Source organism: Cryptomeria japonica, chromosome 3 (genome assembly GCF_030272615.1).
Source record: "Cryptomeria japonica chromosome 3, Sugi_1.0, whole genome shotgun sequence".
NCBI classification, from domain to species: Eukaryota; Viridiplantae; Streptophyta; class Pinopsida; order Cupressales; family Cupressaceae; genus Cryptomeria; species Cryptomeria japonica.
The window spans coordinates 223,119,371-223,191,459 of record NC_081407.1 but is presented as its reverse complement, the minus strand read 5'-3'; positions in this window follow the sequence as shown (position 1 = coordinate 223,191,459).

Below are 72,089 nucleotides of genomic sequence, written 5' to 3'. Positions count from 1 at the left end.
CGGAGTGCACATGGTCCCTGACATTTTTCCTAAAATTTTAGGAGCGCAATCCAATCATAAAATAAAGCTTAACCCCAAGAAATTGGTAGGAGATTCAATCTCTAGGTCGGCCAAAAGTTGAAATTAAGACCTAGGGTTTCATATATAAGAGCTCTCTTTCTTCATTTGAAAGGATCCAGAATTTTGGCTTAAGGGACCTTCTATGCAGCAAAAGAAAAGATCTTTGAAGACTTCAACAACATTCAACATCCACCCATCAAGCATTCATCAATTTCATTCATCCATTTAGGGCTTCGAAGACATTGAAGAGTAATAGGGGATCACCGACTGAAGATTGGCTTGTACCCCTCCCTTGGGGTTGGGTATGATTTCATGTTGTTTTCATGTCTTTGCATATGCCTCATTATATCATTTGTATTCATGCTTTAGATCACTTTGCATCTTGATTTGGAGCATTTACATTATCATTTACAAGCAGTTAGGGTTTACTTTCTAGGTTGCTCTAGTTTGCTTACTTACATTTTAGGATCTTGCACACACACAAGGTCTGCACACACACTACTTTTACAATACAACTTGGCTATTCGTGGAGGTAGAAATCACCAAAGTGGGGGTTTGACTAAGGTAAAACCCTATATAGCCACCCACCATACCTTTTCAGATATAAGTGCAGATTTCGGGATTCGGACGATGCCGCAAGTTGCAGATCCGGCAAAAGCAGACAGAAACTGAGCTACACACCAAATTTTACGGAAAAAGACCAGGACAAGGGCATGGGGCACCCTGGTCCTGCCAGGACAAGGGCGTTGGGTGCCTTGGTCCGTGGGATAGGGGCGATGGGTGCCCTGGTCCTTCTGTCAGACAACAAGTTTCAGCATTTCCGACAGCTTTTCAGGTTGCAAAACAGTAGTTTCAGGAGCAGAATCAGGACAGTGGTGCCTGCACCCCCATCCCGAACATTTTCACTCAGATTTTAACTCTGGGTATGCATCTGCATTCTTGCCTTGTCCTTGTGTTTACAGCTTTCCATTGTTTAATCTCAATTCTGTAATCTTGTTATTAGTTCATACTTGCACTTTAGGGTTAGGAATTGAACTTGCATCATTTTATCTTTCAATTACAACAAAGGAATAGAAACCCTAATAGGTAGCCCATGGCTCTCTCTTCCACAAAAATAAGTAGCCAATTATGTGATACCTCTAGGCTCTTTCGTATTCCGCAATGTGTGTCAAAACGTAGGATTAGGGCATGTTAGCCTAGTCTCGCTTTTTCCCCTACACATTTTGGTGAACCCGACGTGAATCTTATTATTACTTTCTCTTGCATTGCATTTGTTAGATCTAGATCTAGATTTAGTGTGTTTCATTTAAGTTTCATTTTTCATTAAAAAAAAAAAAAAAGAGGGAAAAGAAAGAGTGTGTTTCTTTGCATTGTGTGTTTAAGTTTTATGCAATCTTTATTTCAAAATGTCAGATTTTTATTTGCAAGATGTTCATATTTATGATGATGTATGCAATTATGTTGATTATGAGTATAGCCAAGATGAATTAGATGAAGCTGTAGATGAGTTTTTGAACCCTAAAGATAGCAAACCTTCATTTTACCAAAAACTCATAAACATTGTTACTAGGCCATTTCGTTGTGATGAGAAAGATAAGTCGAATGATTCCTCTCAAGGGTACATTCCTATCAACTCTTCCACTAAATCTAGTAACATGGTTGTTTTCAATGATCCCCTCTATGAAGAGATGTCTCCTTTTGAATCAAAAGATAAACCTTTTAATAGATATGATCATGCTTTGTTAGATGATGCTCTTGATGACTTTGTGGCTTTATCGAAATCTTTAAACAAGAACAAAACTTCTAAATTAGTTAACATGATAAACCTGAAAGAGCATAATAAGCCTCTCTTTGAAGTCCAAGGTGCTTATCCTTCTCCCACCTTTCAATTTCCTAAATCACCTCTCCTTACTGTCTAAGGAGGGTATGGTCATGATTCCTTTCTTACTCCAAATAAACCTATCATCACTGTGCAAGGAAGAAAACCTATAAGTCCTTATAGTTATGCCAAGCAATTAACTAGAGAGAGTTATAATGCGGTTGCCCATACTTATAATACTAGAAATAATAGGCAGCCTAATCCTCCTCCTGTTACTCTAGTTTCTCTTCCTAATCCTCAACCAATTCTTCCGCAAGCTCCACGTATTTCACAAGTTCTTGGTAAGGAATATGATCTCATAGAACAACTTAAAGCTACCCCTGCTAAGATATCCCTTTGGGATTTGATCCAAACTTCTTCCGCTCCTCATGGAATGTTACAAGATGCCTTGAAAGATTTGAATGTTCCTCCACCTAATACATCTAGTAATATAGTGTCTTTGGTTAACTCTGTGATGAATCCTAAAGCTCAAATTGTGTTTACTAAAGATGAATTGCCTACTAGTGAAATTCAACATCAATATGATCCCTTGATGATTGTGGTTATCATAAATGACACTGCTATAAGACGAACACTGGTAGATAATGGCTCTGGCCTTAATGTGTGTAGCATTAATCTATTGCATAAGATGAATGTGGATACATCCCTTATTAACCCTGACTCTCATCCCATTCGAGGCTTTGATAATGTGGCTAAGTCTTCATTACGTATTATCACCTTACCCATCACGGTGGGACCTGTTACTTTGCCTACTTCTATCCATGTTATGTCGGGAAATCTAACATACAACTTGTTATTAGGGAGACCTTGGATTCACAGTATGCAAGTTGTCCCCTCTACATTGCATAGACAAGTTAAATTTATTTATAACAATAAGACGTATACCTTGATAGGTGATACTAATTTTCAAGCTTGTTTGCAAACATCTACTTCCAAAGGGAGTTCTTCTAAACCTTCCTCTTCTAGTGATGACTCTTTAAACAAGATACCTATGGACGAATCATCATCCTTTGATAATCAAAATTCTTTGGATGAGCCTAAAGTTCTTGAAGAAGATTCTTCTCAACTTGAATCTACACATGAGAAGGCTTTTGATCCTGAGAAGGTTCTTGTAGAAGACGATTGGGGATCTCTTGATTTTAATCCAACCTTTGTAGGTGAGTATAGGGTTCCTCCTAGAGAGCTTAAAGTTAAAAAGAAGGAAGAAACTAAAAATCAATAAATCTTACCTGAACCTATGAACAATAATTTTGTGGCCACTTCTCAAACTCCTTCTCCTCACACCTCTAATTATGAAGGATTTGATTCTTTGTCTTATGAAAAACCACCTTCTCTTTCTGAAATGGCTAATCGTTATGGTCATGTTTTTCATATTTTAGCTAAGTATGGGTATAATGGAAATGGTTGTGGCACTCACGAACAAGGGATAAAGGTTCCTCTAGGGAATAATATTTATGATGAGACCTTTGGACTTGGTTATAATCCCTACAAGTGCACTAAAGCTTCTAAGAGACCATGTATTAATGTTAATGTTATTTCTACGTCTCTACCAATGAGACACCCTGAGTATATTGATGGGGATCCTTCGTGTTCCTATGCTTTGGATGTCTTTCCTACCGATGATGCTTTAGCTGAGTTTTTAGGAGCATATGATACTCTTCCTCGTTATCATCACAATAGGGGATTTCCTTATTGTTTGAACACTGAAGCTTATTTTGGAAGAGAGATTGATAATGATGAGATTGTGGAAGAATTCCCTCAGTTAAAGGATATTCCTCAACAAAGTAATCTTCTCATAAGTGACACCATTGATGTTAAGATGGATCCTTGCAATGAAGAAAAAGTTATTAAAATTGGAAAGTGTTTGGATTAAGAAGAATAAAAACAATATGCAGATTTATTGCATGAATTCCCTAAGATCTTTGCTTGGACATACTCTGACATGCCTGGTATAGATCCTAAGATTGTTACTCATAATATTGTCTTAGTTCCCGATGCTAAGCCTATGAAACAAAAGATTTGAAAAATGAATCCTAAGGTAGCTTTGCTTGTTAAGGCTGAGATTGAAAAATTATTGGAGGCTGGATTTATACGCCATATTGATTATTCCCCATGGATTTCAAATATTGTCGCTGTGGCTAAATCAGATAATAAAATAAGAATGTGTACCAACTTTCGAGATTTAAATAAGGCTTCTTTAAAAGATGATTTCCCTCTCCCAAACATTGACATGATAGTTGATTCTACAGCAGGACATGCTTTGTTATCCTTCATGGATGGTTTTTCAGGATACAATCAAATTTTCATTAATCCTCAAGATCAATTCAAAACTACTTTCACCACTCCTTGGGGTACGTTTTATTGGGTGATGATGCCTTTTGGACTTAAAAACGTCGGCGCAACTTATCAACGAGTGATGACCCTTATCTTTCATGATTATATGCATAAGATTTTAGAAGATTATGTTGATGATATTTTAGCCAAATCCATTCTCCATATAGATCATATTAAGATCCTTCGTCAAATATTTGAAAGAATTCATAAATATCACATGCGCTTGAATCCCCAAAAATGTGTTTTTGGTGTGGATAGTGGAAAACTATTAGGATTCATAGTTTCGCATCATGGGATTGAGGTGGACACTAAGAAAATAGATGCTATTGTCAACATGCCACCTCCTAGAAATGTGTCTCAACTCAAAACCTTACAAGGAAAGATTCAAGCTATTCGTAGGTTCGTATCTCAACTTGCGGATCGTACTTTTCCTTTTACTCAACTTCTCAAAAAGAATATCACTTTTCAATGGAACGAAGATTGTCAGCAAGCATTTGAAGATTTAAAAGTATATTTGGCTAATCCTCCTATCCTTCAACCCGCCGAACCTTCTAAGCCCTTTCTTCTTTATACAGCTGCTTCCTCTCATGCCCTCGCAGCATTATTGGCACAACATGATAAGGATGATAAGGAATGTCTGGTTTATTATATAAGTCATACCTTACTCGATTATGAGACCCGATATTCTACGATAGAAAGACAATGCTTGGCCTTGGTGTTTGCGACTCATAAATTGAGACATTATCTTTTAAATTCAAAAGTCCACATCATGGTAAAGTTTGATCCTTTGAAGCATCTTTTCTCTAAAACTGATTTATCAGGACGCCTAGCTAAGTGGGTTATGATGTTAACTAAATTTGACCTTAAATTTGTTTCACAAAGAGAAATTAAAGGGCAAGCGTTGACCGATCACTTAGTTGAGGCCCCTTCACCTTTCTCCTTCCCTAACCCTGACTTCATTCTTTGTATAGAGAAAGATGAACCTTGGGAGTTGTACTTTGATGGCTCTAAGCGTCGTACGGGATCAGGGGCAGGTGTTGTTCTAATTTCTCCTACAAAGAAATCCATTCCCTTATCTTATCGTCTCAATTTCCTATGTACCAATAACATTGCTGAGTATGAGGCTCTTATAGAAGGAATAAAGGCAGCCTTGGCTTTGAATGTAAAGCACATACATATTTATGGAGATTCTCAATTGATTATAAGACAAGTAACAGGACCGTATCAAGCAAAACAAGACAAATTATCACAATATAAAGACCTTGCTATCTCTTTGTTACAAAAATTCGATTCTTATACCATGGAACCTATTCCTCAAAAAGATAATCGACATGCAAACACAATGGCATGTGTGGCTTCTCTTGTATCTCTAGAGGACCCTGTGGTTGATCTTAAATTTGTTATTCACAACCTTATTTCTCCAGCTATTGTAGATAATTCTAGCTTGGTGACATGTTGTGACTTTATAGACTCAGATGAATGGTATTCACATATCGTAAGATACTTGACTGATGGTACCTTTCCTGATTCCGCCAATAGGAACACTAGGGCTAGAATCCGCAAGCTATCCGCTAGATATATCATTCTTTCTAATGTTCTTTACCGAAGGGGTTATAATAGTCTTCTCCTTCGTTGTCTTAACAAATCGGAAATCCCTATTGCTCTTGAAGAGGTACATTCAGGTGCCTGTGGGGGGCATTTTGGAGGCAAATCCTTGGTTCAAAGATTGCTTCGTATGGGATACTATTGGCAAACTATGTAGAAGGATTCTTTTTCATTTGTTAAGAAATGTCATCAATGTCAACAACACAATAATCCGATTCATGCTCCTGCCCAAGAACTTCATTCTCATGTAGCTTCTTGGCCTTTCTCTGCATGGGGGTTGGATCTCATCGGTAAAATCTCTCCTCCTTCATCTCAAGGACACACTTTCATTATAACCGCAACAGATTACTTTACAAAGTGGGTAGAAGTTGTTCCCCTTCGCTCTACTACTGCTGAAGTGATTTGTCAATTTCTTCTAGAAAACATTATTTCTCGATTCGGGATACCTTCCACTATAATCTTAGATAATGGGACATCATTTAAGAACAAGGACGTGAAGAAATTCCTTGAGAAATATCATATCAAACATCAATTTTCTACACCATACTATCCTCAATCAAATGGTCAAGCCGAATCATCCAATAAGATAATTAAACAAATTCTTCGCAAAACCGTGAATAAGCATGGTAAGTATTGGAGTACTCAGCTGATCTATGCTCTTTGGACCTACCGAACGAGTGTACGATTTGCTATAGGAACTACCCCTTATAATCTTGTTTATGGTGCTGATGCTATTATGCCTTTAGAGTTAGAGATTCCATCACTTAGAGTTTCTCTCAAAGGTATAGTAGATGATGACTCTTATAGAGAACAAAGACTTCAACAGCTTGAGATGCTTGATGAACAGCATATAAATGCTCTTGAGCATATTCAAGCGTATCACAAAACTCTACAACAAAGCTATAATGATAAGGTTATTCAACGTTCCTTCTCAGTAGGTGACTTAGTTCTCTATGAGAATCAGTGCAATGTGAATACCTTACTTGAAGAAAAGGGAAAATTTAGTCCTAATTGGCTTGGACCGTATATTGTTATTGAAGATTATGGATCAGGTGCTTACAAAATAGTGGATGTAGATGGTACGCCTCTTAAAGAACCTATAAATGCTATGCACTTGCGTAGATACTATGCTTAATTCCTCATTCCTTATCTTTCATTTCATCTATCTTCTTTTCACTTCTTCAAAATTGGATAATATGTTAGCATATCTTTGTTAGAGCAAATAGAATTAAATGATATTTTGTTTCATCTATATTGCTTTGTTCTTGACAAGCGTGTTCCTTTACTCTATAGTTTGTCTTGAATTCATTTATGTAAATTTACATTTCCATTATGCTGGCATATTATACAATGTCTTTATGTGTTAAGTAGAATTGTATCATGTTGTGTTTAAGTTTAAATTAAATCACATTAGTTATATGATTCTTAGGCTTAACACATATTTCTTCTCTATCATCAATATAGTACTTGATTAAATATTTTATTTTAATTAAGTCACACATGTATCATTGAGAAATCAATCATATGGAAATTAAATTCAGAACATACATGTACATCTACCAAATGTATTAACTTTAATCAAAATATACATTGTTTTAGGCATTAAAGATAACACGTTTGAGACAAAGAGAAGCATATATATATATATGTGTGTGTGTGTGTGTGTGTGTGTGTGTGTGTGTGGATTATGTTTTCATATACAAAAGTAGGTCACTATACATCCAAAATGTGACCTATCCTACATCATGAGATCATCTCCCATCCCTAGGGCTAGTGGCTAGAGAGTGACGACTAGACGCTCCCTCCTGATCCGGCCGTGAAGGTGGACCCATAGGTGTATAGCGTGATATAGACCGTGAATGACTCCGAGAGGAACTCCTACGATCCCTATCCATAAGGATCACATGATACGAGGTGGCCTCGGCCTAAGCTGCTGCTAGGTCACGCTGTGCCCGCTGAAGGTTCTCTGATAGAACTCTCTCTCTCTCCCTCCATATTTCCACCTGTACTCGAAATGGGGAAAACAAGTCCTCATGCTGACCCGCGTTCCCCTGAGGCCTATAAGCAACCTATGAGGAACTAGGGATCTGTGCCATCATGGAAATATCTGTCACTGCTTGCTAGATCAAGGAGCGCCACTCCTGCACATTAGCTGTAGCAGTAGAACAGATTTTGTATTAGTACCATTCTATATCATCAAAACAGTAATCAATCAATATAAACCTACTATACTTGGATCTCCCTCATGCCAGTAGGGATCGTGATATGGTAGCATTTGTGACTGGGAACTACTAGGCTCCCCACGCTCAAATGATCTGTGCACGATGGTTATAGGTCTCTGTATCACCTCGTGTTCCCCCTTTTGGGGAATATGAGGAGAATCCAAGGCTATGGTATCATCTCTTGAATGGTGGGGAGCTGCATCTGACTCCTCCTCATCATCTCTATCCTCCTCCTCTGCATCATCCTCATCCTCATCTGCATCCTCACCCACATCGTCATTCTCCTCATCATCATCTCTATCTGTGTCATCCTCCTCTCCTTCCTCCTCCTCGGTACTAGGTTGATCTCCTATGGGTAGATCAGGATCTCCTGCCTCCTCATGACCCTCTCCCTCCTTTGGCTCCTCTGATCTAGATCCCTGATCCTCATCTTGGTCTCCATGTCTCCATGGACCTGGATGGCCTGTCGGGTAATCTAGTGGAAAGATAGGCCCTGGGTATGTCCTCACAAACCATGAGAGATACCTGCGCTGTGCTCCGAGATCTGCGGAGTAATCAGTGACCACATCCTGATCGGACCCCTCTATATCTGTAATCTCGATATCATCTATCGTAGGTCTCGCTACTGCTTTGGGTCTAGGAAGGACTCATGAGTGTCGAGTATAGATAGGTACATCGACTGGAACACACTGCTCTAGCCCAAACTACCTCCGTACTCGATCAAAGTAGAATGGGACTATGATATGTGAGTATCGTCCTCTCAGTAGGCGGTTCCTCTGTAAGCATGCTAGTTGCCTCTCCATTCCATCCCATCTATGCATCCGCAAATATGGTCTCCATACTGTCACCTCAGCTGTCAATCTATCGAATGTCACTCTCCAATATAGTAGATCCCCAAATCTCCACTCACCGGTAAGTGGATAGGCAAACACCCTAGGCCGCTCGCTAGCCGCACTAATTGGATAGCCGACGGGCCTGGTGCATGTAAAGTGCTCAAATATCTAAACCTACAGAAGTGTGCATGTCATCAAGCTACAACACTGGCCAAACACATACTCCTCGAGGTCATGATAGAGATGTGCAAGCATACTCCGACCCCAAGCATATACTCTCCTATGTCTCTCCATAGCCCTGATGCACCATGTGAGACCCTCATGCATGTGTGTACCTCGCCCTTAGGGCAGACGGCTAGTGCAATGATGGCAATCATAAGACGTCTCACAAGGGGCACCTCTCCTGTAGGATGTAAGAGCCAACTGATCATGATGCGACCTTTTGTCTCACTCGGCATGACTCTCCCTATGCAGTATATCTGCTCCCTCTAATGGTCCTCCGCTGACCGATCGGTCGCGTATGTCATGGTGGCTCCTCTGATAGGTAGACGAAGTATGCGGTACACATCCTCAAGTGTAACCGTCATCTCTCCTACTGGGAGATAGAATGTACATGCGTCAGGATCCCATCGCTCCATAAGTGCCATCAACATCGCAGGATGGAATCGAATGGCCAGCATGACGATCACATACCATAAACCCACTATCGATAACGTATCCCTCTCTGCCTGAGTCAGCCGGGGAATCTGATCTCATAGACTGCGAAGAATCTGCCCCACAGTGTGCTCTCTCATGTATGGGAGACCCTGCAATACAAAAACATCAAGTGTAATCAGTACTCAATCATCAAAATCATCTACGTGAAAAATGAAAAAACTGTCAAACATCGAAAGCTAACCCTGACACCCCTTGCCAAGTCTTGATTGGGACCATGGCGCTCTGTCAGGGACCATGGCGCCCTGAGAGGACCATGGCGCCCTTCAGGGACCATAGCGCCCTTCAAGGACCATGGCGCCTTGAGAGGACCATGGCGCCCTTCAGGGACCATGGTGCCCCATAGGGACCATGGTGCCCTGATAGGACCATGGCGCCCTAGGTGGGACCCAGGGTCAGATTCTAGGGCCCGCATTCGATCACAAAAACTCAAAGTCAACACAAATGCAAAAAGTCAAAGTCAAAGTTCAGTCAACTCACCTCGTCCAGTGGCTCGTCACCGATCATGGCCTGTCGCATGATCTCCATCCTCGTGGGACGCTCCGGTCGTCGTGAAGGTATGATGATGGCTATGTGGGCTCCACTGCAATGAACAATAATCAGAAATCAACAAAGTGACAAATGCATTAGTCACTTTCGAGGTATATATTTTCATTCCTTTACCTTTGATTTCAAAACCCTAATTTTCCTCTATCACTCATTTCATCATAACTTGAGTTTGGGAGATGCGATTTTTGAACTGTTTGTTGTGTAGGAATCATATTTTTGTTCCCTTACTCCCTGGATGTTCCAAAACGTGCTCTGATGAAGCCTCTTTAGTGAACATCTCTCATCAATAAATCTCTCACACAATTTGTCGTAAGTAAACATGTTATCCTATTTCACCTCCCTAATAAGCAAGCCGAAACAGGGGGGCATATAGCTACTCGCAAATTTCATCACTTTCCTTAGTAAGCATTAGGTGATTTTGTGATCTAACGTGTGTTTTGTAGGGTGCAGTTCCTAACTATGTACTGCAGATACCGCTGGGGACTTCGTTCGACAGACTTATGGATATATCCTTTTTCAAATAATGTTTACTTTCCTGTACTTTAGCTTGCATATGCACATAGTACTCATATGACCGCTAAAGTGGGGGCTAAATGTAGCTTCGAAAATTGTACGCACTTGCTAAAGTGGTACAATTTCACACTTGGTTTAGCTCCCGCCTTGGCACATCTTGCACTTTGCATCGCATTTTCCTTTAGCACTTAATTAATCAAATTAATTAGGTCTAAGGTCTTATTTCATCATCTTCTAGTTGGGCCCTTTCATTAAAGTGTGCCCCTTTCATTTTATTCCTCCAATACATCATTTAATCAAAAACCCTAATTAGGTCCTATTTTGAACTTGGGGGCTTGATTTTGGGGGTCAAAACATCTCAAAATCACCTGTAACTTCGGGATTCTCTCTAAAATTATCATATCCGACGACCCTGAAAATTTGGTGAAAAGTTGTTGGGACCATGGTGCCCGGAGTGCACATGGTCCCCAACATTTTTCCCAAAATTTTAGGAGCGCAATCCAATCATAAAACAAAGCTTAACCCCAAGAAATTGGTGGGATATTCAATCTCTAGGTCGGCCAAAAGTTGAAATTAAGACCTAGGGTTTCATATATAAGAGCTCTCTTTCTTCATTTGAAAGGATCCAGAATTTTGGCTTAAGGGACCTTCTATGCAGTGAAAGAGAAGATCTTTGAAGACTTCAACAACATTCAACATCCACCCATCAAGCATTCATCAATTTCATTCATCCATTTAGGGCTTCGAAGACATTGAAGAGCAATAGGGGATCACCAACTGAAGATTGGCTTGTACCCCTCCCTTGGGGTTGGGTATGATTTCATGTTGTTTTCATGTCTTTGCATAAGCCTCATTATATCATTTGTATACATGCTTTAGATCACTTTGCATCTTGATTTGGAGCATTTACATTATCATTTACAAGCAGTTAGGGTTTACTTTCTAGGTTGCTCTAGTTTGCTTACTTACACTTTAGGATCTTGCACACACACAAGGTCTGCACACACACTACTTTTACAATACAACTTGGCTATTCGTGGAGGTGGAAATCACCAAAGCGGGGGTTTGACTAAGGCAAAACCCTATATAGCCGCCCACCATACCTTTTCAGATATAAGTGCAGATTTTGAGATTCGGACGACGCCGCAAGTTGCAGATCTGGCAGAAGCAGACAGAAACTGAGCTACACACCAAATTTCAGGGCAAAAGACCAGGACAGGGGTGTGGGGCACCCTGGTCCTGCCAGGACAGGGGCGTTGGGCACCCTGGTCCCTGGGATAGGGGCCCTGGGCGCCCTGGTCCTTCTGTCGGACAACAAGCTTCAGCATTTCCGACAGCTTTTCAGGTTGCAAAACAGCAGTTTCAGGAGCAGAATCAAGACAGTGGTGCCTGCGCCCCCATCCCAAACATTTTCACTCAGATTTTAACTCTGGGTACGCATCTGCATTCTTGCCTTGTCCTTGTGTTTACAGCTTTCCATTGTTTAATCTCAATTCTGCAATCTTGTTATTAGTTCATACTTGCACTTTAGGGTTAGGAATTGAACTTGCATCATTTTATCTTTCAATTACAACAAAGGAATAGAAACCCTAATAGGTAGCTCGTGGCTCTCTCTTCCACAAAAAGAAGTAGCCAATTGTGTGATACTTCTAAGCTCTTTCGTATTCTGCAATGTGTGTCAAAAGGTAGGATTAGGGCATGTTAGCCTAGTCTCGCTTTTTCCCCTACACAGTTTCCTATCTTTTAAGTGGGCTGATGGTATTCTTTTGTCTAAAATTAAGGCACAAAATATATATGCTATTATGAACTCTGATTCCTCTATTATCAATGATGCTAATATGTTATGGTATTCTGACCTTTATGTTCTACAATGGCAGAAAATATTTAGCAGGCTCTAGAAAAGTTTGATTGAACCAAAACTCAAGTGCTTTAAATGGTTGTTGTTGCTAAATAGGCTCCCTCTAAAAAGGAGTTGTGATGCTTTTGATCTTTGTTCTATCTATAAACTCCCTGATATTGGTAGGTATATCTTCTTTGACTACTCCATTGCTAAGGAGATTTGGTTAATGTTTGGTTTTTCTATCCCTAACCTTATGAATACGATGGAAGTTATCTCTGGTTATATTCATGGCTTAAAGAAATATGCTAATATTTTCTGGTTTATTTTATCTGCTAATATCCTCTGGTATATATGGAAGATTAAGAATGTTGAGAGGTTTGATGGTCAAACCAAGGCCCTTACTGAATCTTTCCGAAGACTCATATTCTTTAAAATTGCTATGCAGGTTACTCTTACCATGAACGTTGAAAGGAATAAGTTGTTGAGGCTCCTGAAAGATGGGAACACCACCATGTTCATCTATGAGATGAAAGATGGGTACGAATGGAGACGCAACAAGGACAACCCCTCGTCCTTTGAGGAGGCGCTCAAGAGGTTGAATAATGAAGTTAGAACTAACAGGGAACCGTCCTACGCCCAGGTTGAGATGCAATCTCAAATCCTAAGCCAAAAGAACATTGTCTGGATGGAAGGACTGCAGGGGTGGACGGCTTGGGTGGAGGCCACTGATGGCATCCTGTCCAAGCTTATCTATTGTTTTCTTGTAATTTCTCTGTTGGATAGTTTCAGACTTTTTGATTGTGCACTGTTGTGCGGTCTCAAACTCTCACTCTAGTTTAGTTTTTGTTCTTGCTATCATGTGGCGGTGACATCTATCTTTTTGTTCTATTCTCCCTCGATCTTTAATATAAAAAATAATACACTTTACAGAAGTATATTTTTAAGTTAGTTATATTTACATATGTTTTAAGTGATTTGATAGTCGCATGTAAAAATAAGGCCACATTGTTGCGAAGTAATTTTTTTTCTTTGGTTAATATGATAATAGTATTGGTTGGCTAAGAAATCTAGTTAAAAATTTAATTTATTTTTAAAGAATATTTGTTATAGTTAATGTATTGATTTGAAAATAATTTAATTTTATAATCTAAAAAAAATATTAAAAATAATTATGTTGATTGAGTTTATATATGATGTCATGGTTATGAATTAAATTGATTTTATTTTATTAATTTTTAAATTGAGAATGAGAAGCTATTTTTTTATGTTATTTTCTTATTTGTTTTAGTTAACAATTTTAATAACTTAAGTAATAAAAATAACATTATAATATAATAACAACATAGTATAATATGATAATAATATTGTAATATTATAAAATATAATAATAATAATAAATATGTAATATATTATATTATTTATTAATAATAATAAATATGTAATATATTATTATTATTAATTTAATGAACAATATAATTTTTTACTTAAATATGTTTAATGTATAATTAAACTAAGAATAAAAATAATGCTAAAATATAATATAACAATATATTATATTAATAAAATATAATAATATATAATGTTATAAAAATGATATACTATATACTACATAATATAATATACTAATATAATGATTAGAATTTTAACACATTATATTTTTCCAAATCAAAAGTTACAATTTTCAATATTAATAAATAAATTATATAGTTTATAATCATTTTAATCGTATTATTCATCCATATCGGGCATAAGTTATGAGTTATGAGCCAATTAGATTGAAATAAAATAATTTTTCAATAATTGTTTGTTAAAAAAATTGCAAATAAGATTTTTAATTACCATTTAAAAACAATTTGATTCCTATAATTCTATGATAGAACTAAAAAATAAATATAAACAAATGTAACTTAATTTAAAACAAAATGTGAAAAATATTTTTGTTATGTGAAATGTTTTTACAATATATATTTTTACATAGTTATATGTATATTTTTTAACAAACCGAACATGTTTTTCCTCATAGAAAACATCTATTGTATTGTGGTTGTCAAGATGGTGCACTCATGCTAGGTTTGGTTGTTCTTTTTTTTTTTGATAAAAGTGGATAGAACCACTGAACTATATTAAATTTTAAAAGTTTTTTTACAGTGTCTGGTTCAAAAAGTACTGAAGGGAAAGAACCAATAAGAAAACCCTTTAGTATTGCTTAAGTAACACAAGCCTATTCTACCCAATACCAAATGCCCATTGGTATAGTACATCAAAAAACCCATCCAAATTACATAAGCCGCATTAGATATAAAGGAAGCCGCCAATAGAAGCATATAGAAGGAAGATTAAAGTATGATCATTGAAGGATGCATATCCATTGCTGCCAAAAAACACCAGTTTGAACCACCCCTGTCTATGACACACAATTCTCCAACCACTAGTTAGAATGATACCACATAGAAGAAATGAAACCATAATTAGACACCCTGTCAAAATAAACATTGTGATCAATCATAGCAGAACCCACACCAAAGAAAAGCCACACCAAATAAGGAGGTTGATGAAGACAACAACTATGCCCTTCTTTACTTCAAAAATTCCAAAACCGAGGAAGGGATCTCATCCACACTTACCTCCCGCATATTAGCATCACTGTCAATGGCTAAATTAGCCAAGAAATCTACAATCTTACTCACTTCCCTATAACAGTGGGAAATCAAGAAGGAATCAAAAAAGTCTAATTTTTGCAAAATATGATCAAGTATGTATTGTAATTGCTAACAATTTGACTTCTTTTTCATGACACTTTGAATAATAACCATAGAATCACCCTCAATTATCAAGTCCTTAATTCCCAGAGATATAGCCATATCCAAACCAAAAGACAAAGAAAAGAATTTTGCACAATTGTTAGACTTGAAACCAATCGCATGACAACGAGTCTGAATAAATCTTACCTTATGATCATAAATTACCATACCTACCCCTACCAAGCCAGGGTTCCCACAAGAAGCACCATCAAAATTCAATTTAAAGTTCCCTTTCGGGAGAAGGTTTCCAGCAAGCAAAATTTCTCTTACTTATAGCAGTAGTCTTATTTAAAATAGATCCATGAGAAGGTAAGACTGATAACATTCTCCAAACTCAAGTTACCCTACCATCCCAATGAGAAAAAGAGGTAAGGATTTCCAAATTCTTATAGATAAAAGACAAAGCAACTTCAAAGATGGAAGATTCAATCCTCAATAAAACCTTAGCCAAGGAAGAACTTGTTTGTTTAAAAATCCTATTATTACGCTCTAACCAAATATTCTAAATCACAATAGATGGAGAAATAATCCAAAGACATGTATAGAAAGATGAGGCAAACAGGAGAGGCCAGGCTCTAAAGTGGGAAAGGAGATCCTTACCAATAACAAAGGAAAGATTAAGCTTTTCAAACAACCACTGCCAGCAAGCATAGGCAAAATCACAGTGAAGAAACAAGTGTGCAGAGGATTCTAAATTTTTATTACAAAAGACACAAGAAAATACTGCAGTAATAGCCAACCTGTCCAACCTCATTCCTGTAAGGACCCTGTCCTGCACTCCTAACCAAGCAAAAGCAACAGCCTTTGGGAGGCAAGCCATATGCCAAAACAACTTGTATGGCCAAGTAGATAAATCTTTAGCAGCCAAGAGAGAATTATAGCCATCCTTAACTGTGTACTTACCAGAGATATTCCTTGTCCAGATAAGCTCATCGTCAGCATCAGAAAGAATTATTACTCTCTCCACCAACATCTTTTCATATTCCAATTTCACATTTTGATCGATATCTAAAAACTCAATTGATTTCCATTTTGCCACCTTACGATTCCCACTATACTCAATTTCAAAATAATCAACCACAAAGATACCCCAAAGGGAAGAAAGAGTGGAAATTAAAGGAGACCAATCCCTCGAGTTCACCAGAGGGGGATGTCCATTCCGAACTTCCTCCCAAAACCTGACCTTCTACCATTATGAACAATCCATGAGAGATGAGGCAAAATCACTGATCTACATTTACATAGAAAATTCCAAATAGTTGAACCAGACGGTAAATTAGAAACTTGAAAAACATATTCTCTTGGTTTGTTATTTAAATATTTAGCAAACATAATTTGTGCCCAAAAGGAGAATGGTCTCTCATACAATTTCCAAACCAACTTAGCACCTAAGGCTAAATTTTGACTTTTCAAAATCCTAATGCCTGTGCCCCCAAGGTTTTTAGGCAAACAAACTTTATCCCATGCTACCAAAGGGAGTTTCTTCTTACCATCTTTATTATTACTCCAAAGGAAGGACCTAAGAGTATCTTGCAAACTAACAAGAGCTGCTTTCAAAGACTGCAAAATAGACATGAGATAAATAGAACAACATTTAGGACAAACTTAATAAGAACAATCTTACCAGCCAAAGATAATCATCTACGATTCCAAGATAGGATCCTTCTAGAGATAACTAAAATGATCTTATCCCAAAACTCAACTCTATCATGCTTAATGAAGAAAGGTATACCGAGATAAGAACAAGGAATATTTCCAGATGCAAATCCCCCAAAAATCTTCAATCTATCCTGAACCAATTGTGAAGCATGAAGGAAAAAAATCTTTGACTTATCAACATTGATTCTTTGACCAGAAAAGGATGCATAATTTTGTATTATCCCTTTTATCACTCTTGCCTCACCCAAAGAGGCCTAACTAAATAACAAGCTATCATCTGCAAACAAGAAATGCGAAATGCTTTGTGGAACATTCTGAATCCGAATTCCCTTCCAAAGCCCTCCCAGCTTAGCAGTTCTTATAGCCCAACTAAATGTTTCAGCTAGAAGAATGAACAAGAAAGGAGACAGGGGATCCCCCTGCCTCAAACCCCTAGAAGACGAGAAAAAACCACAAGGGGAGCCATTAATTAGAACCGAGAACCTTGCAGAAGAAATACAAGCACAAATCCATTTGACCCATGCCTTGGAAAAGCCCAATTTAAGTAGAACAAAACGCAACGCCCCCCATTCTACTCTATTATATGCTTTCATCATATCTAATTTGAGGATCATGGCCTAGATTCTCTAAGTAGAAATATAATGTAGAAACTCATGTGCCACTATAGCTCCCTCTGTCGTCTCCCTTCCTGGAACAAAACCACCTTGTTCTAAAGAAATGATCTTAGGTAAAATTTTAGCCAACCTTAAAGAAATAGCCTTGGTAAAAATCTTGTACAAAGTATTACATAAAGCAATAGGGCGAAAATCAGCAAATGTCTTGATAACCTCTTTTTTAGGAATAATTGCAATCATTGTATTATTAAGCTCTTTCAAAATAAAACTATTCCTTCTAGCTTCCTCAAGGGCCAATAAAACATCATTTCCCACAAAACCCCAACATTTCTAAAAAAATAAAAGTAAAGCCATCCGGTCTTGGAGCCTTATCAGCGTTCATTGCAAAAACAACATTCTTAACTTCATCCAAAGAAAAAGGAGACATCAACATTTTATTATCTTCCGAAGATACCAAAGAAGGAATATTAGAAGAAATGTTATTATGAAGATCTCCATGCTCCGAAGACAATAGTGACTTAAAAAACCTAACTGCCTCTAAAGCAATATCCTCCTGTTCTATTAAAATTCTGCCATTTGGACACTCTATACAAGATATCCTATTTTTACTTCTCTTAATTTTTGTTGAAGAGTGAAATTTTTTTGTATTTCTATCACCATCTGAGAGCCAGATCTCCCTCGATTTCTATCTCCAATAGATTTCTTCTCTAGACAAAACTTCTTCAAGCTCTACTTTTAGCAATTTTAGTTCATCAAAAAAAAGAGGCACCATACCATGTTGAATCACATGTGAATTGAGACATTCAATCATATCTGGAATCCTCTGTTTTTCTTGAAAGGAGTTCTTAAATGCAAGATATTCCATTCTCTAATATTAAATTTCAAAAATCTCAACTTCTTAGCAATCTGAAACATTTGGGATCCAGAGCAATAAGGAGCAGAACTCCACCATTTTTTGAGCAAAGGCAAAAAGGAAGAATCTCTAAACCACATAGGTTCAAATTTAAAGGGTGACTTAAAAGGAGCTTTATATTCCAGAATTGATAGGGAAATTGGAAAATGATCTGACCCCAAAACTGGAAGAATAGAGGAAAAAAATTCATACTCTGAATCAATCCAAACATCTGATAACAAAAACCGGTCTAACCTTTCCACAATCTGAGAAAAATCTCTTCACATATTTGTCCACGTGAAAATCCCATTCTGAAACTAACAATCAAAAAGACCCATGTCCTTAATGAACATCCCAAAGTCTTCCATAATTTTTTTATTAGGAAGAATACCTCCTTTCTTTTCTCCTAAGTCAGTGATAGCATTAAAATCCCCCCCAAAGATTATAAAGGGACCATGCCTTAAACGGGAGGAAATTCTCTTAAGATCTCCCCATAATTTAGTCTTCCTTTGAATACTGGAAGGAGCATAAATATTAAAAAACCAAAACTTAACCTTCAAAAGCTTACTTTTAACTAAGGCCAACATCCAGTTTACAGTAGAAGCAACTAGCTCAACCTCAATGTTATAGTTATTCCAAAGAAATGTCAAACCCCCTGACGCACCACAAGCTAGAGAGGAGAGGAATTCTCACTTTCTCCAAGAAGAAAAAACCAAATCAGCAGACTCCTTTGACAATTTTGTCTCTTGCAACATGAAAATATCACACTTAACTAAGTCCATCTAGGACTTAATTAAGAACCTCTTGTTAGGGGCATTTAAGCCCCTAACATTCCAAGATATAATTCTCATTGCTCTCAAGGGGGGACCGAGGCTCCCCTCTTTCCTTTAGACGGAGAAGACTTCCCTTCTCCAAAACTACTTTGAAGATTATGCTTCACAACCCTCGATCTAGTCACAGGAGGACTGATAATAGACCTCTTACTCCTCTTACCCTTAGGAGTACCACTTCCTTTCATAGCGTCACCAAGAGAAACCAAATGCTTCCCTTTCCCAACACCAAGAGAAAGAGACAAAGTCTGTTGAATCCCAGCATCAATTTCCAATTAAGTTTTTCAATTCTTTGGAGGCCTACCCCTACCTGGAGAAACCATAGATGAAGCCCTAGTTAGAGTAGTTTGAACAATTGGTAAACTCTTACTTGACTTAGGAGAAGTCATGACTAAATTATCTATGATGCCCACTTGTGATGAGGCCAAAACCTCAAAAGGGTTAGTAGATGCAGAAATAGGAAGGGTCGATTTAATTCCCCCCAAGTAATTCTCAATGGAATAGATAACCCTATTTGTAATGTCCTCATCCATCTAATACTCATGATCTTTAAAAAGATCATTTACTTGGTGAACCAGATTTTCACCTAGCACAATAACAGGAATGTCCCCCAACTGAATATTATTTCCTAAGGTAGTGTTATTATCCACATCCACATCAACATGCTGTGAAGAATTAGACACCAATTCTTTGACTTGTTGAGCAAGGATAGCATCATCAGGAAACCCTAGAGAAGAAACCCCAACATTAGACTCCGAGACAACCCCATCAATCTTCGCAAAAATCTGACCAATCTCCTGACAACTTTATAAGTATTCTTTTGACTTCACAGGACAGACAAGATTCCCACCACCATCATTTAGTGACTTATCCAAGGAAATCGAGGTAGTGAGATTTGGAAGCAGATCATCCACATTGTTGTCCCCTGAAACCACAATATTCTGGTGAGTTGTTGTCTTATCCTTACTTGTAAATAACCCTATAGACTCTGGATCATGAGACACAACATAAACCTCTCACCTCCCAACATCCCTCATAGCCTAGTTAACCTCAAAAGTAGCAGGATGTTTCCCAGTGGAACCATTAACTAATAGTTTATCCAGAAATGGATTATCGTTACTACCCAAGCAATGTTTTGCCTTATCCAAAACAAAGGATTTCAAAAAATCCATAAGAAAAGGAGCATCCAATTGCAAGGAAGTTTTACCAAAGTCTTTCTCCAACTTATTGATTGGTTGTTTCCAGATACCCTCATGAGATTTAATGATACAAGTCCGAGGGCAAACATTATTAGGGTTAGTCAGGACACAGATTTTTACCAAAACCTCCCCCTCCACAAAATCAAATCTTGATGATAAGAAAGAACCACAAGTATTACCAATTTGTTCCAAAACCTCTGGGTCTATAAATTCAAACTATAATTTGGGCAAGCCAAACCAAAAAGGAACTAATTTAAAGCTTGACCAAGTAGGGACATAAAATGGTTTCCAAGCCGAAACAAACACTAAATTTTTACCAAACCAGTAATGTGAAGATTTTAAAACTTCATCCCTAATAGAAGAAGAGTTGAAAACAATAATAAATGCATTTGCAGAGAGTAATTGAAAATAACGCATATCAGACCACTTTTTTTGCAATTTATGATGAAATTTAGATAAACTAGTTGCATCCCCCCATATTTCCCTAGAAATAGCATGTGTATGCAAACAACGAGCTTTCAAATCCACAACAGAATCAAGTAAATCAATGCATGGAACAGGAGCCCATACCTATGAAGACCCACCTCCTAAATCAGAGTCAGTTTGATTTTCACTTACCTTATTGTCTTTTCCTGATGTCGAAGATTCCCTTACCTTATCCCCCCTTTGATGTGATGAAGATAACTCAAGCGGGTTATTATTAGACTATTTGTCCATCGTCTTTTCACCAGCGTTCAGCCGAGAAACCTTAATTGCCTCATTTACAGATGAAAACTTCACAACTTTCACATAGGATGGTTTTCCTCCCAACTCTGTAGATCGTTTACCCGGAAGCCCCTTTAAATGATTTGGGATAAACTTTTGTCATGGGCCTTGACCAAAATGCCACCGATCCAAAAATTGTTGATGCCTTTCACTAGATCTGTCCATACTCCACCAATTTCCACTACTTAGACCTCTGAAAAAACCTCAAAAATACTTGGAGACCAATCTAAAATTTCTTAAGTCTGCCCTCAACCAATCCTGCACTGCCATATCTACCCATTTGCCCTTTGTGAAGACCAGTTGTGGGACATGCGGCAGATCATCCCAGCCCACATCAGCCCACTCGCCAATAACCCTAGTTTCACCCATACCGAGCAAGAAATTACAATCTTATCTATGTTTTTACTAGGGTAGCAGAATTCGCATCATTCTCATTGCTATTAAGGTTCCAAAACAAAAGCAAAAAGATAATGATATGTAATGAAGTATGATCCCTTTGTCTAGCCAATTGCTGCAATATTTCCATAGAAATAAGCAGAAAAGCACTTCTGCCACTAGCGATCCTTCATCTACTGCTAGCTTTCCATCTGATTCCACAATCAAGCGAACTACCATCAAGATGAGCTGGCCAATATGAACTCAGATCTACTCCAACAAATATGCTTGGATATATTGATCAACCAAAAAATTGGGACTTGTAGATAACTGATCTGTGAACCACAACAAACTTGTCCAAGGTATGAAATGCAATGACAATGTTATGCAGTAATGAATATGGTAATCCTGCAAAATTTCCAGCTCAAAATCCCTCTCTAATCTTAATCACTGCCTTTAATAACTTTTCATTACACCTCATAATCATTGTTCTCCATGTTGCCTCTGGAGATTATAAAATCGCTGCACTTCTACAGTATTGATCACTAAATGTGATACTCCCTCACAAAAATAATCTCTATTCAGCTCCTCTATAGAAATGATCGAATCCCAATAGTAGCTCCGAATACCAACTTCAGATGCTTCCTCGAAGAAGAAATCGGTGAACAGCTCAAATAGAAAATCGTAATGTTTCTTCTTCTCAAGCCCTGTAAGGAATTCAAATGGGAAACAATAGGTTTGGTTGTTCTTGTTATTACATATATATTTGATTTTTTTCAAGCAAAAAATTACTCTCTTAGTGAAATCTATTTCCTCTTTTTTCTTCATTATTTTATCTATCATTTTTTAGCTTAAAGTGAAGAGGAATAATATATTGTACATCATACTCTTATGAGTAAAATAATATTAGATATTTATTTTTGAAATTAATCAACAATCACTTATTATACTGAGTTTTAATATCATTAAACGTTATAATATTATAAATTGAAATAAAAATGAATAAACCAAAACTAAAATTTTATATTCCAATTTTTCAATTATTTTATGCATTTTTTTAATTTTAAAATGAAATATATATTTATCATTAAAGAATAAAAATTAATCATTAATTTTGAACATAATAATTTATTTAAAAATTTAATGCTAAAATAATTTACAATTTAATTAAAATTTTTGGTAGGTAAATAGCAGGGAGGGGATCTCTGCCTAGTACACTAAGTCGGGAAACCCCAAAACTCACCAAAGAAGACCATACCCATGAACAGGTGTGAGTTTTTTAGTAAGGCAAAAAAAAAAATTGAAGGGACACGAAACCCTTTACAAGAAGATTACATAAAATGTAGCATTAAATCCCAACAAAACAGAACAGACTAGAAAGACAAGAGGACTGACAAAAACAACAGAGAACCCCAACCCAATACTTGTAAAATGGTAGGATAAGAACACAACAACACCAACAAAAGAAGCAACACTAGCCCAGGTTCTTTAAAGTTTCATTAGCTTCAACTTCAAGTCGGTTCATCTTCTGGACCGCTTCCTTCAACTCCAAGATATCCTGAGGCAAATTAGTAATCTTCTTCTTCATACTTTCCCTCGTTCTCTTGCTTGGACCCAAAGTATCCTCACTACCCAATTCTTTTTCCTAGTCCACGTCAACAAAAATCCTATCTTGGTGAATTTTTTCCAACTTAACCACAAAAGTATTCATATTATTAGCCGAGGATTTAACAATTTTGTGGCTATGCTCCAAAATTTTGCACAAGTTGGTCTCACATTTATTGATTCTCAGTTCCACTTCCCCAAACTTATTATCATACCTATCCTTCATCTTTTCAATTGCTTCCACATTCTTATATCTTCAAATTTACCTTTTCTTTTGAGTGTGATCAAAGAATCAAATTGTGATGTAGGAGCATCCCCAGTTCTTGGCAATCTTGCAGCAACCAAAAATATTTCTTTTCAATTTGTTTTCCTGTTTTGTATTTTCAACATTTCTTTCTACTTTTTCTCACCCGATCTTGCATAAATGTATTTTTCTTGTGGATATGATGATCTTTCTTACCCCATGTCCATAGGATGTTTGGATCTTTTCCTGGCAAGTTATCGCTTCCGGATTCTGAGATAGTTCTCTGGCTTAGAACACCAAAACCACCTGGACCTACTTGCTATTGGTTGATCTTGTAGATCCTTTTCATAACTTCCAGAGCTCTAGTTCATTGTTCCAATGTTCCTTGGCATGTGACTGACCTTCCCTCTAGTCTACACTTCTCCCTTTGGATTTTTTGAAGGATTTTCATTAGCGGAGGCTGACCTGGTGGTCTTACATATTTCATTTTGTTCATCGGCATTTGATTCTTCTTGGGCTAACACAGATCCCTCTAGATCATATAAATCAATGTAATCTAGCATTTAATAGGAGTGATGATGATATAGAAGATAAATCTAAGGACTAGGTGTTCTAGAGTTGGCTCGCTTTCTTGCTTGAGTCGAATGTTTCATAACACCCATATATTGTAATTAGGCCTGTAAGTTGACTGTGGTAGCCCGCATGTTGCCAATAAATTGTACTCACTTTTGATGATATAATTCAATCAATTATGCATTACCTCCAACATCTTGTCTTGTTTCCATTATGTTTACTCCTATTGCATGATCCGGATTGATCTCCTTGAGGTCCCTCCTGACCGTGACTGCACCAAGTGGTATCAGAGTGAGTATGTTTTTGTTTTGAAGATCGCGATGTCCTGAAGATTTTGTTGTAGGGCGGTGGGTTGAGGATCTGACCTATAGCTGTAGAGGACTTGCGTGAAGATGACGCGAAGAGGAAATAGGAATGGTGGAGCACGTGGGAATGCAGACCCTGTTGTGATGGAAATGATAAGAGGAATTGCAGCCCGGTTAAAAGTTATCGAGATAGCCCAAAGAAGAGGTCAATATATTGAAGATATGAGTGAAGATGAAGAACAGAGAGTTTTTTAGTGGCTAATCTTCGCCAATTGGTGAATTCCGCATGAATAGTCTTGGGCACCATCGTGGTCAAATCGCCCAGAATTTTGAGGTTAACAACACACTGTTGAAACTGGCTTCACCAATGACCACACCCCATCGATGTGCATGCGCATAATATTCGCCTGGAATCACTCAAACGTGGGTATTAGATCACCTATGCTATTCGCCAGCAATAGTTAAATGACCACGTACCCAAGGACCTAATTCGCCAATGGTAAATTACATGTTCATTGCATGTGTCGGCCAAATTCACCAATATCAAATAAAACATTATAAGCATTCGAGGACCCATTTCACCCCGCTTAAATTAAATGTTCATTGCACGCCCGCGCAATTCGCCAAAAATGCAATTAAATTAAATGTTGATTAGCAATTGCGACACCCAGGCCCCACGCAATTCACCAAAAATGCAATCATGGATTGCTATAAATACACTATTTATTACACTCTTTCTTACAATTTTTTCGTGTCTGATTAGTAAATTGGGAGCTCTCGGAGTCTCGAGTCTTGATTCGCATTCCACAAATTGAGTTGGAAAGTCGAAGTTCATTGTAGGGCAGAGGGCCAGAGTTACAATCCTGCAACACAGGCCTAGGCATTCATTCCTGATTCCTAATTCAGAGAATTGAGAAGGCATAAAGGTAAGTAATCATTTTTTCATACTTGATAGTTGATAGTATTAGTTTTAACTTTTAATTCGCAGTGAGAGGTCAAGACTCAAGATGTCACAGTTAGACATGGGTGAGACTCCTTAGGGTGGTGAAGGGATTGGGATGTCAGACAAGGGTAAGACTCCTCAAGGCAGTGAAACTGAAGGGATTGGGAGGCCATCAAAATGCCCAAAACTTAAACTTAAAGATAGTACCATAAAGTCTTTTTTTGGAATTGGCAAAGTTTCTGGTCCATCAACCTCTATAGTTGCAGAACCCATTCACAGTAGCTCACCACCGCCAATACCACAAGGTGGGATTGTCATTGAGTTAAATGCATCAAATGAGGATGACAATACCGACATGGAAGAAGATGTTCTAAGGGATACACACAATGAGATACCATTGGCGAATGAAAATGCTAGTACTGAAGATGATGTTGGTAGGAAGAAAAGAAAAAGGAAAGTAAAACTGGGACGAGAGTGGGAGATGACAAGGAGTTTTAAGATTGATTGGGTAGCAAAGTAACCATTCATTGAACCGGTCCCAAACAATGATGAACAACCAACAGAATGAAGGTGTAAGATTTGTAGCTAGAAAACTAAGAGAGAGAAGAAGATGCAGCTAAAGCTTGACACCATAGAAAAGCATATTGGTAAGGTTTATGAAAAACATATCATAGACAAAAAGGAAACACGAGTAGTAAGATGGAAATCAAAGGAAGAATGTCTTCATGTTAAGTATGCCGCAGAATATGAAGAGCATAACCACAAAACGACGCTGATTCGTAATAGTGGATTTGGAAATGCAATCAAGGCTGGGCTTGAACATGCAGCGAAAGATGCAAACCTAGCAAAGACTATTAAGATGAGTGTTGTTTTTCATATTATGTCGAGAGGGCGTCCTATGCAAGATTTCCCATAATTTAGTAATTTATTATCTTTTTTGAATGTTCCTCACTATCCTATGTCACATTGGTCAATAAACGCTGGATGGGAAATGGCAAACTGTCTCGCTGAGGTGGAAAAGGAAAATTTACAAGAGAGTGTAAAAGAGTCAAATTTCATTTCATTGTCCATAGATGAAGTTACTGCGGTAGATAACACTGCTTGGGTTTGTATGCATGTGTATACCATAAAAGAACACGTCCGCCAAGCTCATCTACTTTGTGTTCATAAAATGAGGGGCAATTAAATAGCAGAAAATTTATATTTGGAAGTTAAGAAATCTTTGAATGAAATTGCTGGTATGGATGACTTGACAATTGCCAAGAAGTTGGTGTGTGTTGGAGCTGATGGAGCTACAATAATGCAAGGTCAAAGGACTGGTCTTTGCGCAAGATTACAAACTAGTATTGCACCATACATGGTTGGCATTCATTGCATGGCCCATCGAATGAATTTAGCATATAGAATTGTAAGCAATTTCCCTACAGTGTCAAAAGTTGAAGATCTAGTCCACGAGCTCCACTCATACTTCTGCTGAAGTCCTAAACGTTTTGCACAATTTTAGATTTTTGTTGAGGGAGTAACAGGAGGAAAGAAGATTCTCAGGGATGTTGAGACCAGATGGATCTCCTTGCATGGACCAGCGGAACGAGTTCTAATAGAATATCAATCCTTGATTAGACTAATATATGAGCAACACCTCACAGTAGACAAAGCTCCTGGTCTCTTACATAAGTTAAGTGATATAGAGACTCTGTTAACTTTAGCTAGTCTTCTCCCCATGCTGGATTAAATGAACAAACTTGTTAAGAAAGCCCAAGACAGAACTATGTATATCAATGAGTATAGCACTCTACGTAAAATGACATGCTTGAGCCTGGATGGTCTATATTCAGATCTAATAGGGCGAAGCCCAAATTTTTTTAAGTGGTAGATAATTACAGATTTGAATCATGCTGAAAATTTTTTACATTTCAATACAAAAAATGAGTTATGTGTCTTTGTAAAAGGGTTTCAGATACCAATGCACCAATCTAAGATGGGCAAGCGAGGCAAAGCACTACCAGTTAAAAAGGAAGGTTTTGACAGGATTGTTAAATTTGTTAGTGATAATTTGAAGTCTATTGCATATGAACTTTCAACTGAGATTCGAGAAAGATTCCCTCAAGAAGAAATACTTGAAGCCATGGGTTGTGTGTATCCTCAATTTTGGCATTCAATTGGAGATAATCCAAATGATGTAAAGATGTATCATAAAAAACTAGAGGAATTGATATTGACATTTTCAAAAGATGCATATTGCAATGGACAGCCAATAGAAGGAATTTTAAATTCAGATCATCTTAGAAAACAATGTAAACAATTTGCATTGGTTATGAAACAATAGTTGGTTAACTTGGAGAATCCATTTGAACCTGGATCAATCACAAGGCTTTGGAAAAGGATAGATCAAAGTGAAGCATTGCGTATTGCAATACCAGAATATTTGAAACTTGTTGATTTATGTCAAACAATGATATTGGGGTCGGTGGAAGATGAGAGAGTTTTCAGTGCATTAGGGCTTTTGAAATCAAAGATCAGAAACAAATTAGACAAGAATTTGGAAACTTGCTTGAGGTTGTTTGTAACCTAGTATAATGTTAGAGATTTTCCATATGATAGGGCACTTGTAATCTATAATTCCATGCCTTATAGACGAGCGGTGTGCAACACTTTAAAAGCTGGCGGTGCTACTGCTAGTGCTAGTGCTGAGACAAATGAATATGATGGTTCGCAGACTCAGTGTCAGCATGAAGACGAAGACATTTTTGAATACCTGACTCAGAATGAAGATGGACCTGTTAGTACTAGTCAGTTTCTGAATCTTGAGTCCATTTGGAATATAGAAGCCTCAGACAGTCGGACTGAATCACTGAAGTGAATTAGTAGTCAGTTTATAGGTATTTATAATTATACTACAATTCTTGAGTCATATTACAACTTCAATTTGCAAAATTGCAATACTATAGTTGTCATTGATGATTTTTGATATTGTATTCCTTGAATTTGTCAATCAGAAGTAGAACGGATACTTATTTCATATTTTTAATTGTGAATTTGAATTATTACTAAACAATTGAATTATTAGTAAATTGGTATTTGGTTCCACATTATATAACATGTTGAACATGAAATGCAACAAATTTGTGTCACAACTCACAAGATCCATAAAATTATTCATATTGCATAACTATTACTGCTAGAACCTTTGTTACCTTTCTACTGTTCTACATTAAATGCTTAAAATGATGTCCATGGCCATTACAGTTTTGTGTTTGTTTTTTGTCTTAGTTGGCTAGTAAACCGAAGTTGTTGTACGTTGAAAATCTAAGTTGTCCTCTATTTATTTGTCCATGTCAACGTCAAGTATGGTCAAACGGTTGGTCAAACATGTTTAATGGTTATCGCTAGCTCGCAGGTCCTTTATCATCAAGTTAGTTTAAGTCGCAAGCTTGCGACTACTGGGAGATTTTAGTTGTCGCTAGCTCGCAAGATGTTTTGCACTTGACCATTTTATGTTGCAAGGTTGCGAATGGGTGTGATTTTATGTTGTCGCATGGTCGCGAGGTGTTCATGGTTAAGTCATTTTAATTTGCGATCATGCGATGTATTTGGTATGAGGTATTGCAGCTTAGTTGGTTTCATCGCTTGCTTGTAGGTTTTGAAGTTGTTTAGCATTTTAAGTTGCGATCTGGCGACAGGTAAGTTTTGGTCTGATTTTGTGGTCATTGCATGCTCGCGGGTTTGTAAGTCTTAAGTCAAAAAGTGTTGCGAGCATGCGATGGCGGTTAAGTGCCTTGTTATCGCGGGATCGCAAGGGTTTAAGTCAAGTTAAGTTTCGAGTTGCGAGCTTGCGATGAAATAAGTTATTTTGTTAGATCAACAACTATCACTCACTCATGAGATTCTATGAGGATTTGTAAAAGGGGTTGCGAGCTTGCGATTAAGCGGATTTGGTAGCATTGTCGTTAACTCATCGGTTCCTTTACTGATTGTTATAACCAGTTGAGAGTGTGCGATTAAATATGGGGATTGACACGTGGAGATTGACACGTGGACTTGTTTGTCGGGTTCTGTAAAATTTTTGACATGATCGAGCCAAGATTTTGACATTTGTACAATTGCATTAATGCATTCTATCAATTTAATTGAATTAATGCCACACTAGCTAGTTCATGCAAGTGTGGTAGTTAATGAGACTTGGTCACTTGAGAGAAGTGAGTCAGTGACGGCACCCAAATACCATTTTATGTTGCGAGGTTACGACTGGGTGTGATTTTATGTTATCACAAGGTCGTGAGGTGTTCATGGTTAAGTCATTTTAATTTGTGATCATGTGAGGCAGTTAAGTCGCTTGCTCGCAGGTTTTGAAGTTGTTTAGCATTTTAAGTTGCGATCTGGCGACAAGTAAGTTTTGGTCTAATTTTGTGGTCATCGCATGCTTGCGGGTTTGTAAGTCTTAAGTCAAAAAGTGTTGCGAGCATGCAAAGGCAGTTAAGTATCTTGTTGTCACGGGATCGCAAGGGTTTAAGTCAAGTTAAGTTTCTAGTTGTGAGCTTGTGATGAAATAAGTTGTTTTGTTAGATCAACGGTTGTCGCTCACTCACGAGATTATTTGAGGATTCGTAAAAGGGGTTGCGAGCTTGCGATTAAAAGGATTTGGTAGCATTGTCGCTAACTCGCTAACACATGGAATTGTTTGCTGGGTTCTGTAAAAGTTTTGAATGCCAATCGCCAATCAAATAGAAGGGCATGAATTCAAATTTTGCTTGAGTACTTCAGTTTGAAGTTTGAATTAATGTCATTATGCCACAGTAGCTAGCTAGTTCATGCAAGTGTGGCAATTAATGAGACTTGAGACTTGAGAGAAGTGACGGCACCCAAAATTCAAATAGTAAATACCATAAATTGCATGATCAAGCCAAGGTTTTGTATAATTGCATTAATGCATTCTATCTTCGAGGTAATCTAGTGAATTGAGCTTTGCAACAATGTTGGAGAATTCAGAGTGTTGAGTGTGAGAAAATTTCAGAAAATTGGTTAAGTTTTTCTCCTGCAGCTAAAATGAGCCAGGCGACGAGTGGTGCTGGAGGTTCCAAGCCCAAGCCCAAGGCCACGACAAGTGGAGCAGGTGAACCTGGAGGTTCCAAGGCTAGTGCCACTAAGGAAATGATGGTTAAGAAATACAAAGATGAATTTATAGATTTGATGCCAAGGATTTTTGTTGCTTTGAATACAAATCATTTGGCATGGAGAGATTTATGGAGCCAATGCAGAAACCCTACCATGCTTAATATGACTGGTTCTGCTCTGTTTCATTATTTCTGGAAAAATAGGGTTAAGGGTGTCCCAATATCAAACCCTTGGGATTTAAATATGGCAAAGTTAATTATGCCAGATGTGTATGTTGATGTGGATTTGATCAAAGAGCTGGGCAAACGCTATTGCCCAGTATCTAGGTAATCAGAAGAAAGAACCAGTCTGCCCTAGTTTCAATTAATAGAGCTAGCTTTGTTGAAGCTTTCCAGATTACTGGTGCTACATGTACTGATATAGATTTGGAGTGGATTGCAAAGGATTATGACAAATACAAAGGTGTTATCAAGAAGCATGCAATGCCCAGATACATGCCTAGGGTGAATAAGAAGCCGGTTATAATTCCAGAGAGTATCGAACCACCATTTGACATCACAACTTTCCACCATTATATGCATTGTACAATCTATGGATTATGTAGAGTGTTGGGTTTTGATGGAGATTCAATAGTGTCAGCTGAATTGCTGATGATGGCTATGGACATTCAACACCCAAATGTTAACAAATATTATGATTATGTGGGCTATGTGGTTGAACACATTCATAATGCTCTAGTTGAAATTCAGAGTGGTGCACCTAGCCCTACATTCAAGCATTATTCATTACCGGTGCATTTAATCGTGTTCTATAATGTTGAGTTCATGGACAAAGAATTGGAGCTTTTCAAAGAAGAATTTGGTGTCTTAGTGCTAATACAAAGATGGACCTAGGTTTGGGACAGTAGTTCTCCCCAATCTTCTTTCCTTTTCTTTGAAAATTGGATTGTTTCGCCAATTATGGAAATGCTAGGAATAAATAGGGAACGATTGTCAATTAATGTTAGGAGAGTTTTGAGACCTTACCAGTATGTTCCAAACTAGCCTATTTCACAAAGCTGGGGGGACTTTTATTTTTTTGATAACTTTACTATGATGAGAGTCTATGGGTGTCCTCAACCTCCCCATATTTTACCAAAATTTGTTCCAATTAGGATTACTTTTATGGAGTTTATCTGGCAATTGACCCTAGTTGAAAAAGAATACCTTGATAAACACATGAAAGGTACTTTTCTTCCTAGGATTTGGGTTGCATCTGATTTTACCATTGGTAGGAGTTCCTTTGATGAAGTAAACAATTTCCTTAAACAGTATAGGTTGGTTAATGTTGTGTCTAGATTCTGTGATCCAGAACAATTTATTAAAGTTCCAATGCCAAAAATGACACCTTGGGCCACAATAAAGGACCATGAACCATTGGATGATGAAGACGTGGTTAGAAATTTGCTGAGAAAAAATGAAGTACAAGAAAGGAGAAGAAAATGGAAAAATTTGATGAGAGTTGAAGCAGAATTGTTGGTTGTTGACCCTAGTTTCTCAGGTTTTTGCCTTGATAGCCCGTACCTGGAGAGGATTAACAAAATGTTGAGTTTATATGAAACTCTGATGGAACAAATGCTTCAAATTCCAAAAGTGACTGCTCAGCAGCAAGACCCCCAAGATAGACATTATTCACATAGCAAGAGGTCACTTAGTGTGTTTGCTGATGATGTAGAGAGTGGGGATGAAGTTCAATCTACCCGAGTGCCAGCTGCAAAGAAACAAAAAACCACTGAGGTCGGTACAATTGTGAGGAGAGACCCTGCTAGAGCAATTGTTACAAAACAAGGACACTACTTTCATCAAATAAGGAAACATCTTAGAGAAGCAAGGCAGAATGAAGAACGGGGAGAAACAAACGAAGCCCTTGCTCAAGGCTTTGATGAGCGTGTGATGTTGTCAAATGAGTTCATGAAAGATGATGACTTTATTAAGTCAAATGACTTTAAAAGTTTTTTGACAAGGTTGAAACAAAATCTGATCATAGAGGAAGCAAATGAAGAAAAGAAAGAGGAGATCATCAAGGCACTGCAGGAATATGATCCTGAGAGGGAGGAAATATCCGTGGAACGGGCAAGACAATTGATAAAGAGTACTGGTATGATTATGATGCCTGATTGGGATATCCAGTCTATTTTTATTATTGATCAGATTAGGAAGCAAGAGGACCCAATGTTTAGAACTGAATTTGAAATTGGAGATGTAATAAGAGGATCGGGATTTAATCCTAAGTCAAAGACACTTGCTGCTTGGTCTTTGGCCCCTTCCACTCAAAAGCCCCACCTTCTAAATATCCAAGTAGAAAAGAAAGCTGATAGAATGATTTGGAACTTGCAGAACACAACTGACACAGAGATTGCCTCATTTTTTACTCAAGTTTCTTTCATGAATTTATCAAAAACAAAGGATTTGTTAAGAAGATACACAAAAACATATACCCAATTGATTGCATTGTCTAAAAAATATGAAGAGACACTCATGAAGAAGGGTGCTCTGGAGGAAGAGTTAGTGGAGTTGAAAAAAAAAATTGCAAATGAGCCCCCTCCAATATAGATTACAGAACAAGTACAAGAAATACCAGCTGATGTGACAGCAAAAATGGAGGAATACGTAGGGAAAATTGAAAAGATTGAAAGGGAACAAAATGTCAAGGCTATCTTTGTTGTGTCAGGAATTCTGAAAAACAGGATTAGTGTATTGAAAGACAAATTGATGGTTGTGCATGATATGCACATTTCTTTCAAAGAGGCAAGAAAAACATCCTCTAAGGCTATCGCTTTTCTTGGACCTTTGTTCAATGTTTGGTCAAGAAGAAGTAGATTAATGGATAAGCTAGATACTACAATGATGTATAGTGATGAGTTCCCTCCCAAGATCAGTGACACTAAAGACATGGTGGAGGTAATGAATGCAACTTATGCATTTTTCACAGGGAAGGATGTGCTTATAAATGAAAAATTGCAAACATTTGGGGAAGGTTATAATAAATTGGTGCCTTCAATTTATGGTAGTAATGGAGATTGGAAATTAGTTTCTGATTGGACCAGTGAATTTGATTTGATTCTGGAGCAAGAAGAAATAATCAAGCATGTAAATGAACAGGTTGATGCTGATTTCCTTAACGGTCTACTTGATTCACTATTCAAGGTTGAGGTTGACCATGCAGAGTTTATTGTTGAGTCCAGGGCAGTTCCAGATGCCAGATGGGCAGATTCAGTTGCAAAGTTGGAAGAGGTAAAGGCATTCAGTTGGCCAACAGACAAAGAGGTGGACAAGTGGCAAGCCATGCTAAAGCCAAAGAAGAAATCTCAAGTTGAGGTTGCTACCCAAGATTCCTCACAGTAATCCTAAGCTTGTTGAATCCTCAGGTTGAGGTTGCCACTTTTATTGATCAATGATGTTGAACTTGAAAACTCTTACATTAATATAGTTATAATAGCTCAATTGTTCAAGAATTTGATAAGTGCATAGTTGAATCGCATTGTGAATTTACTTTCTGATATCATTATGAATATAATATCAATATCATTTGCAATTTGAGCAATGCGATCTTCACATAATTGTCTTTGTGTTGAATTTATGTTTTCACTGTGAATTGAATGGTCAAGGGTTTTTCAGTTTACATATGAATCTGGGTTGTGTAACTGTATGTAATGGCATTATTCATAATTTCATTCCTATTTATCTACAAATGAATCTTATTGAAGTTTATTATCAAGTTGTCTTGAATTGTAAGTTACTCTATGCCCTAGGATAAGGCACTGGTTTGTTGTCTTGATGTTTTACTAATTATGTTGTATAATTGTATTCCTATCTAATAATCTATTGTGGTGTTTAATACTTTCATTCTTAATACTCTTATGATTTTATATGCTATTGATGTCTATGTAATATATGGAGGTGTTCTATAACTGTCTATGACTCTATAATCCGCCCACCAATTACAATGAGGTGAATCCTTAATTATTTAATATGATTCCAGACTAATAGAAATTTGGCATTCCTAGGCATAATAGGATTAGGAAGAATTAAATAAAAAATTACATACACCATAACAATGCAACAAATGAAAAAAATTAAATCTCATGATTCTGATCATTTGAAAGAGATAGAACTATACACAAAATAAATTTATATATAGACAAAGCTTGACACTAAATGCTTTTCATTTGCTTTGTAATTGACTATATAGTATATAACTTGCTCCCTTCACCTAGAGTCTAGAATCACTACTGGAACTAGAAAAGGAACCCCATTGACTATACAACTTGCAAAACTGCTTGAGCCATGCCATTATCACCCTGATGCCTTCATTTCGGATGGAATGTGAGATGTTACGTTATGTCCAAGTCCAACAGATCATTTCCAAATTGAGGAGGAAGCCTTCATGCCTAGGAATAGAGAAAATAGAAAGAGGAACTTGAGCCTTCATGCCCACGATTACGGAAAGTGGAAACAAGAGCTTTAGGGTAAATGTAATCTGTTGGGGGGGGGGGGGGGGTTGCAGCTTCCATGTCATCACAAAGATGATTGGCTGCCACTCCACACCCAAACAAATCCTTCTTTCATTCCTCTGTGGGCTCCTTCTTCAAACCCCTTGCCATCATATGGCAGAGTAGAAGTAGAGGATGTGCCATGCTTGGCCCTTCTTGACAAAAAAGGATTTCACACCCCCTCTGGCAATCCTTCTCACTTTCATAACCCCTCTAACAATAAACAAACTCACATGGAAGAAAACAAAAAAACACCCATCTGGTATCACAGAGCACACAACAAGTACAACTCCATGCATGATCCTGCTCAAACATCATCTTCCTTTCTGAGGAAAAAAACCACTCTCAGAAAATGAAAAAGGTTTATTTTCTCTTCTACCAATTAAGTCACCACTCCATTGTATTTATAACATTTTCACACTTCATTTGGTGATGCTCATTTTGCATTCATGTGAAAAATTATCATTTTGGTGGTTTTCAACATGACTATAGACTCTAGATTCCTAAAAGTCATCATCATGCCTATCAAATCCACTGCATCCTACTAAGGCTCGTCTATTGTGAATGATTTTGTTCTAATTTTATTCCTCCTTGATTGGACAAATTCTGCTTCAAAATCCCTGACAACAAGCAACCTGAGCTCTTATTTCTCACAGAAATCCGTGATCTCCCATCTTTAACTCAGAAGCTATCAAATCCTTTTATGCCTCTGAAACCATCGTCCTCGCTTGTCTAATCAACCTCAACTCAAGAGAAACCTTCAAACTAGTCCCTCGGGAACAAGTCAGCATCCAAGCCTTAAAAATTTTAGGTTGCGAGCTAGCGACCAGATAGTTTGTGGTTAAGTTTTATGGGTATCGCCAGCTCACGAGGTAAAATGTCTAAAGACGTGATCAAGCCGTGAGTTGGTGATAAGTTGGTTTGGGTTTACATCGCGAGGTCTCTAGCTTTTTGGGTGTTAGCATTTTATGTTACCGAGCTAGAGATTGTTAGTGAAATTGCTTTGGTCACAAGGTCTCGAGTTGGTCTGAGATAAATAGTTTTATGTTGGTGAGTATGCGACAAGGGTTAAAGTTTTTAAGTTACCACTCTCCAAGTTACTGCGGTGACGAGGACTTAACATTTGTGGTCGAGAATTGGCGAGTGCCAGTTCAGTTTCCCTCAATCGCTAGATCTCGAGGTTAAGAAGGCTTAGCATTTTCAGCTTGCGAGTTGGACATAGAGAGAGTTGATGACTGTGAGAGGCAAAGAGTTGACGACTGTGTGCCACGTGTTTTAATTACTTAAATTTAATAGCTTAAAATCGCCAAAATTTTATTTTTATGGTTTGAAAATAGCTTGAAATCGCCAATATTTTATTTTTATGGTTTGAAAATAGCATGAAATCGCCAATATTTTATTTTTATGGTTTGAAAATAGGTTGAAATCGCCAATGCAAATATTTTTCTAGTTTTAAAAACATTACCATTCACCCATGCAATTATTTTTTGGGTTTTAAAAAGAGTACAATTCACCAGGATTTTTCACAAAATTTGAGCAATCACGGCTAATTTGCAAATGGAGATTATTATTTTTCTCCATAAACTGCAAAATTCACCAGTAAAATTAAAGTTTTCCTCAAAATTATACAACTTTCGCCAGGTTTTAATACCTTGTCCAAGGGGGGGGTTTCTTAAAGTTTTCCCTGATGAAGAAGAACAAGAACAAAAAGAATAAGCGACCAAACCACTGGCAAATGATCCGGATGAGAAAAGGTTTATAAGACCATTGTCTAGAGAGAATACCAGATCGCATTTTAGTCCATCGACTTATGATGGTAGGTTGGATTCAGATAAATTGTTAGACCGGATCACAAAGATGGAAAAGTATTTTGATTTTGAAGGCATCGTGGAAGACAACAAAGTGAGGTATGCTTGTACTAAGTTGAAAGGTCACATGCATCTCTTTGCTAGGAACATTTGCAGGTTGATAGACATAGAAGAGGTAAAGAGAAGATCAAATCATGGGATCAAATGGTTACCAAGTTGAAATCAAAGTTTATGCTTGCTAATTATCAAGTGAATCTATTTCAAAAATTACAAAACCTGAAGCAGAAGGAATCTAGTGTGGAGGAGTATAGTGAAGCATTATACATATTGAATATTAGATCCGGACATACTAATGATGAAATTGAACAAGTTGTGAGATATTTGAATGGGTTTCGGATGTTTATACAAGATGAAATCAGTTTGATCAAGTTGCAGAGTGTAGAGGAGGCTTACCAATATGCCCTGAAAGAAGAAGAGAAGCTGAACAAAAGACATGAGCAGAGACAAAGAGGTAGAGGTGGAATGTTTTCCGGAGGAAGATTTCAAGGAGGAAGAGGATATTCTAGAGGAAGAGGATATTCCGAAGGAAGAGGAACCTATGTAGATCAGAACAAGGATAAGGAAGTAAGCAAGGATGGTAGTTCATACCAGAAGGATGACATAAATTTGTACCAGAGAAGAGAACCCAATGGTTACCAAAATTAGGGTTATGGAAAATATGACAGAAGATGAGATAAGAGAGTGTTTAAAGGAACTTGTTTTAAGTGTGGAGGAGAAGGACATCATGCATTTAAATGTAGGAAGGAAAAGAACACTAGAAGAATAGCATTGGTAGAAGAAGACCATACTAGACCAATTAACAAACTGGAAGATGGAGAACTATTGGTGATGAGGAGAGCTTTGTCTCATACCAGAGAGGATGAAGAGCCTTTGCAGAGGAGAAATTTGTTCAAGACTAGATGTAAAGTCTCTGGTAAGTATTGTAAGGTCATTATTGATAGCGGTAGTTTGGATAATCTTGTTTTAGAAGAAATGGTGAATAAGTTGAAGTTGAAAAGGTTAAAAAACCCTAAGCCTTATCAGATAGCATGAATTCAGGATGATCATAAGATATTATTGAGTGAGCAATATTTGGTGAAATTGAAAATCCGAAATTATCATGATGAAGTTTTATGTGATATTATACCTATGGATATTTGTCATATATTGTTGGGAAGACCTTGGCAATTTGATAGAATGCAATACATGATGGGAGAAAGAACATATACACTATTGTAGCAAATGGGATGAAACAAACTTTGCTATCCTTGGAGGAGCCCCTGAAAAGTGAAGTCTGTACAAATGCCAGAATCTATTTGGTTGATGGAAGGAAATTCCTATATGCACTGAGACATGAGAATGTGTGTTTTTCCTTAGTTCCTAAGGAGACTAATAACCCGAAGCATGAAGAACAACTAGAGGCGATAAAGGAGTTGCTGACAGAGTATGAAGACATCATTTTAGATAATGTGCTTGATGGATTACTGCCTATAAGAAGTATCAATCATTGCATGGACCTGATTCCCAGAGCTAGTTTTCCTAACAAAGCAGCACACTAGATGACACTGGTAGAAAATGAAGAGTTGAATAGACAAGTGCAGGAAATTGCTGAAGAAAGGTTTGATTAGAGAAAGTTTGAGAACTTGTGCAGTACTTGCCATGTTAGCACCTAAGAAGATTGGAGAATGGAGGATGTGTACCAATTCCACATAAATAAACAAGATCACAGTAAAGTATTAGTTTCCTTTTCCTAGGATGGATGACATAATGGATTGCTTGAGTTGATCCAAATACTACACAAAGATAGATTTGAAGAGTGGATATCATCATATCAGAATCAAAGAAGGAGATGAGTGGAAGACAACATTCAAGACAAATGAAGGATTGTATGAATGGTTGGTGATGCCTTTTGGGTTGACTAATGCACCAAGTACTTTCATGAGATTGATGAATGAGGTATTGAAGAAGTTCTTGGGTAAGTTTGTTATTGTGTATTTGGATGGCATTCTGATTTTCAGTAAGACAAAGGAGGAACATATGTTGCATTTGAGACAAGTTTTATAGAGATTGAGAGAAGAAAAGTTGCTAATAAATCTTAAGTGTAGTTTCATGAAGGAAGAGTTAGTATATTTGGGATTTGTGATATCTGCAGATGGATTAAAGATGGACCTTGAGAAGGTAAAATCAATTATTGAATGGCCTACACCGAAAAGCATTGGAGAGGTGAGATCATTTCATGGATTAGCTAGTTCCTATCGAAAGTTTATCAAAAATTTCAGTTCAATTTGTATCCCTATGACTGAGACAATGAGAGGAGATAGAAAGGAATTCAAGTGGATGACCAGAGAAAATAGGAGTTTTGAACTGTTGAAGTAGAAGGTGACTGAGCAGCTTGTGTTAACTTTGCCAGATTTTAGCAAAGTATTTCAAATGGAGTGTGATGCAAGTGGAATGCAATTGGAGCAGTGTTAAGTCAAGAAGGAAGAGCAATAGCTTATTTTAGTGAGAAGTTAAATGATGTGAGAAGAATATATTTTGTGTATGATTAGGAATTATATGCCATAATTCAAGAATTGAAAAAATGGAGATGTTATTTGTTGCCTAAGGAGTTTGTGTTGTATACCGATCACCAAGCTTTACAATATCTGAATAGTCAGAGTAAGTTGAAATTCAAACAAGGTCATTGATGCATTGACTAGAAGGAGGAACTTGCTGATAGAGATGAGAGTGACAGCATTAGGATTTGAGGAGTTAGAGACCTTGTATGTTGATGACCCTAATTTTGCAGAACCTTGGAAAGCATGTAGAGAACCGGTTATAGTGGATAGAAGTAAGTAGTTGGATTATTTCATTCAGGATGGGATGTTACTCAGAGGAGTTCAGTTGTGTATACCTAAGAGTTCTATGATGGAAAATTTGATAAAGGAGAAGCATAGTGGAGGACTAGCCGGACACTTTGGTATTGACAAAACAGTAACATTGGTAAGTGAACATTACTTTTGGCCTCAGATTCATAAGGATGTTAGTAAATTTGTGCAAAGCTATAGAGTTTGTCAGATAGCAAAAGGTAGTAGTCAAAATGTTGGATTGTATAAGCCTTTGACAGTTTTGGAGAGACCTTGGGAGGACATAAGCATGGATTTAATAATTGGATTGCCTAAGACACGGAGACAGAATGATTCTATATTTGTGGTGGTGGATAGATTCTCGAAGATAGCTCATTTTATACCTTGTAAGAACACATCAGATGCAATGCATGTAGTTGACTTATTTTTCAAAGAGGTAGTGAGATTGCATGGATTACCTAAGACCATAGTTTCAGACAGGGACACTAAGTTTGTTGGTTATTTTTGGAGGACACTTTGGAAGAAGATGAAAACAGATTTGAAATTCAGTTCTACTTTTCACCCACAGATTGATGGACAGATAGAGGTAGTAAACCGGAGCTCGGGAAATTTGTTAAGATGCTTAGTTGGAGAGAAGACCAAAACTTGGGATTTGATTCTTGCACAAGCTGAGTTTACCTACAATAATTCAGTGAACGGGATTACCAAAAGAAAACCTTTTGAGATTGTTAAGGGATTACACCCAAGAGGTATATTAGAATTGAGAGATATCAGTAATGAAGACAAGAGGAGTGCAGAAGTAGAAGAATTTGTAGATCACATGAAGGACTTACATGTTCAAGTTAAACAACAATTGGAGGATATGAACAACAAGTATAAGGAGAAAGCAGATGAGAAAAGAAGACATAAGGAATTTGAAAATGGTGATGAAGTGATGGTGTACCTGAGAGAAGAAATATTTCTAGTTGGAACCTATAACAAGTTGCAGATGAGAAATTTTTTACCTTGCAAGATCTTGAGGAAATTCAGTTCCATAAATGCATATGAAGTGGAGTTATCGGATAGTTTAGGTATTTCACCTATATTCAACATTGCAGATCTACACCAGTTTCATAAATCAGAATTTAGTGTAGATATTATTGCAGACTTGGATAAGCAGATGCCCTAGAAGGAACCAATCAAATTGAAGACATTGTGGATAGTAGGATTGGGCGTAGCACCCGAAGCAACTAGTACAAAGAGTATCTTGTGAAATGTAAGGACATACAAGTTGAAGATTCATCTTGGATTTCTCAAGTAGAGGCAAACCACCTTGGTTTACCTTTGACCCTAGTAAAGTGAGGGGCTCACTTTTTTTAACAACCTCGGATGTCTTATGTAGGAGCATCCCTAGTTCTTAGCAATCTTGCATCAACCAAAAAGATTTCTTTTCAGTTTGTTTTCGTATTTTGCAATTTCAACATTTCTTTCTGCATTTTCTCATCGAATCTTGCAGAGATGGTTTTTTATTGTGGACACGATGATGTTCCTTACCCCATGTCTGTAGGACATTTGGATCTTTTCCCAAAAAGTTATTGCTTTTAGATTCTGAGATAGTTCTCTGGCTTAGAACATCAGAACCACATGGACCTTTTTTCTATTGGCGGACCTTGCAGATCCTTTTCATAACTTGCAGAGCTCCAGCTCGTTGTTCCAACATTCCTTGGCATGTGGCCGACCTTCCCTCTAGTCTGCACTTCTCCCTTTGGATTTTATAGAGGATTTTAATTAGCAAAGGCTGACCTGGTGGTCTTACACATTTCATTTTCTTCATTAGCATTTGATTCTTCTTGGGCCGACGCAGATCCCTCTAGATCATATAAATCAGTGTAATCTAGCATGTAATAGGAGTGATGAGGATATAGAAGATAAATCTAAGGACTAGGTATTCCTGAGTTGGCTCACTTTCTTGCTTGAGTTGGATGTTACATAACACCCATAACTTGTAATCAGGCCTATGAGCTGACTGTGGTAGCCCACATGTTACCGACAGATTGTAGTCATTTTTTATTATATAATTCAATTAGTTATGCATTTCCTCCATCATGTTGTCTTGTTTTCATTATGTTTACTCCTGCAGCACGGTCCAGATTGATCTCCTTGAGGTCCCTCCTAATTGTGACTGCACCAAATTGGAAGATCCTTGTTTTTAAATCTTCTCTCTCTCTCTCTATTCCCTTTCACTACAATCCAACCCTCCTCCTGCTCAATCTTTGTGTGTTACACCACATTTTGCTGCTCCTGCATTACTATACTTTGAGTCTCCTTTGATCTTTCTTTAGAAAACAACACCTTGTTTGCTACACCCACTGAAGAATCTAGCTTTGATTCCCTCACATCCACCCTCTCTAAAGACACTGACCTACTCAACTTCTCCTAAACCTGACCCTTCATAGAAGTGGCATATTCTTGTGCCTTGCTACCTGAACTCTTAGGAGTATGAGACATAGTACCATTTCCAATTCCCTTAGCATTTGTTGCCTTTGGGGTATCATGTTGACTCTCAACTATTTTTTCCACCAAGTAATGGTGGGGAGAAACCTCATGTAATGCCCCGTCAATATACCCTAAAGGAAACAACTACAAACACTCGAAAAGAGTGCAAATAATTATTTTTTAAAACATTAATAAAGTTTGAGATACAATAACTTAAACATTGCAATAAAATTTGCACAAGCGGAAGACTTAACTAAACACCTAAAGGGTTTCCAATGAGGATTACTCAATTAATCCAATGAACATAAGGTGTATTAATCCAATTAACAATGAGATTGATTAAACCTACTCATGATAGAATGATTACCACATGAACATAGCAATTAAATTCCATAAGAGATTAAACTAAGCATGATTGAATATATACAACTGCCATTAGTTTCATTACATCACTAAAGCTACATTCATCATAATCCATATTAGCATATTTTATCTATAACTTCATACATCTAATTAGGATTAATATCACCTAAATTACATTATACATTTTAACTATAATACCATTCATACATCCAAAATTAAAAGGAACCAAACGAACACATACACCATACAACACCAATTGATATCGGAGTTCACCCCTAATGGGCTACATCTTTGGTTCCGCTTAAAGTGCAAGACCATTGTAATAAGCAAAAGATGAAAAATACATAGTTTACATCGATTACAACCTACCATCAAGGCGTACATAAACAAATGATACGTATGACCACATAGGGTCCAAGAGATACATGAATGATCCAAGAAGAACAAATGGATCCATCTGAAACATAGAATGGAGTAAATACAAAAATAACAACTAGAGCACCTGCAAAGCTAATCCATCGCAAGAAGGCACAAACAAAATACCCAATGGAAAGTGGCACTACCACTCGACCATGTGGCCCAAAAAGGAACCACCTCTCTGTGCTAGGAGATAGAACTAAGGCCCTCTAGCAAGCCATAACAAAGCATCACATGGTATCACATGTACATCAAGAACTCACATAAGACATAAGCATACAAGCATGACTCTCACAAGAGTTCTCTAAGTAAAGCCAACACATGAATATACACTAGTGAACATAAGGGAAGAGTGTCATCGCATAGCTAGTATAGACTCTGGTAGGGCTCCATAGGCCCCAACCCCCATCCTGGGTTACTCTAGTAGCCTCTCTCGAACCTCTGGCCCCCATCCATGTCTCATGCGGTATCCAACAAACCTTTCGTGAAGACAAGGTAGTTGGTTTTCCATTCCAGGCCTTCCCACTATATCCTGAGTCTATACTAGCACACAACCAAGAGCGGGGCACAATTTATCTTGATTGGTGTTTGTAGAAACCAACCCCCCATTTTTAAATTAAGTTATCACTTATTACTCAACTTTTGATGGGTTATCCTGCCACCTCTTTGGGCGCGGACCCCACTTGAAAGCCACTCTTCCTTATGACACTACACAACCTCCGAAGAACCCCAAGGAAAATCACAAAAGCCAACCAACATAAGGAGTTCAAAAAGAAAAACTGAAGGACAACTTTATTAAACAAACCTTATACCAAAGTTAAATCAATTAGAGGTGTGAAACAAACAACTGGTCTATCCGCAAAACAAGACCAAAACCAAATAAGGCAAGTACGACCACAACCAGAACTTAACCCAATCAACTTGCACAATAAACTTACATTCAACAACATGCCATCATGACACAACAATTACTCTTACAAATCAGCACCAAAAATCCACCAAGCAGAGTAAAACTCAAATGAATACACTTGTACTCTAAATCATCCATGTTAAGGAATCATAACAATCACTCAAAATATACTTAAAACTAACAATCTCTAATTGTAGCTATTTCAATAACTGACTCTTTCGTGATAATAAAATCCACATTAGGGAACAACACATCATTTAAAAACAAATATATAATCATTTCAATTTAAGCCAATTTGGCTATAACAAATATCACTTGAATTTCAAATTTCAAGATAATGAAATTGACATTTAAAATACTTTGAAAACTAAATTTGATATATAAATTAAAATAATATTTCCAATTCAAAGTCATATCGACTAAACGTGATTGATGGCTAACAATATAAATTTCATTTGCACAACTAATTTGCATTTACATCAAATCAATATTTAACATTTTCTTCATATAATAAGTTCAAAATACATAGTATAAATATATACATATATATTTATAAATTAATTACTAAACTGATATTTCTTTAAAAAAATGAATTTCATCCAATACCATATTCCAAATAAAAATTACAAATTGAAAATTACCATTAACAAATTACAAATTACAAATTACACACACACACACACACACACACACACACACACACACACATATCGAATTTAAAATCAATATACAATTTTACGCATTGGGCAGGAAATAACATTTATTGTGATTTTGTTTTGACTGAGTTTTTTTTTGTTTTTTTTAAATTCACACAAATAACTCATGGCAACAATGCATTTCCAGCACATGTATTCAATTACTCAATTGGCCCTAATGCTAGGAGAACAAATCCGATGCAATCCACAAATGAAATTTTCATATATAATATCATTATTCCACATAATAATTTCACATTTAAAACATCAAATTCACATTTTTCAAAAAGTCTAAGGAGACCAATAACCAGGTTTTGGAGGCCATCCACCATTGATGGACCTTCAAACACTCAAAAAATAAAAAATTTCCAAATCAAAAATTCCTTAAAACCCATTGGTTGATGGGTGCACAACATCACACTTTTGAAATAAAATTCACTTTTTGGGCTTACATAAAAATTTGGGCAGCATTCCCCTAAGGCAACTCTCATTTAAAAAATATGAAACATACAAATTCAAATCTAAACTAAAATCCAAAATTCAAGTTGGAGAAAGGTTCTAAATCCATTTGCTATCCATTTGCAACAAGAATTACAAAATTTTATAAAGAATCAAGGGAGAAATCAAATAAACTCACCTTCAAGTTGAAGAATTTCAAAATGAAACATGGAGCCAAAGACTCTGAACGAACTCACGAAAAACCGAGTAGCAACAAGAGTTTTCCTGCTCGAATCCAACAAGCTCCTACCCACAAAATCTCTCCAAGCAAATCCTTCCCAATCAAAATTTCAAAAATCCATTGTAGGGTTGGAAATCTCCAAAATTTGGAAAATAATACTAATTGTTCAAAAATGCATAACCCCCCTTTTAATTCCACCATATGGTAATCAATAAATACTCTAATTTTTCTAGCTTAATAGAATTTGATTTATCAATTTATAAAAACAATGGTCTTACTTTTTATTTTTTTTAAACAATTACTCAAGCCAAATATAATTTAACTTTCACTAATAATTCAACATTCACTCTAACTTAGACAATTAAAAATAATCGATTAATTAAATAACCACAAAAATGATTCCAATATAATTTATTCTTAATTCCCTTTAATCAACACGACACATATTGAATTCTCATTAACTACTCAAGAAGAGAATAATTAAACACACAAAACACATAACACGCAACACTCAACTGAAACCAAAATAGAACATGACCCACATACCAACATCGAAAAAGTGGCCTACTTGGCGAACTGACAGGGAAAACAAAATATTGACGATGCTCACAATTGAGCAAATCTAGGGACGACATTAGGACCTTAGAACTACCTCCTCCACTTCTAGTAGGTTAATTAAGTATGCCCAGACCTATGGAACCATGTGGAGACGATACCTCATACCTACACGGTACTTCTACCTGCAACTTCCTACATCAAAAAACCACATATGCATATACATACAAACATAGTAGACACACTGGTGAAGGAGAGTCATGATGTTCCCTGTCTCACCGAAGTGAGTGAAGGAAAATCATCTCCTCGCACCCCATACACTTTCACACAACACAACAACATATACATAAAGTAACTCGCACGTAAATTAAATGTGTTAGTCCTGATGAATACTAAGAGGGGGGGGTGAATTAGTATACCAAAAATCTTTGCACTTAAACACTTTGTAAGACTGACAGTAAACCGGTAAAACAATCTAGCAGACAAACCGATTAACAAATATGCAAACCAAATAGCTAATAATGCATTCACCCACAGAAGCACAAACACCATAACAAAAGATATTTTGACGTGGAAAACCAAATGGGAAAAACCATGGTGAGATGGAACTCGCAAGTAACTATCTGTAGAATAGAAACCAAACCGGTTAAGGTCAGACCGGTTAAGGTCTTACAACGTTCTTTACCAGAACAGATCATGTTAGGAATCTCAATCTCTGTTAGGAGATAAGTCCGATTAAAGACTACCTTGTTAGAGGATTTTAGATCCATAGATGTGAACCAGCTTGTTAGAGGATTTACAAGTGGCTTTTGGGCCTACCCGGTTAAGGGCTACAGACTTGTCAAAGATGTGAATAATCAACAAGTGAGTGATCTAGCAAATAGCACAGATTGCTTGGTTAGATCCTTGATAGCTCAATCTTAATGCATTACAGCATTACTTCAGTCTTCTACACATTCATACTCTCTCTAACTCTTCAGTTACCTTGAACCCTAGAAACAACATCAACCTCAACAACAACAACCTTAGAATCCTAGACATGATGTCCTTATAAAGGAATCTGATTTCATGTAGGTCCAATAGGATTACAATACAATTTCCTAGGTTCAATGCTCTGGACATATCTGGTAACATGACACAAAAAGCACCGCTAGAGAGTCGGCACCATCAAACGATCAGTGGATGGTAACTCATCACAAAATGTCGATTGGTAACTCATCATAGAGTATTACCTATTCATACAAAATACCGGTTGCCGGTTTGTCAAAATGAAGACTGGTAAAAATGTGTTATGCCGTTTTAATCCCTTGTACCACTTGGTATCCACGAACCACTTGGGGTCGACATGCCGCTTCAGACCGGTAAACACATTCTGCAAAACATCAATAGTCTAAAGACTATAATACAACATACTAGTTGGAACAAATACCGGTTGTGCTCTAACTCACACATATGAAGAGGATCTTAATGCAAGTGTGTGTCCATCAATGACAATCACATCATGAATATCAAAAATGCCAACAATCTCCCCCTTTGGCATTGATGGCAACACTTAGGAAAATAGAATTTTGACATCTAAGTGTTTTACAGCAAAAACATGCCATTAGCAAAATTGCTCCCCCTAAGCATATACACTATCCCTTTAACAATACGATGTATAACAATTTTGCATATAGAGCATAAACATTGAGATATCAGAGCATATAGAAAAAATTTTAATCCAAATACTTCTCCCCTATACTTCTCCAAAATAGATAGAGTACTTCTCCCCCTTTGCCAACAATGACAAAGTACCGCTGAACAACCCTGTTTCCATTTGATATTAAAATAATAAAAGTTTATGACAACAAGGTACTTGTCAAAAATAGATTTATAGTCCTGCAAGAATTGTTTCATCGATAGAGACCAGGACTCAAGTAGGGATGTGGCTACTTCTTTCTCTGTTTGCATTTGGGAGACCTGTTCTTCCATTACATCAACTGTGCTCATCTCCTATGTAACTGTCAAGGCATCCAGGTTCAGATAACACTTCTAAAGAATTTGCAGACGTGGGAGTAGAACTAGTTGAAGCTCTTGCAAATCTCTAGACTGTGTGCTTATCTCTTGCTCCATTTTGGCTGACTGGATGTGAAACCGGTGAACGGAATCATAAGGTGTCTTGAATGTGCTCATGTAGGACTATAAGTCTATTTGAAGCTTTTGCTTCTGAGCTAGCACATCATCATAGAACAGATGGGGTTGACAGATTTCGCTAAGTAGCAGATTTCCCTCATCCAAGGCATCCCTTATATCCTTTTGTTCTTTCTTCAGTTCAGTCCGGAGCTCATTCAACTTCTTCACCAGAGCTATATTAAGAGCTTTTTGATGCTCCTTCTTGACATTAGCCTCTGCTGCCTCTTCAAGGCTCTGCACCTAATCATCTACTACTGTGCATAGGAGCTTAAGTCTAGCTAGTGATGAATCGGTGTTTGGAAGAGTTTTTATCAGGTATCAAACCGGTAAGCGTATCCACAACGGCTTGGACTACATCCTGCTCCTTCTTCTGTCGAATGATTTCAAGGTGCTCTTGAGCTACCTCAATGCTCTGCATTAGCTTCATTTCACTTGCAGACTAGAGATCTATAGGACTGGTGAGATCAGCTGGTTTAGCTTGACTCCCAGTTGCCTTCGGAGTCTCCATCTGGGTGCTCTTTGCCACTTCTCCTGCCTTGTCCTCTTCTGCTTTCTTCTTCTCCACTTCTCTCCTCTTCTCTACTTCCTTGTCTTCCTCAGCCTTTTTCTTTTCTGCTTCCTTTGTCCTCTCCTTTTCCTTATCTTCTTCTTCCTTCTTTTGCCTCTCTGCTTCCTTCTTCTTCTTCTCCTCTTCATCTTTCTTCTTTTTCTCCTCTTCATCCTTTTTCTTCTTTTCTTCTTCTTCCTTCTTCTTTTTCTCCTCTTCATCCTTTTTCTTCTTTTCTTCTTCTTCCTTCTTCTTTTTCTCCTCTTCATCCTTTTTCTTCTTTTCTTCTTCTTCCTTCTTCTTCTTCTCCTCTTCATCTTTCTTCTTTTTCTCCTCTTCATCCTTTTTCCACTTCTCTTCTTCTTCCTTTTTCTGCTTCTCTTCTTCATCCTTCTTCCTCTGCTCAACCTCTTCCTTCGCCGCTTCCTTTCTATCCTCGGCTTTCTTCTCTTGTTCATCCTAATGCTCCTGTCTTGTTTCCTCAGATGGTATCTCTTGGGTAACATCCTCGGCATCCAAAGCATCGACATCAATGGTGTCAATTGGTTCAACAACCAGATTTCCTTCATCATCAAATGCTTCATCCAGTTTGGATATAACCGGTTCTTTCTCAGCTTTCCGGTTGGTGAGACGCACTTTGTGAGTCTGGACAGTTGTTTTCATATATAGATGGGTGTCTTTTTCGACATCAGCAACTCTACCTTCTAACAGCCAGAGTCTTCTTTTTCTAGTGAAGAAGAGTCCTTTGTTTTGGTCAGTAACATCATACAACTCAGAATTTGACAGGTTGGGAAAGTACTGTGCAAAAACCTTCTCCCTAATTTCCAGTTCTTTCTCTATGGCAATTCGCCATCTATTATCTAACGACATATATAGAGAATCTGGTGTCTAAGATTTGATCTCTGAGGGCGACCGGTCATTAATACATAAATACTGAATTATTTCATTTTCAACCGCTTCCTTTTCATCCTCATTGAAGTCATCAAAACACTCAAGTAAGTCATTTAGCACTTTTCTCCTAATATTCTTTATTGTTCTTTGACAATGTGTCAAAGGTTTATAGGATGAGGTATCTATATTTACCGGTGTAGATGATGTCAGTTCATCCTTTGTCTTCCTCTTTGCTTGACGTGTTTTCTTTGGCTTTTCCTCAAACAAGGTTTCTTTTGAGTCTGGAGAGGTGTTTCTTGTCTTCCTCTTTCTCTGGAATACTTTAGCCGGTGCAGCTTCCAATTTCTTCTTGTCTGGTGACCGCTTGGTCACTTTTTAAGTTCCAGTAGTAACCGGTGCGGATGTTGCAGGCACTGCCTTTGCCTTCTTCACTGCCGATTCCTTTTCTTTCATTGTTGGTGGTTCCTCAACCGGTGCTATCCTCTCTAGGTAGGTGTCATTTCTCTTTGCCTTAGGATCAAGCGGTGAGGCAATAAGGGTAGAGGCATACCCTTCCAGCATATCGTACATCACCTCATAGCCCATTGGCTCTACTTCTTCTTGTCTAGGCTCAACAGCCTCCATTATGCATTTATCTACTTGGATGGTGAAGCAGATGTCATTCATATTTCTTGACGATATCACCTGAGATCCTCATCCTTTGGCTCATTTTTCGTCTAAACTCATCAAAATACTTGTTCAAAACATCAGGCTAACCGGTTCCAATTGCTTGAATGCTCTCCTTGATTTGCTTGGTTACCGATTGATCAAGAGACCACTGGACATCTCCTACTCCTGGAAAGTATCCTTGAAAGTAAAAGAACAACCCGACCAGTAGTTGTCCGAACTTAAACCTTTGTGCATTATCCTGTTCGATCGACTTCAGGTTTGACAAGAGTTGCCTCTACATACTAGTGCACAGGTCAAATGATGCATCCTCCTTAATCATCTGGTAAGTGGCATTTACCACTGCAGCAGATACAGAGTTAATTCTATTGGCAGAGACTGTCTAGTAGCCTATCACCATGCAGGCATACTTAACCAGATCATCCTTGATGGAGTTGACTGCCATGCCTCATGAGTCACTCACTGAACTGGTGACCCTTGTCATTTCAATTTTGCTTATTGTCCTTAGGGCTGGAACTTCCCCTGTGTTGTAGAAACCGGTGACTACATGAATTGCCTGCGACATAATATCATGCATCCTCTCCAAATACATCTTGTCATCGTGGACTCTGCTCAAAATGATCCTTATGCGATCTTCTATAAAATCTTCCAGGAAGTTGACAACATTGTGGAGTTTCTTCTTCTCCAAGATATTATACTCCGGTTTGATTTTCTTATCCTTGCCACAAAACAAACCTAGCTGGGAGTGGATAGCTAGAGACCCTAGATCTTCAATCTTGCAGTCTATGTAGTCAGAAATTCCCTCTTCTACTATCACACCAGCTGGAACTTGTGATAGAGCATTATACTTGGACTTTCGTTGAATAAAACTTTCAGATTCAATAGATGCACTAGAACTGGTATGAGATGCGGAAGCCATGATAGAAACTTTAAGAACTTCGAGAAATACCTTTTTTAAAACATGTGAATTTAGGGCTTTTCGATTCTCCTTCACTCCACACTCCATCGGTTGTTGAATCACCGCTTTGTGTTCTCCACTTGACCATTTGTAGTTTGAATTTGAATCTCCTTCGTGGTTTGTCAATTTCTCAAGATCTCAGCTCAAATCGCCTTTTCGTCGCTCTGCTCTTTGAAAAACTTTCCTTGCTCGAAAACAGATAGTGAGAAATGATTTGAAAAATGTCTTTAAACATATCTCTCACCTAACGCCATTAATGCTCCTTTATTAGGGTGTAAACCCTAATTTGCCTTTTTACCATTTTCGATCTTCTGCCAAGTGACAGGTATCACATACTGGTTAAGGTCTTTTACCGGTGTAAACCGGGGGTTCGAAACATTTTGTCATTTGGTCCCCCTAAGCTTTTCTGAGGCTTAGTTTGCCGGTTCCGATATTTCCACACTAGGTGCAGAAATCGGTTCCTCTTGTAATACCATTGGTTTCTTCTTCTAGGTTTTGTTCATATCCACTTGAACGGTGTCAACATCAATGTCTCCTTCCGGAGTGACCGGTATATCATCAGATATGTTCTTTCTTGATCTACAGAGTTTGACAATGTGACCCGGTTTGTTGCAGTGATAGCAGACCAATCCAGGTGCTCTTCAAGCTCCATTGTTCATGTTTCCATTCTTCCTTCTACATGTTGCAGTAGTGTGACCATGACCATGACAAATCATACAATTTTCTCTCCATCCGGTTGCCGCTTGATATCCACTGCTTCTTGCCTGATGATTGAAGACATTAAACGGGTTGTGATTCCGGTTTACAAAAGGTTCAGGACCAACTCCTTGGGTCCTCTGAGGATATCTTCCAGTGTCATCCATGACATACCTGCATTCAAATTCTCTATTCCCATACTTGTTGCATGCATAACAGTTACCATTGAATCTATAGGATCTAGGCTTATCATTTAGGAAATGAGGAAAATTGTTGTAAGCCTTACTCCTACACACATTTGCAGTATGTCCTTCTTTAAGATAGTTAAAGCAAACAGGTTTAAACTTTTTCTTACCTTTATCCTTTGATGTCGGTTGTTTCTTTGATGCTCCAGCATTTGTACCAGAGGTCTCACCTTCCTCATGACCGGAATAACCAAGTCCATTGGTATTCTTGACCGGTTTAGCAGATTCAAGCTTTTACTCAAGCTTGACAGTACTCTTGTTGAACTTAGCAAGTATTTCCTTTGACTCAAAGAGTTCTTTGGAAATAGTAGTTGATGCTCTGCAAAAAGGATTAGAAAACCTGTTTGATGGAAACACACACAAGAGCACAAGAAACAAACGTTAGTGTTAGCAACAAAAGATTATCCTAAACAGGCATATCAAGAGAGATATTAAGCATGAAATAGAAAGCATATAAACATAGAATGAAATAGCTAATCAAGATGCTCATAGTTGCTCCTCCCTTGTTCCTCTCCTCTCCAAGTCCCAAATGAGTGTAGCTCTCAGCTTTTAGCACTAGCCATGGATGCCATATGGAGATTCAAGATGGTTGAATATGATAAGCAAATACTATGCAAGAGTAGATAGTGATGCTATGAAAAAGCTCTATGCTAATGCCAGTATAACAACAATACTCTAGAAATGCTTCTCCTTTTGCTTGAGGAGAAGGGTTCTATTTATAGAAGAAATAGGGAAATGAAGGGTTAAGATTGAGCAATCTTAACAAGGGTTAGGATTGAAAGTTGGGGATCCATGTGCACAATTGGCACCAATAAAATGGTGACAAGTTTCAACATAGGATTGGGTTGAGAGAAGAGGTTGGAGGCATTAAAGGCCTGAGAAGACCTCATGGTTATCTAGAAGGTAAGGGTCAAGTCTAAATTAAGATTACCCATTGGATTAAGAGTTAATCCAAGGATAAACCTTTGTGCAAATGATTAAGAGATAATCATGGTCAAAGCATTAAAGGCTTGATGAGACCTTTGGGTTGGGTAGAGGTTGAGTCAAAACAAATGTTTTAACCATGTGGGAGGGTTGAATTAACCATTAATGGTTATTGGAGACTTTGGGGATTAAGTGGTTGAAGGTTGAAAGCCTTCAATGGTTATCAAAGACTTTGAGCCATTTAGTGGTTGAAGGTTGGAAGCTTTCAAAGGTTATCCAAGACTTTGAGGGTTAATTTGTTGAACACACAAAGCATTAATTGCTTTTCAAAGACTTTGGAGTCTTTGAGAAGTGACTCCAATTTGCTTAGGAATGTGACAATATTTAGGGGATGGATTAGGCTAATTAGGAAGGGGTTAGAAGAATCTAGAAGGGGATTAGATTTTGCAAGTGGATTTGGTGGGTGAGGGAAAATAGGATTTTATTAAAATAAAAATTCATTTATTTCAATAAATGTGTGCAAGTTGTATTTGGATAAATATTCAAATAAATATTAATTTATTTAAATGAGAAAAAGGAAGATAAAGCATTAAAATGCTTGAAGACTTTGAGGGGAACCATTAAAGGCTTGAAGACTTTAAGGAAAACCATTAAAGTCTTAAGAAGACTATAGAAGGAAGCCATCAAGTTTGAAGACTTTAAAGCCATCAAGTTTGACTACTTTAAGGGAAACCATTAAAGGTTTCAAGTGGGTGAGGATAAATAGGATTTTAAATAAATAATTTATTTAAAATAGTTGTGCAACTTGCTTTTGTAGGAAAATACAAGTGGGTGGAGGATAAAGGTGATTTAAATAAATTATTTATTTAAAATAATTGTGCAATTTGCATTTGTAGGAAAATGCAAGTGGGTGGAGGATAAAGGTGATTTAAATAAATGATTTATTTATTTAAATGTGAGAGGTGGGATTTTGGGGGTTTTAAATAAATATTAATTTATTTAAATGTGAGAGAAGATTTAATTAAATAAATATGATTTATTTATTTAATTAATGGTCTGAATTTGGTTAAGTGAATTAAATCAAATAAATTGAATAATTTATTTAATTAATAGGAGAATAGGGTTAAGATGAATTAATTAAATATTAATTTAATTAATTATTAATTGATGGTTAAATAATCAAATAAATATTAAATATTCATTTAATTAAATGGACAGATTTATGTGACTACATTTGCCCCTCTTTGAGACGGTGCAGTTTATCGCGTCGTTTCAAAGAAAGAAAAATAGGTGTGAAGAAATGCCCCATAAAATGTAAATTTAATGGGTGGTATGCCCCCTCGAGAGATGGGCCAAATTTTGTTTTGAAAAATCGGGCGATCTCTCGAAAAAGAATGAAAAGTGGAGGGGAGGTAGAATAGAAGAAATTAGAACTAATGATGAAAGAATGGGAGAAAATGGAGTGAATATGAAGAAACAACAAGCCAACGAGTACCCTGAGGTCATGCAAGAGATACATAGCAGATGTAGTGTGGGGTTTGGATTGATGCTATACAATTGATCAAAATTGGTTGGACAATCTGGTGCAATCGGTTTAATTGCCCCGGTCAAGTCAAAGCGTGACAGTTGATGTCAGTTGGTCACTTGGACATGATAAAGTCTGAGTAAGTGAATCAAAGTGACCGGATGTGACTTAGACAATTGATGTAATTGCCCGATGAAGTCAAGGTATATGAAGCAAAATACTCGTTGAGACTTAGACAATTGATGTAATTGTCCGTTGGATTGTGTTTGATTGGTTGATCAATTGATAGTATGTGCGTGTGATGGATGGTTGATTGTGGTGAATCATGGCAGCCCCGTTGAGACTAGGTCATTATGATAAATGCCTGTTGTAGTCTAGGTTTGCCATAATCGATTACCTGTTGAGACCCGAAGATACTTGATCAGAGTATCTGTTGATAGTCTAGGTGTGCGTGAGTTGATGTACCTATGCAGATAGAGTAACTGGCTTGACTTATTGGATGACTTAGGATAGGAAACACAATCCCTCCTATTTAGAGATGGATGGTGATGAACGTGGCTTGATTAGGTTGATTGGGACACGATGTAGGGTATGTGATGCTGATTGTTGAGATGGGGAGGGTGAGGGGGGATTCGATGTTAGATAGAAGATATGGAGGACTAGGACCGAGTCCTATGGAAGAAGATGAGTAAAATAGAGTATGCATTATTATGACTATGTATGCATGATATGCAGCTATTATGAATGTATGGATGGGTGGAATGCAACGAAATGCAATATATACAGATGAGATGGAATGACGATCCATGGTGCTTTATTTTTCATCATTGAGCTTTAAAATGTTGTAAGAAAATACAAGCAACTTGACATAAAGATTCAAGATGACCAGAGTATTTCTTACATGGATTTTGATATAGCAAGTTAATACAAGCAACTTGATATAATGGATCAAGTTGACCTGAGTATTGCTTGCGGAACAGATAAGGATTATCTCCTTTCATGCATGACTTGGAACGTCCTCCTTGATCTTAGGCTGATCATATCCTGAGACAAGTGCATACCGTAATAAGAGATAAAACCTTTATCCAGTTTGGATGAGGTAGGAGGAACCAAAGAAAGAGAATTGTACCTGCAAACAAACAATATATACATAAAGAATAAAGAATATGGATACTTGGTAATGGTTAGTGTCCATATGGTCGAGGTATACGCTGTAGTCAGCAAGCCGTAGTGATCTATGACTGCATTTGGCATAAGATCACGTAGCTTGGTGAACTTCCCACATAGACACCATTAGTACATGCCCCAGAACTTCATCGGAAATAATGCACAAACGATACAAAACAATGTTGAAAAGATCCCGATACAGATAAACAAATGAATTACTCACGAATCAACCAAGCATTTGATAGCTTAACATAATTTTCTTGTCAAAGAAAATGTCACTTTTCTCTTTGTTTTGGTAAGGAAGGATGCATCCTTGTTTTTAAAGACAGTTTCTGATTTGTTGGATGTGGATTGTGTGGTCGATTGATAAATGGTCATTGTGTGAGTACTGTGTTAATGTTGGTTTTGCATCTGCTTGAATGAATATGTACAAGGTGTTGCCATGTTTTGGTGTGATTTTCGATGGGTTTTTTGATGTTTTTGGATTTTGTGTAATAGTTTTTGAATGTTTGTGGATTTTGTGAGTCATTTTTGAATGTTTTTGATATTTTGCGAGACATTTTTGAATGTTTTTGGTATTTTGATGATTGCTTGAATGAAGAACTTAATGAATCATAAGACAATGTAGAATTCACTTCCATCACGAGGGTAAGGGTATTGCCCCCAGTTTGTAGACCGGACTATGAAAAGGTGGGATGCTAGACGCGTGGAGTACTTTCTTAATTGCAGATCAAATAACAAGCCATAGTTTGGATGGATGGATGTGTGTGTGTATGAATGTGATCGCAACGAGCCTGAAAGATACTGGAGCCATTGTTTTTACGAGTGGCGCCTGTTTGCCAGGTTTTCACCACCGTACTTACCCAAGGTGCCACCGGAGTGTTTGTTCACCGTTTGGATGCATGATTTTTCTTTACTTTTTTTGAATGTTTTTGTATTTTCTTCAGGACATTTTCTGAATGTTTTTGGTATTTTTCTAGTATGCAGGGGACCCGGATGCTCTGTACAGCTTAGGTATAAAACCGTTTGAGGTGCATGCTATTGATTGGATCTGCGAGTGGTTCTCCTTCTGGTGTAGCCAACTGATATGCCCCGGACCCGAACACAGCAGTGACAACATATGGGCCCAGCCAGTTTGATTCAAACTTACCCTGATGTTCTCTGTTTGGTTGGTTGCGAGGATTCTCTCGTAGAACAAGATCACCTACCTCAAATGTACGAGGTCTAACTCGGTGATTGTAGCTTCTGCTCATGCGCTGCTGATAGGCTTTGAGGTGATTGTATGCAGCTTGTCGTTTCTCATCAAGTAACTCTAAGTCCTGAAGACGGGATACTCTGTATGCTTCATCATCGATGAGATTATGCAAGGAAACTCGTAAGGATGGTATCTCAACCTCAATGGGTAAGATAGCTTCAGCACCATAGACCAATGAATAAGGAGTTGCACCTGTAGGGGTTCGAATGCTAGTTCGATATGCCCATAGTGCTGGATTTAGTTGAACATGCCAATCACGACCGACATCATTGACTGTCTTCTTGAGGATCCTCAATATGTTTTTATTGGATGCTTCGGCCTAACCATTGCCTTGTGGGTAATAGGGAGTGGAAAAGCGGTGCTGGATATGAAATTTCTCACAAAGCTCACGGACATCCTGATTTTTAAAAGGAAGACCGTTATCTGTGACGATGGACATGGGTACACCATACCGGCAGATGATGTAATTGAGGATGAATGAGGCGATCTGCTTGCCAGTGACTTGGGTAAGTGGAACAGCTTCAATCCACTTGGTGAAATATTCGGTGGCGGTAATAATGAATTTATGGCCATTGGATGAAGATGGATGAATCTTACCCACAAGGTCAAGGCCCCATTGACAAAAAGGCCATGGTGTTGTGATTGGTTGCAGTTCCTGGGCCGGTGCATGTATCAGGTCACCGTGAACTTGACATTTCTTGCATTTCCTGACAAAGTAGCAGGAATCCTTTTCCATAGATGGCCAATAGTATCCAGCTCGCATGAGTTTCTTGGCTAGTGACGGACCACTTGAGTGAGTCCCGCAAATTCCTTCATGTACCTCTTCCAAAGCCTTTGTTATCTCACCTTGTTCTAGACATCGAAGGAGAGTACCATCAAGACTGCGTCGGTATAGGGTTTCGGCAATAATGGTATATCGAGCAGTTTGGCGAATGAAGGTTTTACGTTGGTTATTTGATTGGTTGGGAGGAAGGGTGTGATCGCGGAGATAGGTGTAGAACTCACCGTACCATGGGGATTCAGAACCAACAAGGCAACATATCATGTCGGATTCGGGGATATCATAAGCGGGAATCCAAAGCTGTTCTACCAAGAACTCGTAGCGTGTTGAATTCTGTGGAAGATCTAAGAGAGATGCGATGGTAGCCATGGCGTCAGCAGCTCGATTATGATCTCTTGGTATCTGCTCAAAAGTGATAGTAGTAAATGATGTCTTTAGAGTGTCCACCATTTGCTTATATGGCATGAGTTTATCATCCTTGGTCTGATACTCATCTGTTGCTTGTCGAATGACTAGTTGGGAATCGCCATATACTTGCAATTCTTTTAATTTCCATTGTATGGCTAATCTGAGTCCTGTGATCAAGGCCTCATACTCTGCTATGTTGTTTGTGCATGGAAATGTGAGCCTGTAAGACTTCGGGATGCTATCACCTTGAGGTGTGATAAACAGAATGCCTGCCCCCGAGCCGTGCCTAGTGTATGAACCATCAAAATATAGTTTCCATGGCTGTGCTTCTGTGATCATGAATATCTCTTCATCTGGAAAATTGGAAATGAGAGGATGATCGCCTATGAGTGGTGCATCGGCCAACTGATCTGCAATGACCTGACCTTTGATAGCTTTACGGTCCACATACTCGATGTCGAATTCACTTAGAATCATTACCCATTTAGCTAAGCGACCTGTCAATGCTGCTTTGTTAAGTAAATACTTGAGTGGATCAATCTTTGCAATGAGTTGCACCTTGTGTGTTAACAGATAGTGCCTCAGTTTAGTGGCTGCCAAGATTACTGCTAGGCAAGCTCGCTCAATAGGTGTGTAATTGAGTTCATAGCCCACCAGTGTGCGAGAGATATAGTAAATAGCACACTCTTTTCCTTCTGCATTATGTTGTGCCAGTAGCACACCCAGTGCTGTACTTGTTGCTGAGATATAGAGCAATAATGGTCTACTTGGATCTGGTGGCATCAGCAATGGTGGATTCATGAGATAGTCTTTAAGCGCCTGAAATGCTTGCTGGCATCTGTCATCCCACTGAAAGCGGATGTTCTTGTGTAGCAGGTGTGTGAATGGGTGACACTTATCAGCCAATTGTGCAATGAATCTGCGGATAGATTGAAGCCGTCCTTGTAGTGTTCTTAGCTGACTGATATTCTTTGGAGGTGGCATGTCCATTATTGCCTTAACCTTTGCTGGATCGACCTCAATACCTTTGCTTGAGACAATGTATCCTAGAAGCTTCCCGGAGGTCACGCCGAAGACACATTTCTTTGGGTTGAGTCGAACATGGTACTGTTCCAGTCTATCAAAGATTTTATCTAAGATGTGAAGATGTCCTTCTCTAGTAAGTGATTTTGCTAGTAAATCATCCACATAATCTTCCATTATAGTATGCATCATGTCATGGAAGATGGTGGTCATTGCTCTTTGATAGGTCGCTCCTGCATTCTTTAGACCGAAAGGCATTACATTCCAGCAGTATGTGCCCCATGGACATGTGAAGGCTGTCTTATGTTGATCTTCTGGTGCGATCTTTATTTGATTGTATCCTGAAAAGCCATCCATGAGTGAAAGCATGGCATGTCCTGCTGTCAAATCTACTATGATGTCGATATTTGGTAGAGGGAAGTCATCCTTAGGACATGCCTTATTCAGATCTCTGAAGTCTGTACAAATGCGGATGCCCCCTTTTGGTTTGCCGACTGGCACGATGTTGGAGATCCATTCTGCATAATCAATTGGTCTAATGAAACCAACATCTAGGAGTTTCTTGAGTTCTATTTTGACTAGCACTGCAATTTGAGGATGCATCTTACGAAGCTTCTGCTTGACAGGTTTGGCTCCTTTTGCTACTGTGAGATGATGCATGACTAAATCAGGATCAAGCCCAGGCATGTCTGCATATGACCATGCAAAGTTGATCTGACGCTGTTGGAAGAACTCTATAAATTGAGGCTGTTCCTCTGGAGTGAGAAGAGATGCCAGATGTATGATATGAGGGTTTTCAGGAGTCCCCACATTGTATTCTTTAGTCTCCTCAATGAGAATCGTTGATCATTCCTGTTGTGTACTAGCAGGGAGGATGTCAAACCCTTCATCCTCAGGCGCCTCAGAGAGGTTTTCACCATTGGATACGCTCTTTCTTTTTACTTTTGTCGGATCAAACAGTGCCACAGTGTGGTTTTCACTGGAAGATCCATGTTTTAATGTTATATTTTTGCAGCTGAAAGGTTTGGCATCCACCCCGAAGTATGTTGCGCTATTAAGTTCAATGGCGAATCCAGCTTTGTGATCCCCGCTTGGTAGATTATCCCGTAATTCCAAAAAGTCAATGATAGCCTCATCGTTTTGGAAGAGATCAAGACATGGGGGATTTGGTTGGTTCCATTCAATGAGTTCAGGGTGGATAATGGGCATTACTTCATCGATTAAGTTAAGTGCGGGAGATGTATCAGTGAGGGTTAAGACAGTGTGGTGAAGGTCGTTGATGGTACTCTCCCTGTCAGAATCAGGCGTAGGATGAGACGTAGGGTCTGTGGAAGATGTTTCCAGCTCAGGTACCCAAGTGGTCTTTATCTGTGCTTCTCCGTAAACAGGGATGTCTTTGCGGGGTGGAGGTGGTGATGTGTCTTCCTCATCTGAAGTGTTAAGTTGCACTGAATCGAATTCCCACTCATGTGAGTCGGTCTCTGAATCACTCTCCAGCATCCGATTGCTATACCATACTGGGATGTCTTTGGAGTTAAACATGGCAGGTGTGATTGGTTTATGTATCCTTGTAGTGATCGGTGCTGCAGGAATTGTGATGGGGTTTAATGGATTTGTCACTGGAAGTATCGGTAATGGTGACTCAGTGGCTTCTGCTGGAACTACTGGTGCCATAGATGCTGATGCGGGTTCCAATATAGTTGCTGCTACAAATGGTGTTGCTGATAGGATTACTGGTTCATTTGGTGGGATGAATGATATTGATGACGGTTGCGGTGGGGTTGTGAGCCTCGATGGGGCAGTGGGGATAATGTTTGATGGTGCTTTGATTATGAAAGGTGTCCTCTTTGCAGTAGGTGGGCAAAATGGTTTGCTGGGTTTTCCTTTGAATCTGAGTTTAGGAAGGACTTCTTTTTCAAAGCCTAGGCCTGTATTACCTTTGGGCTTGAATTCTGGTAGCAGAGGTTCATGTCGTCCTTGTTTGTAGTATCCCAAAGCACTCTGACCATCATATCCCATTCTTTGCATAATGAGGAGGCCTTTGCCATATTGTTCCGTAGGAAGTGTAACTTGCGGTTTGTCAGTGGTGATGGGATCTTTATAGATCCAGTCCACCAGGTCCTCATCTTGTGTCTCTTCCTCTTGACTCTTTCCAAGAATGAAAGGCGTTAAGGCACATGGAGGCGTGATTAGTGGTTGCTGGAGCAACTGCTGTGGTTTACCATGTGTTCTAGGAGAAGTGGGCATTTGTCCTACACAAAAGAGTTGACTCAAGTTGTATTCTCCAGGACCTTCCTCTGCGATTTTCATCTTAAGCTTTTCTTGCTTGGGTATAGGGGTGTTTGAACTAGCAAGAGAGGCGGGATTTACATATGATGTGGAGGAAATGGCTTCCCTATTATTAGGAATAGTAATTTCTGGTTGATGGCTGATATTATGGCAAAATGCAAAGGGATTTGCATCGCCCAGGATTGTGATCTCTGCACCATTATGTGGGAACTTGATACATTGATGGTAGGTAGATGGAACAACTTGCATGGCATGTATCCAAGGTCTCCCTAATAATAGATTATATGGCAGAGGAAGGTCCAGAACCTGACAAATGATATGCTTTACCACAGGGCCCACTCGGATTGGTAGTACCACAGCTCCTTTGGATGAACGCTCTGCATCATCATAGGCCTTGATGGTGATCTTCTTGCGAGGATCCACTGATTCTATTGCATATCCCAATGTTGTGACCAACTGTAGTGTACAAATGTTTAGGCCTGCTCCATTATCGATCAAGACTCGCTTGATCCTGTGTTGGTTGACAAAGCCTTCAATGTGGAGTGAGGCGTTATGAGGTTGTTGGAACGAAGAGTTGTCACTTTCGGAAAAAGTGAGACAAGGTGATGACTTTAGATTTCCAACCATGGCTTGAAATTGGTCCGTGTTCAGGTTTGCAGGGACTGACGCCTCTTGGAGTGCTTGATCCAAGATAGTTTTATGAGAGGGTGATAGGCGTAATAGCTCTAAAATGGATATAAGCGCAGGCGTTTTGTCTAATTGTTCCACAAGATTGTACTGCTTTGGGATGGAGGTGGTGCCTTGTGGAGCTGCCTTGATGGTAACTTTGCCACGACGCGTAACAACATTGCAATTTGAGGTGGGATTTTTGAAGGTGATAGTTGCAATTTGTTCACTGGCATCATACAGGTGATTGACAGTGTAATTATACGCAGCCTGCGTATAATCAGTGGTATCAGGACCTCGTCTGGAAGTGGAAGGACCCCTTTGATCTTGTGATGGAAGTGGATTCTTGAACATCTGATGATCATTATTGGTTGTTTTTGGGTCATGTCCTTCAATTTCAATTTCTCCTCGGTCAATAAGATCCTGAATGAGATCTTTCAATCGGTGACAATTACTTGTCTTGTGTCCTCTTCCTTGATGGAACTCACAATGTTCAGTATCCTTCCACCATGCCAGTTTGACTTGAGGCTCATAATTTGATAACTTAGGTAGAGTGATCAAATTCTGAGAAATGAGTTGTCGCATCACTGTTTCAATGGGTTCCCCTAAGGGAGTGTATGTGCGTTTTTGTTTTTGTGGACGGGGTCTTGATTCATCATGAGATGTGATGCGACCTTGATTAGGAGGAACATTTGTGTTATTTTGAGGTGGAGGATTTTGTCCTGCAAATCGAACCACAGGTTGTATATTTTGGATAGTTCGAGCATCCACAACCCCATCGTTGACGATATTCTTATTCTTGTTCCAGAAGTTTGGTTTATCACTATTGAAGCGCGAGCGAGGACCATCTTTGGGTTCATTAAAGATTTTGATGAGTCCTTTTTTGATGAGTGCCCTTTCACATTTTATACCCTTGGTGATCATATCGTTAAAAGAGTCTGTGTCTTTGACATCCAGGTGAAATTCCATTTCTTCGTTTAAGTTGGAAATGAAAATTTCCACTAGTTCTCGTTCAGGTAACTGAAGAGAACGTCTGCTAGACATTTGGCGCCATCGTTGCAGGAATACTGAGAATAATTCACCTGGTTTTTGTTTGGTGTTGCATAGATCAGCCATGGTGATGTCGCGTTCAATATTATAAGAGTAATGAGATAGGAACTTCTGGATGAGTTCCTCAAATGTTCTTATGCCACCTGGTAGTCGGGAAAACCATGATGTGGTTGTTCCTCCCAAGCTTTGGGGAAAAAGGCGCATTAGGTAGGTGTCTTCATATGCCACTTCAAGACAAGCGGAATGAAATTCTCGGACATGATCACGGGGATCCCCCTTTCCTCTATATTTTTCAAATTTGGGTGTTTCAAACCCGCGTGGAAAGGGTGGCATATAAAGATTCCTATCAAACGGATAGGGACAGATGTCGTTAAGTGAAAATTGATTGGTCTTAACACCACTATGAAGTTGTTGGGCGAGATTCGCGACTTGTTGCCGCAACATCTCCATTTCATTTGGAGGAGGAGGTGGTGGGTTACCTCGAGGGATGTTATATCTGATGGGATCTCTACGCCTTTCCTCCTCATGGTGACTTTGTCTTTCTGATGCTTGTCTTAATTGGGCAAGATCAAAGTCTGAGGGGAGTTTGGCTCCTTCTTGAGCAAGTCTTAAGAAGTGAGCATCCGCATTGCTCCTGAGAATTTCATCAAATAATCTGTTAAAGTGAGGGTTATGCTGAGCCCTTTCTATTGTTGCAGGAGTGGGAGTACTTGGGTTTTCGTCATTCATATTTCCTCCAAGTGCCTCTTGAAATTCATTGAGATTTTCGTCTTCTTCTTCCTCAATTTCTATTTCTCGTTGCCTTGACCGTGATCGGGTTTGAGCCATTTTGTTTGCAAGTTTTGTGTGAAGTTGATTGAAGATGATGATGAGTTGTCGATGAAATGAAAGATTGATGGTTGGTGATTTGTGTTGTATGGGGATCTCTAGCACTTTAAGGTAGATGTAACCGAAATTCCTTCTTTGAAATGCTTGTTTGTTTTGAGGAGTTTGGATGTGATAAGGTGTAGAGAAATCTGAGATGTGTTACAGATTTTGACTACCTAGTAATGAGAGGATTCACTCATGAACTAGTTTTAACCTGCGTAGATGTGTCTCTTAGGATGAGCTTATCCTAGATGTAGAAACAATCTAAAAAGTGATGTGATGTGTTTGATTTCAAGCAATATCTAAAAGAGAACTTGGGACAAGAACCTCTTAATGTTTTGAGAGTTGGGATGGATTGATGATGAAGTGATGATGTATGAGTGAGATGATGGATGAAAATGTTTTCAACTTTCAATAAAAACTTTGTGTCACAAATGGGAGAAACTCTATCTCTTCCCTTTCAGGCGTTGGTGGCACTTCTCGAGCTGTGTTGTAGGTGATACAGATGTTTGGGAAGAAATTGGGATTAATCTTTCTTCCTTGATTTTTGTGATAACTCAGAGCTCTATATTGCATAAAAGCTCTGCGGTTCAATGATTCTGAATCAAACTCGTTTATTTTACCTTGAAGGTATAGACGCATGCGATGTAGAAAGACTCTATGTGAGACAAAGATTTGTCTATTGAGATAGAAGAAGTTCCTCCTTTTGATCAAAGCCTTTGAGCTTAATGGTCTCCTTTTCAAGTTGATAGTCTGATGACACTTCTTCTTTCGCAAGATGTGAAGAATGGTCATAAAAGTTGTGACTCTGTGTTGTTTGCACTTTGTTTTTGGTATTTTTGTTTTTTTTTTGAGAAATGTTGGATGAATACTATGTTTTTGGGATTGATTTTCTAATTTTTCTTTGACAAGAAAACAAAGCAAGCACACAAACACAAGAATGTCACCTCAAAGGCACAAATGAGTATGGGTCTAGATCAACCCAATCCTTGGACTTGTTTTTGACCCTTCCTTTAGATTTATTTTAAGGTGTAATTCCAAAGCCTGAAGTCGGCTCAATTTGCACTAGGTCTGTAAAACGAACACACTTCAAACACTCTTTATCCCTAAGGTCAAATGGCCAGTTGTGATAAATTTAGCCCACATCTTGATATTTCTTCGACTTTGGTACTACATACCTTATCAATCCCGCCGTGGCAGGTAAGGATGTGATATACTAAGTCTTGCACGAGCATAACAAATAGATGATCCCTATGATGGGGGAGTCACCACTTTTATCAAGCCACAAGTGACCTTTCAAAAAGCTATGTTTCTACTCAAGGAAATATGTATGGTGAGTATCTTGGGAGCAAAACCTTCTATGCTCTTGCACTAAATTATACCTCAAATATCCTCAATCAATAGAACAGGTGGGCTACTACTTAAAGGTGTTTAGTCATGTTCGATGGCTTTGGACATAAGTTCATTCTGCAGTGACTCACTTAAGAGCCTTGTAACTGGTGGTGGGGCCCATTTGTCCTTTCGGCCAGTTACACTGTAGGAACAGCTATACCCAAGGCTACAGCTTTCGCTCACACCTGATTTCTATAGCGGCTCGAAGGATTTACCGCTCAAGGTCGTTCCCAAGAGTGATGTGTCTCTTGGCAGGCCTCTCTTAAAAAGATAAAATTTTGAGTGTTACTAACACTTTTCTCTTGCACCTAGGACCACGAAAGCCAAGGGAGAGGATAGTGTGTGTTAGAAGTAGGACCACTCGACCAACTCTTTGCACAAGTGTGCCAAGCATGAAAAACACTTGTTCTTTTTAATCTGTCATTGCAATGTGATCTAACTATTTGGAGATGTTGCTCCAACAATCATGGTGTTCTTTTTAATTTTCAAAGGCAATTGTTTGAGTAAACTAGAATTTGAAATCCTGGTCAACTTAATGAAAAACACGTTTGCATGAAGTAAAATTGCTTTGAAAATGAGACAAGTTGATTGTGAATTTTATTTGCACCAAAAATGGAAGTGTGGATTGTGAGTTTTATCTTGATGCAAGAAATAAAATTTGCCTTGTTGATTTTAAGCACCAAAACGAAGTTTGTTTCCTAACTTGCAAAAAAAATAAAGTTGTTTTTGTATAAGTTTGTGGTTCTTTTTACCTTTGAACAATGAAATTCTTTTTAAGAGCCCCAAACAAATGTGTGATTCTTTTTTAAAAGCCCAAACTTGAAATGTGAAGTTAATTTTAAACCGAAATAAAAAGTGAATTCATTTTTAAAACCAACTTCAAAAACAAGTTAGTAAAAAATATAAATCTACTCTTTAATCTAATTTAAATCTGCACAAAAGAGAAAAATAGTTAGTAAAATCCGCCTATTTGGTGGGCTTCTACAAGCCTAAATTTTTTATTTTTTTTTGGTTTTTTATTTTTTTTGGTTACAAAGTGATTTGTACAACGTTTTGTTACAATAGCGCTAGTCTGCGTTTGAACAGAGGCACTATTTAACACAAACGTATTAAAAGAAAGGGAAAGACAGAGAAGGGAAAAGCACTGAAACAGGGGGAATAGCGCCAAAATAATGCCAAACGCACCAAAACAGTGTCAAAATCGCAACCTGTGTGACATTTTCAACATTCAAACATGTTATTGGTTAAAAAAAAAAAATTGATCTTTTTGGTGTTTGGATTCACGTCGGGTTCACCAAATGATGCTCTGCAAAAAGGATTAGAAAACCTGTTTGATGGAAACACACACAAGAGCACAAGAAACAAACGTTAGTGTTAGCAACAAAAGATTATCCTAAACAGGCATATCAAGAGAGATATTAAGCATGAAATAGAAAGCATATAAACATAGAATGAAATAGCTAATCAAGATGCTCATAGTTGCTCCTCCCTTGTTCCTCTCCTCTCCAAGTCCCAAATGAGTGTAGCTCTCAGCTTTTAGCACTAGCCATGGATGCCATATGGAGATTCAAGATGGTTGAATATGATAAGCAAATACTATGCAAGAGTAGATAGTGATGCTATGAAAAAGCTCTATGCTAATGCCAGTATAACAACAATACTCTAGAAATGCTTCTCCTTTTGCTTGAGGAGAAGGGTTCTATTTATAGAAGAAATAGGGAAATGAAGGGTTAAGATTGAGCAATCTTAACAAGGGTTAGGATTGAAAGTTGGGGATCCATGTGCACAATTGGCACCAATAAAATGGTGACAAGTTTCAACATAGGATTGGGTTGAGAGAAGAGGTTGGAGGCATTAAAGGCCTGAGAAGACCTCATGGTTATCTAGAAGGTAAGGGTCAAGTCTAAATTAAGATTACCCATTGGATTAAGAGTTAATCCAAGGATAAACCTTTGTGCAAATGATTAAGAGATAATCATGGTCAAAGCATTAAAGGCTTGATGAGACCTTTGGGTTGGGTAGAGGTTGAGTCAAAACAAATGTTTTAACCATGTGGGAGGGTTGAATTAACCATTAATGGTTATTGGAGACTTTGGGGATTAAGTGGTTGAAGGTTGAAAGCCTTCAATGGTTATCAAAGACTTTGAGCCATTTAGTGGTTGAAGGTTGGAAGCTTTCAAAGGTTATCCAAGACTTTGAGGGTTAATTTGTTGAACACACAAAGCATTAATTGCTTTTCAAAGACTTTGGAGTCTTTGAGAAGTGACTCCAATTTGCTTAGGAATGTGACAATATTTAGGGGATGGATTAGGCTAATTAGGAAGGGGTTAGAAGAATCTAGAAGGGGATTAGATTTTGCAAGTGGATTTGGTGGGTGAGGGAAAATAGGATTTTATTAAAATAAAAATTCATTTATTTCAATAAATGTGTGCAAGTTGTATTTGGATAAATATTCAAATAAATATTAATTTATTTAAATGAGAAAAAGGAAGATAAAGCATTAAAATGCTTGAAGACTTTGAGGGGAACCATTAAAGGCTTGAAGACTTTAAGGAAAACCATTAAAGTCTTAAGAAGACTATAGAAGGAAGCCATCAAGTTTGAAGACTTTAAAGCCATCAAGTTTGACTACTTTAAGGGAAACCATTAAAGGTTTCAAGTGGGTGAGGATAAATAGGATTTTAAATAAATAATTTATTTAAAATAGTTGTGCAACTTGCTTTTGTAGGAAAATACAAGTGGGTGGAGGATAAAGGTGATTTAAATAAATTATTTATTTAAAATAATTGTGCAATTTGCATTTGTAGGAAAATGCAAGTGGGTGGAGGATAAAGGTGATTTAAATAAATGATTTATTTATTTAAATGTGAGAGGTGGGATTTTGGGGGTTTTAAATAAATATTAATTTATTTAAATGTGAGAGAAGATTTAATTAAATAAATATGATTTATTTATTTAATTAATGGTCTGAATTTGGTTAAGTGAATTAAATCAAATAAATTGAATAATTTATTTAATTAATAGGAGAATAGGGTTAAGATGAATTAATTAAATATTAATTTAATTAATTATTAATTGATGGTTAAATAATCAAATAAATATTAAATATTCATTTAATTAAATGGACAGATTTATGTGACTACAGTAGTATTTGCTTCCATCAGGTTTTCATTCTCAGGGATGGCAATGTTCAATTCACCTTGCATGTCATCCTTTTCCACTTTGCTAGCATGGAGTTGAGCAGTTAGGGAACTAATCTCTTGTTTCAGCTTGGAGATCTCATGATCTCTTTCTTTCACCAGATCTTTAGCTTTCCTCTGGTTCTCAAGCTCTTGACACATCTGGATAGTCAGTCCTTCCAACTCCTTTCTTAGGTTGGAGTTTGATTCATTCAACTTGTTTACTTCTACAATTAGGGCTTCCATGTCTGCTTCATCTGCAAAACTATTTTCAGATAGCTCCATCAGCTTTTCTACATTTTCTCTCCTTTTTGCTTGAGATGCCTTGTATTTGACCATAAGATCATCATAGGCTTGCTCAGACTGAGTGAACCATTGATTAAGTTCCCTCAAGGTGTATTCCCCCATATCTCTTTCCAAGTGGTTAAACTTATAGAAAGGTAGGCTCTGATACCAATTGATGAATACTAAGAGGGGGGGTGAATTAGTATACCAAAAATCTTTGCACTTAAACACTTTGCAAGACTGACAATAAACTAGTAAAACAATTTAGTAGACAAACCGGTTAACAAACATGCAAACCAAATAGCTAATAATGCATTCACCCACAGAAGCACAAACACCATAACACAAGAGATTTTGACGTGGATACCCAAATGGGAAAAACCACGGTGAGATGGAAGTTACAAGTAACTATCTGCAGAATAGAAACCAGACCGGTTAAGGTCTTACAACGTTCTTTACCAGAACAGATCATGTTAGGAATCTCAATCTCTGTTAGGAGATAAGTCCGATTAAAGACTACCTTGCTAGAGGATTTTAGATCCACAGATGTGAACCACCTTGTTAGAGGATTTATAAGTGGCTTTTGGGCCTACTCGGTTAAGGGCTACAGACTTGTCAAAGATGTGAATAATCAACAAGTGAGTGATCTAGCAAATAGCACAGATTGCTTGGTTAGATCCTTGATAGCTCGATCTTAATGCATTATAGCATTACTTGAGTCTTCTACACATTCATACTCTCTCTAACTCTTCAGTTACCTTGAACCCTAGAAACAACATCAACCTCAACAACAACAACCTTAGAATCCTAGACATGATGTCCTTATAAAAGAATCTGATTTCATGTAGGTCCAATAGGATTATAATACAATTTCCTAGGTTCAATGCATCTGGACATATTTGGTAACACGACACAAAAAGCACCGCCAGAGAGTCGGCACTGTCAAATGATCGGTGGATGGTAACTCGTCACAAAATGTCAATTGGTAACTCATCACAGAGTATTACCAGTTCATACAAAATACCGGTTGCCGATTTGTCAAAATGAAGACTAGTAAAAATGTGTTATGTCGCTTTAATCCCTCATACTGCTTGGTATCCATGAACCGCTTGGGGTCGACATGTCACTTCAAACTGGTAAACACATTCTGCAAAACATCAATAGTCTAAAGACTGTAATACAACATACCGGTTGGAACAAATACCGGTTGTGCTCTAACTCACACATATGAAGAGGATCTTAATGCAAGTGTGTGTCCATCAATGACAATCATAACATGAACATCAGAAATGCCAACAAGTCCATCATTAGAAACACAAATAAACTTAACATTTCATCATTTATAAAGTACAATGCAGAAGCAGAGTTTACAACTCCTCATCAATAAGCAATAATGCCTTATCAGTATCTATTCATCAATGAACTATAATTCATAATCATATACACCAAACATACTCAAAAGTGTCATACCAGAATACACATCACAATAACAATAAATCAACCATCCACATAAGCCACTGAAAAGTCAACCTTGGTCAACGAGGTCAAACAGGGTAGGGGTACTACACCTCATTCCACCAAGATGCAGGCTTTTCATAATCAATATTTTACTGCCAACAGCCCTTGGCAGATTTCAACATGACCTCCTTAGCAAAATCTTATGTCATGTCCATTACCACCATCATGCGACCATAAGTTGTACATAGAAATTTTAGAGAATCTTCATGCACCACCAAAAACCTACCCAACAAATTGCCAATAGCCTTGAAGAAAGATTCAAACCAAAACTGAAAAGGCAAGTTTGACAATCTTACCCAAATTGGCACCTTGTCAAACAATTTTGTTGCCGAGTTGAAAGTTGAATACCATGGTTTTAACATAAGTAGGTATAAATCCCTTTAGCTCCGCTAATATTCAGAAAAAATTGTGTTCATGTCTTGCACATTATAAAAGACTACCACAAAAACTCCTCGAGTGCCCGGATATATTAATTAAACATCCCTTTCAAGAATAGTACCCCAAATTTCTATCACCCACTTATGCAATTCACTAAGACTAGGTCAAAACCCTTTGAATTTCCTAATCAGACCTTGTTTTGCAAAAAAAATTCTCATTAGCTAAACCATTTCATTCTCCATCTCCCCGTCTAAAGATATCATTATGGCATTCACAAGCTCTCTCGAGCCCCCAACATCATCATTGGAACGACATTTCCTACCATCAAAAAACCCCAATTCCAATGGTTTCTCGGCCTACCTTACCAGCATATGGAACTTAAAATTTTCAGATCTTACCCTCTCTACCCAAGAAGAGCACTCATCATCTTCAAAAAAAGACTAGCATTTCCAATTTGTTGATCCGAGAAAGTAGAGGTTTCGATGACCTTGGCAAGGGTATTTAGAAGAGCCTTTCCCTCCCTTCACATGCCCACACCTCTCCTCTCTAACACCATTGAACACAAACTCCAACTAGTGTGACACATTGCGATCATACCAGTCATGAACCCGAGACCCTTGCCACTAGTTTGCAGCATCAAATCCGCCCTTTGCCCTCACTACAACCCTAATCAAAGGAGAAAGACTCGACAATATCAACATTCTTGAAAAAGACTATTCTTTAATATATAATTTAATTAGTTTTAATAAATAGGCATAAATAATATTTTAACATTTTTTGTATTAAGTATCATAGAATCACAAAGCTCATTTTTTGCTCCTTCGAGCATCCACTTTGTAAACTTATTACAAATACCAGCCCCTTTCAAGCAAACTTATTACAAATACTAGCTCCTTTCAAGCACCAAACTAGAAATAACAATTAGAAGACCAAGGGTCACAACTTAGAAATCCACTTTAAACAACCAATGGAAGACCAAGAGCCACAACTTAGAATTCTACACTAAGGTGTCCCTCATGGGAGTTGAACTTGGGTCTCCACATTGAGAACTCAATGCTTTAACCAACTAAGCTCAATCCCTTGGACTATTTTAACATTTTTTTAATTTTGAAGTAGATATTATTTGTTTTCCAATCAAAAATTTAAATAAATAGTGAATAATTTTTAATGATTTGAAAAATTTAATTAAATTATTATCACATACTTTTCTTTCTCACGAGTATTTAAAGAATTCAAATTATTAATTATTTTTGGGCTTACCCATTTATTTAAAAAGTTAATGTTAAAATAACTTACAATTTAATTTTTATAAATAATTTTAATTAATTTAAAATATATATTTTTTAATTTTGGAGTAGAAATTATTTGTTTTTCAAATAAATGGTGAATATATATCAAAGATTTGGAAAACAAAATTTAATTA